This window comes from Abrus precatorius, unplaced genomic scaffold (assembly GCF_003935025.1).
Source record: "Abrus precatorius isolate BTA unplaced genomic scaffold, Abrus_2018 Scaffold12, whole genome shotgun sequence".
NCBI lineage: Eukaryota > Viridiplantae > Streptophyta > Magnoliopsida > Fabales > Fabaceae > Abrus > Abrus precatorius.
In genome coordinates, this window is record NW_020874314.1 from 318,975 (window position 1) to 391,063 (window position 72,089).

Sequence of the window (72,089 nt, forward strand, 5' to 3'; positions counted from 1 at the left end):
TATGAATCAATTAGAATTCTTAAGAGTCCAGAACATTATTCTATTGCAATAGAAAATCTAGTGAATTGATTCCTAACTATTTTCCATTTAGCATTTTAATACAAAATTCATATTATGTTTTGTTGTACTTTTCAGATTTCTACACTTTATTGTTTTTGTTTGTTAATGATTCAAAAGACTCCAAATTCATTTAGCTCAAGTAGTTATTGATTTGTGAAGTGGTAATTGATAGAACTAATCCTTGAGGACGATACTTGGGACTCATATTGATTTCCAAATTTTATTACATGCTACAACTACCTAGTAGACTTGCTAGTTAGTTCTCTAATTTTTATGACAAGTTTTTGGCGCCGTTACCGAGGATTATTTACTTTCAATATCATTAATAGCAGAGAGATAGCTAGATGAAGCATTTCTTTTTGTTGTTTTGCTTTCTAATTTTTCTACAAATTGTCTAATTTTTCTGCATAATTTTTTTCCTGCATATTGTGAAGTTTTCTGCATAATTTTTTTTGTTGATTTCTGCATGAGTCGTTGCATTTTTTTTTGCATGGCTATTTAATTTTTCTACATAATTCATTTTTATTTCTGCATTTTGTTTTCTGGATAGATTCTGCATTATATTTTTTGTTGTTTACTGCATAACTTTTCTGCATTCTTTTACAATTTTCTACATAATTTCATTTTTCATTTTTCTGCATAATTGTAATTTTCATTTTGCATAATTTTCTATGTTTTCTGCATGTTTTGTTTTGTAATTTTTTACGTAGTTTTAGATTTCATTTTGCTTAGTTACTGATTTCATTTGAATTTTGTTTACTTTCTTTTTGTATGCAAGGAAAAACCAGAAAAATAAGTTGCTCTATTGTTTGATGGCAACCAGCATGTATTAGAATTTTCATCAAAGCCAAGTTGCAAGAACGAAAGCTTATGAAGCAGATGCTTTTTGATGAATCCACAATTTATAGATATTTTATCTAGCTTTTTATAGAATTTTAATATGAAAAATAGACTTAGAGATTGTAAATAACATAAAAACCTCATTTAGGTCAAATATTATAGCTTTCTTAATATTTGTCTTATTTCCACTAATTTTTGTCAATATATTTCGCAATTTTGATCATTTGAATAATTATGCAGGAAATTCTAGACAAATTTCATGAATTTTTGGCTCTGGAGAAAATATGAACTAAGAGTAATCACTCTCAAGTACTATAGTGATCACTCCAGGGAGCTGATTCCAAGTGGTAGGCCAGAGTAAACACTCTCAAAAGTGAGAGTGATCACTCCAGAGAGCTTCAGGATGAAGGGCCCTGCGCGTAAACACTCTCAGAAGTGAGAGTGATCACTCCAGAGAGCTTCAGGATGAATAGCTTTGTGCGTAATCACTCTCAGAAGTGAGAGTAATCACTCCAGAAAGGGAAAAATATGAAGTTACTGCGCGTAATCACTCTTGTTTACAGAGTGATCACTTTGGGGCCATGTCAGACTTAGTATATATAGATATTTAGAAATTAGGGTATGGACCTTTTTTCATAATTTTAGATTCTTTTGCCACTTTGGGAGCATTTTTGCAGAGCTTAGGATCCTTGGGTGACAGCCAAGGCCAATCTTAGGGTTTGATTTACAATTTTTCTTCACTTTCCTTTAATTCTTGCATTGATGTTATTGATTTCCCTTTGTTTTCATATTGAATTTGTAAGACCCATCCTTATGGAGGGCTAAACTTTCTTGTAATCCTTAGTGAGTTCATGGATTCTTGAATTCCTGGGTATGAATGTCAATATAATTCCCTTTCCTTTATGAATTTATATCTCCCAACTCTTTGAATTGAATTAATGTTTGAATGAGGGGGACATTGGTTAATTAACCCTAATTTGTTTTAATGAAATTCTTAACTTGGTTTGCTTAATCCTAAGTTAGTTTCTAAGGTTGCGTAATCTTAGGGAAAAGGGTTGGAGCCCATGTAAATTGCTTAATTCATATGGGACTTTGAAGTTAATTCTTGCTTTTTGAGTTACCCTAATTCGGAGGAAGAGGAAAAGTATTGAATCTTGAGAGGGATAGGGATAGAATTACATGAACAAACTAAGGATTACACATTTCATTGATTGGATTCATTAATTTCATCACTTGCCTTTACATTAAAATTGGAAACACAAAACTCCCTTGTTTTAATTACTTTCATAGTAAATGTTTACAACATGTTCAATGTATGTTACAAACCAAAGTCATCAGAGACAACCTAGGCTTGAATCCTAGATACTACAAATTTTTCTGCATATTTTGATGAAGGTTGATGACAAAACTTTATGCAAAACGTGAAAATTATCTGTTCATCACTTTTGAAGCTTTAACTAATAATTTTCAAGCTGGAGTTGCCCAAACTAACCCTTTAGTGTGTGATTTTTACAGTGAAAATGATTTGAATGGAACCTATGATGTGTCTGCACCAGTATTTCAAGACCAAATCAATTATGGAGGAAATTTTTAGAGACCTGAATCTACCTTTTCTCATGTATATCAGTATCAAGCTAACATGAGTCAGCTACATTATGATTGGAATTAACAAATTTCTGTTGCAACAACACCATTCTTCAGTCCTCAATTTTCATAACCTTATTTTCAAGCATCTTATTCTCAACTTCACGGAGGACAACAGTCTTCAAAGACTCTTCTAAACAGAAATAATGAACTTGAAGAAACTTTGCTCCAAATTATAGAGTTTACTTAATCAAGTTTCAAGAATTAAGAGGCATGCATGGAGAAGATGGAGATGCAAATAGAACAAATTTTAGAACAATTGTTAAATAAGAATGATGAGAAATTGCTTAGCAACACAATGGTAAACCCAATAGAGCAATGGCAAGCTGCTTTCACAAGGAGTGAGGTGGAAATTTCAAGTACTAAAGCTGCTGAGAAAAAGGAAGTATTAGATAAATTTGAAGAGAATAGTGATCAAGATAATCAACAAGACGATTGCAAGGAAAAACAACTAACTCTTTTAAGAGAGTGTAAGGGAAAATAACCAAAGGATTACAACAAGACACAACCTGAAAAAAGAACCAAAAAGTGGTTGTTTGAAGATGCATCTAAGCCAATAGATGAAGCTAAATGCAAAAAGCTTCCATTTCCTCAAGGACTGCAGAATTCTAAGCAGGAAAAACAAAATGATGATTCTATTTTAAGGGAGATCCTTGCTGGAATTAGATATGAAGATAATAAAAAGCATGAAAGGAAGCTCCCTGAGTATATCAAACTACTTGAAGTCTCTCCACTTTTATTTCATCCAGGTTCTAAATTAAATGAAGAGCTACAAATTGGTGAGAAAAAGGGAAACATTTAAAGATAGAGCATGACCTATTATCATCAAAATCATGTCTTAGAATCAAAGATCAATAGGTGTCAAGCTAGTGACGTTAAAAGAGCGCTTTGTGAGAGACAATTCACAATTCTTTCCCTTTAGATTTGTTAATTTCTAGTTTTTTTTTATTTCATTTTTTACATGATCTGAATTTCTGGTTGTAGGTAATAATTTTTTTTTTTTGGAGTAAAAGTGTCAATCTATAGAGGAGTTTTTTGAGTTGGAGTGCTAGAACATCTATTTTCCTCAACATAACCACAGATGCTTTAGGATTATTTCTCTGTTCCTTTCTAAATTTCTGACCTTTAAATTTTGATAGAATTTAGATTAATTTTAAACTTTGGTTAATTTTGAATTTTAGAATTCTGGAGTGCTAGAACATCCATTTTAGAATTTTGGTTAATTCACACTTCTTTTTGAATTTTAGTATGATGGAGTAGCTAATTTTGAGTTTTCATAGAATTAAATGTGTATAATCTGAGTTTTGATTTTGTAGGTGTTAATTCAAGCAAGAATGAATGAGACAAAGTGATGAAACTGTGTTTAAAAGGATGTTTATCAATTGAGTAGTCAATTTGAGGAAGAAGAGTTAAGGCACATAGCCTGTTTTCTAAAGTTTGATCACTTAAGTGGACACTTTGATCACTTAAAGTTGCCACGTGTAACATCTTGCACTTTGATTTAAATAAAATGAGATTTATTAAAGTATAATTGGAATAGATTTGAATGAAATTCATATTTTAAAAAAATATGACATCATGCTGACGTCACGTACGCGTACAGTTTGTGTACAGTACGCGTGCACAGTGTTTCCAGCATGAATAGTGACCGCTGGCGTGAACAGTACGACAGTGAATAGTAATTCCAACGGTGAACAGTAAATTTAAAAAATTTTCTATAAAAAAGGAGATTTCACACGAAATTTTCATTTCTTCACTCCTATCCAAGGTTCTCAAAGGTTCCAAGGTTATATCTCACCATTTTCTCTCATACTAAACCCTCCGAAACTTAGATTTCTCTTTTGATATGTGATTGCAGTATTTTCTAATGAGAAAACACTTGACCTAGTGCTTATCATGCCTAATGAATTGGACCTTAAATGTAGCATGTTATAACTAAATGGAAATTGGATCAAGTTCATACACAACATATGTGTTCCTAAATGCCTAGAATAAAAAACTATAACAAAAGATCTATGTCTATATTACCACAATTCAAAAGAATATAAGAAAATCCGAATCCTACCAAGTCTTATATGTAAAAAGAATGAGATACACGAAATTTTAAGGGGACAAAAGACACTTAATGTCCAATCGACTTGTGTTATCCCCCAATTAAGTGGTAGTTCCTTAGGAAACACAACCTTAAAATTCCCTAGAAGAGAAGGAGTAGTGGCAAGATTCAAAGGACTTATATGGCATTCTTGGCAAGGAATCCCTCCTTGAGACTTAAGGCAAGCTTATATTTGCCCTCATATCTTGAAACTTTCTTTTTCTTGGGCTTTTTGTCCTTGGACAAGCCCTCAGCCTCTTTTTCTTTATCTCTCTTGATTTTCATTTTTAATTGATCCTCCATTATTTGCCTTGGTGTTAAGGGATGTAGAAGATACTTCTTACTATTATGAGTAAAAGAGAGAATGTTGGTAAAGCCATCATGATGGACCTTCCTATCAAATTACCATGACCTACCTAAAAGAATATGACCCGTCTCTATGGGAACTACATCACACAAAACCTCATCTTTATATTTCCCAATGGAGAAAGTTACCCTAACTTGCTTATCAATTAGGAGTTCACCCTCTTGGTTTAGCCATTGAAGCTTATATGGTTTAGGGTGAGGAATAGTGGTAAGGCTAAGCTTACTAACCTTTGGGAGGCATAATTGGTGCAAGAAACCCCATCAACTATTAGGGAACACAAATTTCCTAAGACATAACATCTAGTATGGAAAATATTTTCTCTTTGTGAGTCATCTAACTCACGGCTATGGCTTCCTAATAGTCTCCTAGCTACTAGTAAGTCACCGTCACTACCCCTAAGGTCTTCACAAAAACTAGAGTGTTCACTTTCACTTGAGGAGGAGGAAGAGGATGAAAGATCCTCACTAGTACTAGTATAGCAATCCCTTCCCTTGAGTATCATGGTTTTCTTTGTAGGGCATTGGGATGCAATATGACCTTGTCCCAAACACTTAAAGCATTTGATTGAACTACTCTTTTCCTTTTCTTGTTTTGGAGTGTTCCTAGTGGTTTGAGAATTGTTTTTGTCAAAATTTTTTGTTCTTTTTCTTTATCTTGAGGGTTTTGTGTAGGGTCTTTTCTAGCCTTGTAGGACTTACCCTCTCTCTTGTTTTTGTCCTTTCAGCTTTGGGTGGAGGATTCCCCCTTAGTGGAATATTTCCTACTTCCTCTTTCTTGGAGTTGTGCCTCAACCCTAATGGCTAAATGCACTAACTCATCTTAATCTACATGGGGAAGTAACTCAACCTTTCTTTTTATGTCTCTATTTAGGCCATTTATGAATCTCGTCATTGTTGTTTCATTATCCTCTTGTACATTAGCCCTATTTAGAGAAATTTCTAAGTCTTTATGGTAGTCTTCTACACTTTTCAACCCTTGATTTAGTCTTTGGAGTTTAGCAAGTAACTCACTCCTATAATATGTAGGGACTGATAAATGCATTCTATACTTGATCCTACATTGTAATTCATGAATGATAATTGAGAGTTTTAAGCTATTCATTGAGAAAATTTACTATTATTAATTTCATTTTATTCATATTTCAAGAAAAAGGATCAAGAAGTGAAAGCTTTAAAAGATATTGGGATTTGAAGCACATAAAGAACCAGATATATACACGAGAAAGTACACGCTCGTGTATATGAGTGTATATCTCACTGGTTGCATGAATCAAGAACACAATGAAGCCAGTGATATACACAGGCAAGTACATGCCTGTGTATATGAGCGTGTATCTCACTGGTCGCGTCAATTGAAGTGTATCATCAAAACCAGAGATGTACACGGTCAAAGTACATGGGCATGTACTTTTAATGAAAGCTATGAAATACAATTTTAGAGACCAGAGATGTACACGGCCAAAGTACATGGCCGTGTACATGGGCGTGTACTTTTCAAGAAAGCTGTGAAGTACAATTTTTAGAGACCAGAGATGTACACGAACAAAGTACATGGCCGTGTACTTTTAACGTGCGTTAGAATTTAAATTTTTGCGAGAAGATGAGCTCTTGGGCTATTCATATAAAAGGAAACTTGGCACAGAAACCTAGGGGACACTGTTTTGAGGAGAAGAAAGACTCAGAGACGGCTGGAGGATGGGATCAAGCACTTTTATTCATCTCTTTTGTAATTTTAGTTTCAAGACGTTTAGGTTCTAATTTTCCTTTGAGTATCTAGACGTAATGAATCCTAACTGACAAAATTTTTTGGAATTCTTCTAATGCTATTTCATGTTCTTTTCTCTTGGGTTTAATTGAGTAGTATCAATTGTCTTCCATCTTGTTTTCTTGTTTGAATTTGAGTAAAATTCCTGCATGAAATTAACATTGCTCAATTAAAAGGACTTGAATGTATTTCTAGAGATAGAAAGACGTAAGTTTTCTGTATTAGGATTAACCCTAATTATGGAATTCATAATGAACTTAATGCAACCTAGGGGTATTAATTAAGGAAGAGATTCTGATTGATCAACCGAGGGTTAGGAATCATTATCCTTGAGAAAGGTATTGATTTAATTCAAAATTTTCTACAGCGATAAGGGTTTGGAACTAAGTAGTTGAAGAAGAATTTTAGTTATTTGGACACATAGGAGGATTTACAGTCTAAATACTCACCTTTTCCCCTTGAATACCTTTAGTCATACTTTTCTATAATTTATTATCATAAGAAATTTGTTCCTTTTAATTTATTATTCTTCTATTTTTAGTAATTTTATCAACAAAAATTTATTTCTCATATTCATTAACAATTGCATAATTAAGGAAGTAATTCTTAATAACAGTCCCTGTGGATACGACACTTGATATTCTATTTTTCATAATATTACTCTGACAACGGGTACACTTGCCCAGTAATCGGTTTTTACACACCAAGTTTTTGGCGCCGTTGCCGGGGACTAGTTATTTAGGATTTCTCTGATTACGTCTTTACTAATTTTCTTTATTTCTTTAATCTTAAATTAATTTTTTTTTTTTACTTTTATTATTTTTTAGGAGCTGATTTTTCTAGTGCATGACCAGAACCCGTTCTGCTACATTATTCAAACTTGACTCTGAGATAGAGAGAACTTTGCAAAAAATTTGGAAAGAGAGATGACTGCTAGTACAGAAGGAAAACACAAAAAACCACATGGAAGGAATAGCGAACAATGAAGATCAACCAAGGACCATGTCCGATTATGCTCGTCCATCATTAATAGGAACAGAGTCTAGCATTGTCCGTCCGGATATGCAAGGGAATTTTGAAATAAAGCCCAATGTTATTGAGATGGTTCAACAGTTTGTCCAATTTGATGGGTTGCAAGACGAAGACCCCAATGCTCACATTACAAATTTTCTGGAAATTTGTGATACATTCAAGATCAATGGAGGTACTGATGATGCAATCTGCTTGAAGCTGTTTCCATTTTCTCTCAGGAGCAGAGCAAAATAGTGGTTGAACTCTCTCCCACGAGGATCTATCACTTCATGGGAGGCTATGGTAGAAAAATTCTTGGCAAAATATTTTCCTCCCACGAAAATTGCCAAGATGAGGAATGATATTTCTTCCTTCTACCAGTTGGAGTTAGAGACTTTATACGATATGTGGGAGAGGTTTAAGGAATTGCTGCGGAAGTGCCCACATTATGGGATTCCTGACTGGCTTCAAGTGCAAACCTTCTACAATGGTTTGAACCCAGCCACAAGACAAATGATAAATGCTGTAGCTGGAGGCACTTTGAATAGCAAGACACCAAGGGCTACATGATAAATCCACATTTTACTATATTTTTAGCCTAGTTTTTGTTAGTAAATAAGGAGTTAAATAGTAAATAAACTTGAAAATATCATAAAAATTGCATTAATATTAATAATTGTATAAATAGTTTAAAATTTTAGATTTTATTCCAATTCTGGATAATTTTGCTTAAAAAGACTTAATTTTGTGCAGAAGCTTGAGCTGAAGATGTCTGAGTTGAAGATTGAACCGAAGAAAGTAGAGGAATTGAACTTAAAAGATGAAGAATCAAGTGTTATGTGTTGGGCATAGCCACTTTGAGTGCATAGAGTTAACACTTTGAAGAAGAAAACTCATGAAGATCAAGAGAGTAGGTACTTCAAGTGATCAGAGTAACTACGTAATTGAGCGCGTAGCCACTTCAAGTGCCTAGAGTAGCTACGCAGTTAGCGTGTAGCCACTTTAAGTGCTCAGAGTGTCTACGCAAAAGTAACAGAATTTTAAATATCACTTCTATGTGTCAACTTTAGACGATTTGAGTTCCTAATTCAGTTATAGAAGCTTCTAGAAGACCTTTCATGCTATAATCCTCAGAGATTAAAGTGTGGAAGTGGAAAAGGCGGGAAAACATTATAAATAAAAGTTAAGAGTTCAGAATTGGAAGTCTTTTGCCATTTTTTGTTTTCTTTTCATTTCCACACCTTAGGAGAGTTAGAGAGGGAGATTAGGGGCGACTTCCAAGCTCTGGACCTTGAGGAATCAGGCTGGGGATTAAATTTATGAAGAAATTCTGCAGCTCCTCTTCTTCTAATCTTTCTCTCTCTTTTTCTTTTAGGAACATGTTCTGATTTCTTTTTGTTAGGGATCTATAGATCCAAATTTGATATTGTGATGTAATTTTGGATCTGGACCTTGAGGTTTTGATTGTATTGAGTATGTGATTCTGTTCTAAATGCAATTGTGAACTAATCCTTCATTCAATTGAACCTAGAGGAATCTTCATCAATGGAAATTGAGTTTATTTCTCAGATTTGAATCATATGCCTAGGTTATTGAGATCTTAGGAATAAGTATCATAATCTAGTAATCCTATAATTTCCAAAACTTAATGCAATATTTGATTGAATTTCACCTAAGGAATTAGTGAGGTTTAATTAGGTATTAGGATCAATGAGGCAAGGAATTGTCCTTTGGTTATAGAAGTGAAATTGATTATCAATCAATTAGAATTCTTAAGAGTCCAGAATATGATTACATTGCAATTGAAAGTCTGGTGAAATGATTCCTTACTATTTTCCACATAGCATTTTAATACAAAATTCGTATTCTGTTTTGCTATATTTTTCAGATTTCTGCACTTTATTGTTTTTGTTTGTTAAATGATTCAAAACACTCCAAATTTGTTTGGCTCAACTAGTTATTGATTTGTGAAGTGGTAATTGATAGACCTAATCCCTGAGGATGATACTTGGGGCTCATATTGAATTCTAAATTTTATTACTTGCTACAACTACCTAGTACACTTGGTAGTTAGTTCTCCAATTGTGTGACAAGTTTTTGGCGCCGTTGCTGGGGATTATTTACTTTCAATATCATTAGTAGTAAAGAGATGGCTAGATTGAGCATTTCTTTTTGTTATTTTACTTTCTAATTTTTCTGCTAACTTTCTAATTTTTTTCGCATAATTTTTTTTCTTACATTTTGTGTAGTTTTCTGCATAATTTCGTTTTGCATTTTTCTGCATAGTTGTAAATCTCATTCTGCATAAATTTCTATATTTTTGCATGTTTTGTTTTGTAATTTTTTGCATCGTTTTAGATTTCATTTTGCTTAGTTATTGATTGCATTTGAATTTTGTTTACTTTCTTTTTGTATGCAAGGAAAAACCAGAAAAATAAGTTGCTCTATTGTTTGACAGTAACCAACATGTATCAGAATTTTCATCAAAGCCAAGTTGCAAGAACAAGAGCTTATGAAGCAGATGCTTTTGAAGCTTTAATTAATAATTTTCAAGCTAGAGTTGCCCAAACTAACCCCTTGGTGTGTGATTTTTACAGCGAAAGTGATTTTAATGGAACCTATGATGTGGCTGCACCAGAATTTGAAGAAGAAATCAATTATGGAGGAAATTTTCAAAGACCTGAATCTACCTTTCCTTATGTATATCAATATCAAGCTAACATGAGTCAGCCATATTATGATTAGAATCAACAAATGATTGCTGCAACAACACCATTCTCCAGTCCTCAATTTTCATAGCCTTGTTTTCAAGTATCATATTCTCAATCTCAAGGAGGACAGCAGCCTTCAAAGACACTTCCAAACAGAAATAATGAACTTGAGGAAATTTTGCTCCAATTCATGGAATTTACTCAATCAAGTTTAAAGAATCAAGAGGTATTCATGGAGAAGACGGAGATGCAAATAGGACAAATTTCAGAACAATTGTTAAATAGGAATGATGAAAAATTGTCTAGCAACACCATTGTAAATCCAATAGAGCAATGCCAAGCTACTTTCACAAGAAATAAGGTGGAAATTTCATGTCCTAAAGCTGCTGAGAAAGAGAGAGCATTAGATAAATCTAAAGAAAACAAGATTCAAGATAAGCAACAAGAGGATTGCAAGGGAGTCTAGTTAAATATTTTAAAGAAAGAAGAACCACAGGACAGCAGCAAGACACAACCGAAAAGAACCAAAAAGTGGTTGTTTGAAAATGCATCTAAGCCAATAGATGAAGCTAAACACAAAAAGCTTCAATTTTTTAAAGGAGTGCAGAATTTCAAGCAGGAAAAACAGAGGGATGATTCTGTTATAAAAGAAGTCCTTGTTGTAGTGTGATAGCATGCATTATTTGTGCACATTTTCAATCCTTTAGAGTGTGTAAATTACCTTTCATGTTCCCTTATTTCACAAATTATGGCATTTCCTAGTTAATTGGATGATAGGAACTAAATTTCAATTAATGTCTAAATTCTGTTTTCAGACCTGCACTCACTGTTTTGATCGTAACTTTTTCCATAGATGTCCGTTCAGTCTGATTCTAGTTGCATTGGATTCCTCATTTTCTGGGATACAAAATTCATATGCATATCGTCCAAATTGGATCTGTTTTCTATTTTCAATGAATTTTTAAAGTTAGGAAAATTGTGCAGGAAATTTTGTATTCGAATTTTGTTCTTGTAATTTCATTTCATTTGTATTAACATTTCATTAGCTTGTAATTTGGGCTGTTTAATCACACTTGTGGGCCCTTTCTTTTTAGTGTTGGATCTGATTATAAGTGGTGCCTATTAATATGTTAGAGGCTCCACTTTACAAACGGTTTTTTTGGTTTTTGTTTTGACACACTTTTAAAATTCAGTTTTGGTTCCTAAAATTCTCTCTCGAATTCTCTCTCTTCTCTTGGTGTGACTTTTTGTTTTCTTCTCTCTTCTTCTCTCTTCTTGACTTGGCTGAGCATTGGATTCAATGGAAGGCTAGGCTTCTTGGATTGATACACAAGGAATAGGGAATTGCAAGGAAGATTCAAGTGGCTCCAAGTTTGAATTCTCTTTTCTCCTCTTCTCTTTCGTTTTTCAAGATATGGATAACGTTTGGGGATAGGAATTGAATTGAATTGCGATTGTAGTTTGATTCATGAAATTGAATTAGATTGATAGATCTATTAGTCAAATTTGTAATCTAGTTTGTTAGCAAATTCGATTGAATTAGTTAATGGATTAGATGTTCAAATTAGGGAAACAATGAAGGATGTTGTTTGCATGAACCTATGACTTGTGGATCAATTAATTCTCATTAGATTTCTCTTTTATTCCAGAATTTTATGCGTTTGATCAGATTATTCTTAAACTCTCAAAATTCCACAATCTTTTGTTTCATTTTAACAATTCGGCAAAGAAGAATTAGATACAAACGTGTCCTCGAGAATTCGACCTTGGTTGACATTATTCTACAAATAATTGCGAAAACCTTGTGCATTTGATAAGTGTTCGACAAAGCTGTATCACAGTGACATATGAAGACAATGAAAAGGAGGGAAAGAAACTTAATGAGCATACCAAACTGGTGGAAGTCCCTCCACTTTTATTTCTCTCAAGTTCTGAATCAAATGAAGAGTTGCAAGTTGGTGGAAAAAAATGGGAAATATTTAAAGATAGAGCAAGAGCTGTTATCGTCAAAATCATCTCTTAGAATCAAAGATCAATAGGCGTCAAGCTAGTGACGTTAAAAGAGCGCTTTGTGAGAGGCAACTCACACTTCTTTCCCTTTAGATTTTGTTAATTTCTGGTTTTTTATTTCATTTTTTTACATAATCTCAATTTCTGGTTGTCGGTAATAATTTTTTTTGGGAGTAAAAGTGTCAACCTATAGAGAAGTGTTCTGAGTTGGAGTGCTGGAACATCCATTTTCCTCAGCATAACCACATAGATACTTTAGGATTATTTCTCTATTCCTTTATAAATTTTTGACCTATAAATTTTGATAGAATTTAGATTAATTTCAAATTTTGGTTAATTTTGAAATTTAGAATTCTGCATGCTTCTGAATTTTTAGTATGATGGAGAAGTTAATTCTAAGTTTTCATAGAATTAAATGTGTATAATTTGAGTTTTGATTTTGCAGGTGTTAATTCAAACAGAGAAGAATGAGACAAAGTGATATAATTGTGTTTAAAAGGATGTTTATTAATTGAGTAATCACTTTGAGGAAGAAGAGTTGAGGTGCAGGGGTTGTTTTCTAAAGTTTGATCATTAAAGTGAACACTTTAAGTGCATAAAGTGTGCACGTGCAACTGCGCGCTACTACTCTCGCCATTTGAAGTGAACACGCGCAACTTTGAATGGACACTCAAACTACTTGAAGTGAACACGTGCAAGGGTACCTGAGAAAAATTGAAGAAGAGGCTCCTGCGTGGCTACTTCAGGCGTTTGAAGTAGCTATGTGCATGTTTGAGTAGCTACTCTACCCGTTTGAAGTAGCTACGCGCATCTGAACGAAGCAAGGGCACAGCTACTCTACCCATTTGAAGTAGCTACGTATATTATATTTCATTTACATGACTCCAACGTGTTCACTTTCCCCCATTTAAAATTTCTACCTAGTCTGCGTAGCTACTTAAAGTGCTAAGAGTGATAACGCAGAACCGCAAAACCCTAAGCTCTCAAAACCCTAGCCCTAAAATTTGATTTTCCTACCTATCATTGGGTACCTTTGTGTTGATTATCTGTAGTACCATTACTTACGAGTAGGATTACGTCATTATTGCACTCCAATTCTAGGTAATTCTTCCTCTAATTTTGAATTTTCTGATTAAGGTTCTTGAAGGGGATGAATTGGGAAAAATTTGGGAATTTTGATTGACGGTAAATTCTATGAAATTGTTGATTCGAATAGGTAATTAAAGGGTGAGAGAGTTGATTCCGTGCTGAAATTATCATTTTTAATTGAGATTCAACACTGAATTAGGGTTTTTCCACATGAACATGATGTTGTGTTTGGTATTTGAACATAGGGCTTATTCTCTACGAATTTAATTGTGATTGGACTGCATTGTGATGTTAGAAATTGTGTACATACACTTTGCATAATTCTGAAATAATTTTTTTTTATAATTGTCTGTGCAGAAAAGGTTTTCATAGTGAATTTTGTGGGTGTTAATGTAAATTTTGGTTGCTGTAATGGATTGATTATGATGTTCTGAATTACTGGTTACTGTATTGCATTTCACTACTCTGAAATTCACATTTTTATCATTGATCACATTGCATTACGTTACCACACTGCACATGATTGATTAAAATTTGAGTTGAGCTTGAATGCTATTCTGCACTCTGTATTGCTGAAATTTGATGATTTGTACTTGATTCATGATGCATACAGTCTTAGGACAACATTTTCTCCGTAATTTGAGTTAGAAAAAGTGCTTAGTTTGCTGAAATATTTGCTGCAATTTTGACAAATCTTGAAACTCATTCTTTCCATACTTAATTTGTGATTTCAGCTGAAATATGGCTAGCACACATAGAGGAAATCTTAGATCAAGGAGACGCAAATTTGCAGGTACCTCAATCAAAGGCTATACTAGATCATGATCCAAGATTCAAAAGCAAAGCTCATGAGAACTACATAAAGGCAAATATTTCGAGAGGAAGATAGTTTGATAAATCCATATTTTACCATGTTTTAGCATAGTTTTTGGTTAATAATTAGGAAAATAGTTCTAAAATAAACTTGAAAAGATCACAAAAATAATATAATTAGTATAAATTGTTTGTTTTGTTGAAATATTAAAAATTGTTTAAATTTTTGTAGGAGTTCATGCAAAAAGATGAAAAGTTGTCGAAAGTTGATAAATCCATATTTTACCATGTTTTTAGCATAGTTTTTGGTTAATAATTAGGAAAATTGTTCTAAAATAAACTTGAAAAGATCACAAAAATTAAATAATTAGTATAAATTGTTGTTTTGTTGAAATATTAAAAATTGTTTAGATTTTTGTAGGAGTTCATGCAAAAGATAGAAAGTTGTTGAAAATGCTTAAAGGAAGGATTAAAAGCTGAAATTAAAGAAGAAAAGTGAAAGAATCAAGCTTGAAGAAATCCTAAGAGCTGGGCGTTACAACTCCAAGTGATTGGCGTTTGAACGTGGAAAGAAGAAAATACAGCACTGTGTCTGCGTGGCTACTTTGAGTGATGTGTGTTAACACTCCAGCAATTGTAACTGGATAACTGCCATTGTGTTGAAACGTATATCACTTGGAGCTTTGGCGCGCAATAGAGAGTGGAAACTCATAACAGATGGCGTAGCAACGCAGAGCTGAGCATATGGAAGAAGCATTCATTGAAGTGATGTGCGTTGAAACGCACATCACTTGAAGCCTTGGCGCGCAACTGAGAGTTGCAACTCACATCACTTGCAGCCAAGGCGCACCACTGCGCGCCTTCACTCCAGTCACTGCGCGTTTTAGCGCAAAACTCTGCAATTTTTATAACTTTTTCGTCTCGCCAATTCTGGATGTTTGGAGCTCTTGTATCACTTTTAGAAGATTCCAGAATACTTAGGGATAACTAACTTTCAAAATTCCAAGGGTGAAGTCGAAGTATTAGAGGAACTCTATAAATAGGAATTAGAAACTTAGAAAAAGAGCTTTTTGTCATTTTTTAGTTTTTGGTATTCAGTTGTAACTGTTTTAACTTCCAAGGGAAGTCAGAGGGAGAAGAGAGGAGCGACTTTTGTTCTTCTTTGCTAGAGGAATCTGGGAGAAGACAAAGTTATGGAGATGGCTCTCTGCTTTTCATCTTCTTTTCTTCTTGCTTCTCTTTATTTCATTGTAATGTGTTTCTAACTCTTTTTGTTAGGGATTTATGAATCTAGAATTGATATATTGATTTCGTTTTGACTCTGAATGTTGTTCGCATTCTAACACTAGCAAGTGCACTAGGATTGCAGCAAGTAATGAGTAAATTTAAGATCCAAATATCGTCTCCACAAGGAATTTAGGTTTCAAGTACCACTTCACAGAATTATAACCAATTGAGCCATACAAATTTGAAAGGAGAGTTGTAACATACAAAAGTAATAAACCAAAACAATTAATAGTAGAGAAAAACATGCAGAAAATAGATCAATGAATGCAATGTGAGATTAGAAATGAATTGAAAGGTAGTAAGGAATTTACTTCACAAGAATGTCAATATTAATTCAATTATGCTTCTGAAAATTCAAGAACTTGATTAATTGACAATCAGTTTTGCATATCAATAGCCAAAGGTTAATCCCTTAACTCATTGACCCTAATAGGCAACTAAACCACCCTAATCCCTTAGGTGAAGTTCAATTTCAAGTTGCATTAAGACTTAGAACCTTAAGATTGCAGAATTAGGTCCCCTTATCCCTAAGAAATCCCTAAATTCTGATTGCAAACTCAGATCAGAGATTCAAATCCAACTTCCATTTGTAAATGTTCCTCTTTGATGAACCATACGAATTTTCATTCATAGATTGCAAGAAAAGCATAATTCACAATTCAATTAATCCAAGAACTCAAAATTCAGAAGCAAGAATCAAATCAATACATCAATTCGAGTTTCGTAAACCCCTAACTACAAGAAAACTACTCAGACATGGGAGAAGAGGAAGAGAAAGAAGAAGAAGAAGAAGAAAAACTCCAAGAAGCCATGGCCAGAAGCTCCAATCCGATTCCTCTTTGTGGAAGCTTCAAGACTTGACCCCAATCTTCTCTCTCAAGCTCTCTCAACGAGATCTAACAGAAAAACAAAAAAATAAAACTAAACTCCAAAAAATCTGCACGTTTCTGTTATTTATAGAATTTTCCAGATTTGCGCGTTATCACTTTTATGAGAAATAGTAGCCACGCAGAAGGTTTATGGTTGCGCGTTAACACTTTTATGAGAAAAAGTGACCACGCGCAACTTTCCTGATATTGAAGGCTCTCTGGAACTATCACTCTTGCTGATAAAAGTGACTACGCAAAGCTCAAGTGGTTGCGCGTGATCACTCTTATGAATAAAAGTTATTACGCGCAACTCGCCAGGTTGAAGGCTCTCTGGAACGTTCAGTTTCGCTGATAATAGTGATCACACAGAGCTTTTCCTGATATTTGCCTCTCTGGAACACTCACTTTTACTAATAAAAGTGATAACGCCCAACATGTTGAGTCTGAGACTTCACAGGATCTCTCACTTTCCCTAGCAGAAGTGATAATGCCCAAGCTTTCTTCTTCTCTGAACTCCGGAGTGATCACTTTTACTGACAATAGTGATCACTCCCAGTCTTCACTTTCTTCGTCTTGTGTTTTTGGAGTCCAGACTTGCTTCCTTCCTCTTCCTTGTCATCAAGCCTCCATTTTCATGAACCTTGCTCGAATTATTCCTTCAAAAACAAGATTAAAAACTTAATTCCTAAGCAAAAATTCCACAATTGCTAAGATAACTACAATTTTAAAGAACACTTCAATTCATTCTCTTTTTCTGAGTTTTTCTGCTTTCTTCATATATTTTTCTTATCAACTGTGTTAGAATTATGCTAAAATATCAGTAAAAATATGGATTCATCACTGAACTTTGAGTATTTGATTTGATTGAGGAATTAATTCTGTGTTTACTTGATCTTTGAATGGAAATTCAATTGATTAATCAAAAAGTAACCTTCACTAATGGAAATTGAGTTTGTTGCTTGGATCTGAATTAATTCCCAAAACTATTTATTTTCTTAGGAATAAGTGATCTTAGTTTTGCAATCTTTTGGTTCTAATTCGTAATGCAATATTGAACTAAATTTGGCCTAAGGAATTAGGGAGATTTGGTTGAATATTAGGACCAATGAATTGAGGAATCAATCTTTAGTTATTGTAAAGAGAAACCGATTGTCAATCAATCAATTGCTTGAATGTTCAGAGGCAGAATTGAATTGATATTAATATTCTAGTGAAATAAATTCCTAACTTTTCTTCCATTCATAATTCATTCAAATATTACAAATTAACATTCTGTTTTTAACAATATCTCATTTCTTTAATTCTGAAATTTATTTTCTTGCATATTGAAATCTATTCAATGAATTGTTTGGTGCAAATGGTTATTATCTTGTGAATTGGTGATTAAAAATAAGATCCTAGAGGACGATACTTGGGACTCAATCTGATTTTCACATTTTATAACTTGCTACAACTACCTAGTACACTTGCTACTAGTGAATTACACGATTTAAGTACTACGATAGAAAATGTGTATCAAGTTTTTGGCACCGTTGCCAGGGATCTTAGTTTTTAACATCATTAGTAACTAGAGGATAGCTAGATTGTAATATTTATTTTCTATTTTTAATTCAGTTCTATTTGATAGTTCAATTTCGTATTAAGTTTTGGTAGTGATTTTACATATATTAGTTGTTGTAATTTTAATTTTTGAATACTGCATTGTTGTTCTCTTTTTAAATAATTAGAGGTTATCTTTTAACTCTTGAAGAATATTTGGATTGTAGATTCTCTGTACTTTATTGCTCTGTGTTCTAATCAAAGTTCAAGTATTAATGTTTGTGTTTAGTTTTCCTTGTGTTATATGCGTGGGAAGAATAAAGACAAATATGTTGTTGTATTTGATCCGGACATAGACAGAACTTTGAGAAGGATAAGGAATGACTTGAGAGCAGAGAACTCGGCTAAAAAGAACCAGAATTCGCAGTTTACACCTTCTTCACCAAACTCAATAGAAAAACAAGTCAATTCTCCAACTTCATTTGTAAATTCAGAAACAAAGATGGTTGAACCACATAGACAAAGGACTTTAGGAGACTATGGAGTACCTAATATGCATGGATACAGTTCTTCTATTGTCAGACCAACCATTCAAGCTGATGAATCCATATTTTGACTAATATTTTAGTATAATTCTAACACATTTGATAAGAAAAATATATAAAGAAAGCAGAAAAACTTAGAAAAAGAGAAGGAATTGAAGTTTGTTTAAATTTGTAGTTATTTTAGCATTTGTGAAATTTTTGCTTAGGAATTAAGTTTTTAATCTTGTTTTTGAAGGAATAAATTGAGCAAGGATCATATCCATGGAGGTTTGATGACAAGGAAGAGGAAAGAAGCAAGTCTGGACTCCAAAAACTCAAGAATAAGAAATTGTAGACTGGGCGTGATCACTATTATCAGTGAAAGTGATCACTTCAGAGCTCAAAGAAGAAGGAAAGCTCTGCGTAACCACTTTTATCATTAAAAGTGATAGTTCCAGAGAAGGAAAATATTAGGAAAGCTCTGCGTAACCACTATTGTCATCAAAAGTGATCGTTCCAGAGAGTCTTCAACTTGGCGAGTTGCGCGTAGTCACTTTTATCAACAATAGTGATAACGCGCAACTACCTTGGCTCTGCGTTGTCACTTTTATCATCAAGAGTGATAGTTCCAGAGAGCTCTCAATATCAGGAAAATGCGCGTAGCCACTATTTTTGGGAAAAGTGTTAACGCGCAACCAAAAACTCTCTGCGTAACTACTATTTCTCATAAAAGTGATAACGTGAAAATATGGGAAATTTTATAAATACAAGAAACGATCCGGAAAGAAGAGATTCTGTTCATTTTCAGTTTTTTTTAGTTAGTTTTTGGTTAGAGGAAGTGAGAGAGAGGAGTGGGGATTCAGATCTTGGAGCTTCACGAAGAGGAATTGGAGTGGAGCAAGGTTCCATGGCCTTTCTGAGTTTCTTCTTCTCTTCTTTTCTTTCTTTTTCTTCTTCTGCTGCCATGGCTGTGTAATTCGTTCATAGTTAGGGATTGTAGATCTGAAATGAACATGTTGAATTGATTTGGATCTGAATTTCAAGCTTTGGAATAGATTGAGTGATTGATTCTGAACTTCACGTGGAAATTGAATGGAAATTTGATTAACTAAATTCAGAAGAACTCTTGTCAATGGAAATTGAATTTGTTCTTCAGATCTGAACCAATCACTGAGATTATAGTTTTCTTAGGGATAAGGAACTTTGATCTTGCAATCCTTTGGTTTCTTACACTTAAAGCAATATTGAATTGAATCAGATCTAAGGAATTAGAATGGTTTAATTGAATGTTAGGTTCACTGAGTTAAGGAATTAACCTCTGAATAATATAATGTGAAACTGATTGTCATTCTTTCCAATTGCTTGTTAATTCAGAACTTTATTGGTTGAACATTGGAGTTTTGGTGAAGCAATTCCCTAGCTATGGTTTCTCCCTGTGTTATCACATAACTGTGTGTTCATTGTTCTATTTTCTGCAAGTTCATTTTACTTTTAATTGTTCCAGTTTGCTGTTATTAGATGTTACCACTCTCCTTACAATTTCGAAAAAGCTTAAATGGTTATAATTCTATGAAGTGATACTTGAATCTAAATTCCCTATGGAGATGATATTTGGATCTTAAATTTACTCATCACTTGCTGCAATCCTAGTGCACTTGCTAGTGTAGATTGCTAACAACAAGTTTTTGGCGCCGTTGCTGGGGAATTTTGCATTTCAATATCATTAGTAGTAGAAAAGTAACTAGATTGAGCATTTATTTTGTTGCTTTGCTTTCAAATTGCTTTCTGTATAATTTTGCTGCACCTTGTGTAATATTCTGCATAATATTTCTGTCTACTGCATAGAATTTTTACATCTTTGTTATCTGCATAATTTCAGTTTTCATTGTTCTTCATAGTTGTAATTGCCATTCTGCATATTTGTACATGATTTTACAATTCTGCAACTGCTAGATTTAAGTTTCTATATGCTTTTACTGATAGATTTTGCATGAATTCTGTTGTACATTTCTGAATATCAATTGTAGTCTAATTTTGCTTCAAACTGATTTGTATATGCGTGGTAAAAACAAGAATAAATCAATTCTGGTCTTTGATCCTGACATAGACATAACTTTGAGAAGATTGAGAAAAGAGTCTAGAGCAGAAAAAGCCATAGGGAGTGATAGTGAGTTAGAAGCTGTCCATTCTCCAGAATCTCAGAGTAATCCTAGAGTGAAAAGAACATTTACACCCTTGAGACAACCAAATCCAGCAATAGAAATGACAGAGCAGAACAGATTTAGAACATTAGGGGACTATGCTATATAATTAGGCCAACTATTCAAGCCAACCATTTTGAGATTAAACCTGCCCTACTACATTTAGTCCAACAGGATCAGTTTGCTGGAGGAAATTCTGATGATCCTAACCTGCATATTTCAAAAATTTTGCAGCTTTGTGACACCATAAGAATGAATGGAGTTAGTGAAGAAGCTATCAGATTGAGGCTATTTCCTTTTTCCTTGAGAGATAGAGCAAAATGTTGGTTACAAGCTCAACCACAAGGAAGCATCACAACCTGGACAGAACTTGTGAATAAGTTTTTAACTAAGTACTTCCCTCCATCCAAAGCTGCTAAGTTGAGAGGAGAAATTACATCCTTTGTGCAGCAAGAAGGAGAATCATTGTATGAAGCATGGGAAACATACAAAGAACTGCTTAGAAGGTGTCCACATCATTGTATTCTAGATTGGATGCAATTAGAGACTTTTTATAATGGGATGAATGCAGTAACAAGAACAATGGTTGATGCTGCTGCTGGAGGTTCATTAAATACAATGTCCTTGGAAGAAGCTCAAAGGATTATTGAGATGATGGCATCTTCAATGTATCAGAATTCAAACTCAAGGAATCAAGGAAGAAACTCTGGTCATGAAGCTAAAGTTCTGGAAACTTTTCTTGCACAAAATTAGCTACAAAATCAATTGTTTTCAGAATAATTAGCTGCCTTAACACAACAAATCAACAATCTGCAAACAGGGAGTATGCCTACCAGTCAGCTAAGTTGTGATTTTTGTGGAGGAAACCATGCAAATGGTGCATGTGAGGCATCCACAAATGAACCACAAGAGCAAGTGAATTATATGAATAATTTTCAGAGACAACAACCATTATATCCCCCTGGATTTCAATTTTCGAATAATAGAACTCAGCAGTATTCTAATTGGAATAATCAATATTCTGCTGCAAAGAATTCTAATTCAAATTTGCCTTTTTCTAATGCAGGTCCAGCAACACAACAACCTTATTTTCAGAGGAATTCATCCACTCATCCTCAAGGAAATCAAAAATTTTCCAGACTTATGAATGAGAGGTTGACTGAGATGGAAGAGACTATGCTGCAATTCATGAAGGTGACTCAAACAAGCTTCAAAAACCAAGAAGCCTCCATGAAGAAACTAGAGACACAGATCGGACAATTAGCTGAACAACTATCCAGCAGGGATGAAGGAAGATTTCCAAGCAATACAGTAATCAATCCTAAAGAACAATGTCAAGCCATAACTACAAGGAGTGGAGCTGTAGTTGCAAGCTCTAAACCAGCAGAAAAGAAAGTGAATGATGCAGCAGAGAGAAAAATTGAACAAGATCTGCAACAAGGAAATTTTAAGCTATTGAAGAAAGACCATTCAAAAGAAAAAGTAGATGTTCCTATGAATTCTGAAAGGAAAACCAAAAAGCAACTCTTTGAGGAAGCTTGTAAGCCAATAGATCCAGAAAAATACAAGAGGCTGCCCTATCCTCAAAGAGTCCAAAATCCTAAACAAGAGGAACAATTTGAAAGGTTTATGAATGTCTTTAAGAAATTACAAATTAATATTCCTTTTGCAGAAGCTTTGGAGCAAATGCCCTCATATGCAAAGTTTATGAAAGAACTACTTTCCAGAAAAAGAAAGCTAGAGCATGATAAAACAGTACCTTTGACAGAGGAGTGCAGTGCCATTCTCAAGAGAAAGCTTCCTCAAAAGCTGAAAGATCCTGGATCATTTAGCATTCCTTGTGAAATAGGAAACTGCACTGTGGGAAGAGCATTGTGTGACTTGGGAGCAAGCATAAATCTGATGCCATTGGCTGTTCTGCAGAAACTTGGCATAGAGGAAGTGAAGCCCACCAACATTACACTACAGCTAGCTGATAGATCATACACTTATCCATATGGAGTTGTTGAAGATTTATTAGTTAAAGTTGACAAGTTCATTTTTCCTGCAGATTTTGTAATTCTGGACATGGAGGTGGATTCTAACATTCCTTTGATCCTAGGGAGACCATTTCTTGCAACCGGGAGAGCCTTAATAAATGTGCAGAAAGGTGAACTTATGCTTCGAGTTCAAGATGAGAAGGTAGTGTTTAATGTGTTTGAGGCTTTAAAATATCCAATTGAAGATAGTACATGTATGAAGGTAGATATACTGGATGCTTTCATTACACAACGCCATATTAATGAAATTGATGAACTTGCTGTGTTAGAAGAAATAATATCTGCAAGAAATAACAAATCTGAACTTCTGCATGAAGAATACATTATGGAAGTGCAGCAGCAACTAGAAGCTCTGCCAATTCAAAAATCTGCAGAAAATTCAGTGAAGGAGAAGCTAGAAAAGGATGATAAAGAAGAGGAAAGGCAAAGGCTAGAACTGAAACAACTCCCTTCACACCTGCGATATGCATTTCTGGATGAGAAACATGAAAATCCAATCATCATCAATAATGAACTTAAGGAAGAACAAGAGGAAAAATTGCTCAGAATTTTGAGAGAACACAAATCTGCAATTGGATGGAGTATTGCAGATCTGAAAGGTATAAATCCTTCATTTTGTAAGCACAAAATTTTATTTGAAGAGAATTTTAAACCTGTTGTGCAGCCACAAAGGAGGTTAAACCCAGCCATGAAAGAGGTAGTTAAAAAAGAAGTTATTAAGCTGTTAGATGCAGGAATAATATACCCTATTTCTGACAGCAATTGGGTAAGTCCAGTCCAAGTTGTTCCAAAGAAAGGTGGTATGACAGTTGTACCTAATGAAAAGAATGAACTTGTCCCTACTAGGACTGTGACTGGATGGAGAATGTGCATAGACTATAGGAAATTAAATGATGCAACCAGAAAAGATCATTTCCCACTACCATTTGCAGATCAAATGCTAGAAAGACTTGCTGGACATTCATTTTATTGTTTTCTTGATGGGTATTCAGAATATAATCAAATAGCTGTAGATCCTTTAGATCAAGACAAAACTGCATTTACATGTCCATTTGGAGTCTTTGCATATAGGAGAATGCCATTTGGTTTGTGTAATGCCCCTGCCACTTTCCAAAGATGCATGCTTTCTATTTTTTCTGATTTGGTAGAAAACATCATAGAAGTGTTCATGGATGATTTCTCTGTTTTTGGTGATTCTTTTGATGATTGTTTAGCTAATCTATCCACTGTTTTGCAGAGATGTCAAGACACTAATCTTGTGTTAAATTGGGAAAAGTGTCATTTCATGGTACAAGAAGGCATTGTCCTTGGTCACAAAATTTCAGAGAAAGGAATGGAGGTGGACCAAGCTAAAATAGAAGTCATTAGTAAATTGCCTCCACCTATCAATGTTAAGGGAGTTAGAAGTTTTTTAGGACATGCTGGTTTTTATAGAATATTCATAAAAGATTTTTCCAAGATTGCTAAACCCTTGAGTAATTTACTTATAAAGGATGCAGATTTCATATTTGATGATAATTGTTTGCATGCATTTTCTGTTTTAAAAGAGAAACTGATTTCTGCACCTATCTTGCAAAACCAAATTGGAAACTACCTTTTGAACTCATGTGTGATGCAAGTGATAGTGCAGTGGGGTGCTGTTTTAGGACAGAGGAAAGATAGGAAATTACATGCTATCTATTATTCAAGCGAAGTGTTAAATCCTGCACAAGTGAATTACACAACAACAGAAAATGAACTTTTAGCTGTTGTATATGCTTTTGATAAGTTCAGATCATATTTAATGGGTTCAAAAGTGATTGTATACACTGATCATGCTGCTCTTAAATATCTCTTGACAAAACAGGATGCAAAGCCCAGATTATTAAGATGGATTCTACTCCTCCAAGAATTTGAGCTAGAGATCAAAGACAAGAAAGGGAAAGAAAACAGTGTTGCTGACCACCTATCCAGATTACCTTTGGAGAGTTCACCCACTGAATCATTGGAAATAAATGAAGAATTTCCAGATGAAAAGCTGTTCGCAGTGGATAACATGCCTTGGTTTGCTGACATTGCAAATTTTAAAGCCACTCAAGTCATTCCAAAGAGGTTTACTTGGCAGCAAAAGAAGAAGTTCTTACATGGCAGCAAATTCTATGTGTGGGAAGACCCATACCTGTTCAAAATTGGAGTAGATGGGTTACTTAGAAGATGCATTCCACAAAGTGAGCAAGCTGAGATATTATGGCATTGTCACAATTCAGAATATGGAGGTCACCATGCAAGTTCAAGGACTGCTGCAAAAGTCTTGCAAGCAGGTTTCTTTTGGCCCACACTCTTCAAAGATGCCAAGAGGTATGTAGAAAACTGTGACAAATGTCAAAGAACTGGAAATATCTCAAGAAGACATGAGCTGCCATTAACCAACATCTTAGAAGTGGAACTATTTGATGTATGGGGGATTGATTTCATGGGACCATTTCCCCTATCATTTTCACACAAATACATTCTAGTGGCAGTGGATTATGTGTCTAAATGGGTAGAAGCAATTCCCACCAGATCAAATGATGCGAAGGTAGTGATTTCTTTTATAAGAAAGAACATTTTTTCAAGATTTGGTGTGCCTAGAGTGCTGATAAGTGATGGAGGTACTCATTTCTGCAACAAATATCTTGAAGCTGTATTAAGGAAATATGGTGTGAAGCATAAGGTTGCTACTCCATACCATCCACAAACAAGTGGACAAGTGGAGGTTTCAAATAGAGAAATCAAGCAAATTCTGGAGAAAGTAGTGAACAACTGAAGGAAGGATTGGTCAAAGAGGCTGGATGATTCATTGTGGGCATACAGAACTGCTTTTAAAACTCCAATTGGTATGTCTCCATATCAGTTAGTATTTGGAAAAGCCTGTCACCTACCCCTAGAGCTGGAACATAGAGCATATTGGACTACAAAATGGCTTAATTTCGATCTGTCAAGTGCTGGAAGGAATAGAGTTCTGCAGCTGCATGAATTGGAGGAATTCAGACAGCAAGCATATGAGAATGCAAAATTGTACAAAGAAAGAACCAAGAGAATCCATGACAAGTTCATTCTGCAAAAATATTTCAGACCTGGCCAGCAAGTGTTGTTATTCAATTCAAGGTTAAAATTGTTCCCACGGAAATTGAAATCTAGATGGTCTGGACCATTTTTAATAAAAGAGACCTCTCCCTTTGGAGCAATTCTTATAGAAGATCAGAAAACAGGAAGGGAATTCAAGGTCAATGGCCAAAGATTGAAGGTCTATCATGGAGAAGAGTTTGCAAGAAACATATCATGCTTGAAATTGGTTCCTCTTGAGTGAGGAACAACTAATGTCAAGCTAGTGACATTAAAGAAGCGCTTTGTGAGAGGCAACTCACATTTCTAACCAAGTTTAAGCTTTCTATAGTGTTTTTAGAATTTTGCATACTGTTGTTCTGTAAATTTCTGACATTCTGCAAAAATTCCACACAAATATTGCTGAATCGGAGTTTCTGAGGTGCATTTGGTTGCTTAATGTGAGAATTGATGAGGTGAATGTGTAGTTAAGAGTTTAAGATTCTGCATAATCTGATTTTACCAATTTCTGGAAGTTTCTGCATAATGTATGTGAATATTCTACTAAATCTGATTTTCTGAGGCATAATTGAGATACTTGAACTGAGATTCAATGTGGAGAGTGTGTATTTGATGGATTCAAGAGTGAAAATTGAATTAATTGAGGTTTTAGAGGTATTTGATTAATGAGAAGAGTCACTTTATTGCAGAAAAGAAGCTACGCAGAGAATGCAATTTGAGGTTTTCTGCTGGAACAATCACTTTTACTGATAAAAGTGATCACGCAGAGACAGATGAGAAAATGAGTTCTCTGGAACGCTTCCTTTTTCTGTCAAGAGTGACTACACACAGAAAATTCCAAAATGGTTAGGACTTCATTCAACACACTTGTAGGTCCTTCTAAGAAGAAGCAAGCTGCATCTTCTACCACTCCTAAGAAGAAACGAGCTGCATATTCCACAACCCCAACAAGAAGATCCAGCCGAAATCTCCAAGCTGCTGCATCAAAGAGGGCCAGAATTGATGGTGTCTCAAGCTCTTCACCTATTCAGATCTCTGAACCCTCACCTTCTCCCTCACCTCAGACAAGATCATCTGCACCTACATCTGAACCCTCACCTTCTCCACCACCTTCAACAAGATCTCCTGCACCTACACCATTACCCCCACCAAGAACAGTTGTACCCTCAAGATCCTCACCACCAGCCACACATGATCCGAGATTCAGAAGTTTGGCTCATGAAAACTTTTTCAGAGCCAATATTCTAAGAAGAAAATTTTTTCCTGACAGAACATTCCAAATAGCTGGGAACAACTACCCTGAATTCAAAGAGGAAATCCAGAAAAGAGGCTGGGAATTCTTCTGTGCAACAGTTGGCCTAGGTTGGATGGAAATAGCTCAGGAATTCTATGCCAATGCCATGAGGTTTAAAGGGAAAGGAACCCCTAAGTTCAGCTTCATGGTCAAGGGCATGAGAATTGACTTCTCACCAGCAAATATCAACAGGGTGCTGGAAATTAATTCTGCACAACATGCTGCACAACTGGACTTCAAAACATTTAAGGAAAGTCCAGATATTGATTTTGTGCAAATTCTGGAAAGGATTGGGAAACCAGGCACCACATAGGAGCTCAACCAATCTAAGAAGCCAAAACATATTGTCACCAAGAATCTTCTGCCCTTTGCCAAAGTATGGAGCATGTTTATTTTAAATTCTTTCATGCCTGTTAAACATAGCTCCACACTAGCTGTGAAGAGGGCTGCTCTGCTTTTTGCCATAGTCTCCGACATCTACATAGATGTGGGAGAGGTAATAAGTGAATGTATCTTGGGAATACTGAAGACAAAAAAGGATTCATTAGCCTTTCCTTCAGTAATTACACTACTTTGTGAAGACGCAGGAGTAGAGTTTAGTGATTATCAAGAGAAAATCAGAGCTGCACCATCCATTTCTGCAGCTCTGATCAAAGAGATTTATGCAAATATCTCCTGCACCTCTGCAGCCCCAATTCCTTCACAATTCAAGAAAGAGAAACCAATGATGATGAAGGACACTCTGAAGCAGCTAGCTGAAGGGCAGAATCAACTTGCTGAAAGGCAGACTGAGCTGCATAATAGCCTCAAAGCTGGAGTCATGTTAATGGAATGTATTATGCTGAATATTGGTCAGAAATTGGGAATGACCAAAGAAGATATGTATCATACTCCAGACTTGGCAGAGAATGCCTAATGCCTTCATTCTTCTGTTTTCAAGAATATGCCAATATACAGAACCCACTTTCCTCAGCCACCATTTGAAGAGGTAGTGGAAGAAGAAGAAGAAGAAGAAGGTTCTGAAGAGGAAAGCTCAGAGGAAGAAGATGCAACAGAAGATTAGTCTAGGAATTTAATTTCTGTTATTAGATTTTTGTAAATTTCTGGTAGCTTAAACTTTTTGGGTTGTAATCACTAATTGGTACAATTTGGTTTAATTTTCACTTACCTATTTTGCAATTATATTAGCTTCTTAACTAATTACCTTTATCTTGCTGCGAGTTAATGGAATTCTGGTGTTTTTGTGCAGAGAATATCACACACAACACTCACACACATTGGATGGTGACTCTTGCACAAGCTGCCATGAAAGGGGGGGTTTCATTCTCTACCTCTTATTCATGTATAGCCTCACATTACACTGAATTGTTGTTGAAAAACACCAAAATACTAGAATAGATAATAAACTGCTGGCTGTGAATTCTGTGTGAATTTCTTTTTAAGTTGTTTTTCCCATTCTCAAAATGAGATCACACTTGTATTTTTAAAAAATGAGGCAGTTGTCACTAGGTGCATATATTTCTGAAAAGTGCATTGTGTTTTCATTAATCCACATGATCACTTATAAATGCCTAGTGAGACTTGAGCTACCTACTTCTTTCCTTGTGTAATTAATCAGATTTTACTGCATTCTCTAGAACTTGCCCTTGTTCTTAATTGAATATGCATGTTACAGTTCTCACACACATGATAGAGGCCATGTTTGATATACTTAGTTAGCCTAAAATGCCTTCCCTTATGATTAATTGCCCTAGTTTACCCCTTTTTGAGCTTCATATTCCCTTTTCTTGAGTTAACTTTATTACACGCCTTGCTGAAAAACCAATTTTACCATTCAAATTGATCAAAGGCATTGTGAGTTTAATCAAGAATGAGTTTTAACACTAAGTTTGGGGTAGCATCCAATTAAGTTTCTTGAGGACAAGCAAAATTTTAAGTTTGGGGTAGGGGAGTAGCAAGCTATCTAAGTTTGAGTTCAAAAAGTCAAAAAGAAAGAACAAAAGTGCTGCAGAAAAATGAAAAATTATGCAGCAAAACTGTGGAAAGAGTAAAACATGAGTTCAAAAACAGAATCTGAGTTGAAAAGAGCAAAATGGAGATTAAAAAGAAGAAATTAGCAGTAAACCGTTGCAGAGAAAAAGAAATTCAATGAAAAGAAAAGAGTAAATGGAAGTAAGAGAAGAAAAAGGAAAATAAAAATTCTGCTACACAAAAACAATTTGTTTGCTGCATAATTGAGGGATTTAATGTGAATTGATGCTAAACCAGACTAGTTTTAAAGTCATTCACTCAAAATGCCTTTGATCTTTTGAAATTGCAACTTGTTCTTATTCTGTTCAGTATCTACCTTAACCTAAGCCCTGTTATAAACTGTAAAAAGTCCTCTTGATGTGTGATTGGCTGTACTAAGCAGAGGAGATAGAGAAATTGGGCAAGCATATGGTAGAGTGTAGCTGAATTGATGATTAAAGAGAGAAAACAATACTTAAACACTACTGAGACTTGAGGGAAACACTGTCCAGTGAGAAGTGATCATGATTTTAATGTTTCTCATAAGAACTTGGCTGATATATATTCACTTAGATAGCAATTCTTGCTTCAAATTTGATGAATGCATTGTGATTGCAATGATGAGTAATTGGATGAATATCTTGATTGAAAATTTTGCAGAAAACACAGAATTGCAAATTGGAAAATTCTGATATAGCAGTTGTGAATTGGTTTCTGAAAAGTGGAAGAATTACCCTTGGTTTAGTTTGATTTGCTTGAGGACAAGCAAAAATCCAAGTTTGGGGTAGTGATGAATCCATATTTTGACTAATATTTTAGCATAATTCTAACACATTTGATAAGAAAAATATATAAAGAAAGCAGAAAAACTTAGAAAAAGAGAAGGAATTGAAGTTTGTTTAAATTTGTAGTTATTTTAGCATTTGTGAAATTTTTGCTTAGGAATTAAGTTTTTAATCTTGTTTTTGAAGGAATAAATTGAGCAAGGATCATATCCATGGAGGTTTGATGACAAGGAAGAGGAAAGAAGCAAGTCTGGACTCCAAAAACTCAAGAATAAGAAATTGCAGACTGGGCATGATCACTATTATCAGTGAAAGTGATCACTTCAGAGCTCAAAGAAGAAGGAAAGCTCTGCGTAACCACTTTTATCATTAAAAGTGATAGTTCCAGAGAAGCAAAATCTGCGTAACCACTATTGTCATCAAAAGTGATCGTTCCAGAGAGTCTTCAACTTGGCGAGTTGCGCGTAGTCACTTTTATCAACAATAGTGATAACGCGCAACTACCTTGGCTCTACGTTGTCACTTTTATCATCAAGAGTGATAGTTCCAGAGAGCTCTCAATATCAGGAAAATGCGCGTACCCACTATTTCTGGGAAAAGTGTTAACGCGCAACCAAAAACTCTCTGCGTAACTACTATTTCTCATAAAAGTGATAACGTGAAAATCTGGGAAATTTTATAAATACCAGAAACGATCTGGAAAGAAGGGATTATGTTCATTTTCAGTTTTTTTTAGTTAGTTTTTGGTTAGAGGAAGTGAGAGAGAGGAGTGGGGATTCAGATCTTGGAGCTTCACGAAGAGGAATTGGAGTGGAGCAAGCTTCCATGGCGTTTCTGAGTTTCTTCTTCTCTTCTTTTCTTTCTTTTTCTTCTTCTGCTGCCATGGCTGTGTAATTCGTTCATAGTTAGGGATTGTAGATCTGAAATGAACATGTTGAATTGATTTGGATCTGAATTTCAAGCTTTGGAATAGATTGAGTGATTGATTCTGAACTTCACGTGGAAATTGAATGGAAATTTGATTAACTAAATTCAGAAAAACTCTTGTCAATGGAAATTGAATTTGTTCTTCAGATCTGAACCAATCACCGAGATTATAGTTTTCTTAGGGATAAGGAACTTTGATCTTGCAATCCTTTGGTTTCTTACACTTAAAGCAATATTGAATTGAATCAGATCTAAGGAATTAGAATGGTTTAATTGAATGTTAGGTTCACTGAGTTAAGGAATTAACCTCTGAATAATATAATGTGAAACTGATTGTCATTCTTTCCAATTGCTTGTTAATTCAGAACTTTATTGGTTGAACATTGGAGTTTTGGTGAAGCAATTCCCTAGCTATGGTTTCTCCCTCTGTTATCACATAACTGTGTGTTCATTGTTTTGTTTTCTGCAAGTTCATTTTACTTTTAATTGTTCCAGTTTGCTGTTATTAGATGTTACCACTCTCCTTACAATTTCGAAAAAGCTTAAATGGTTATAATTCTATGAAGTGATACTTGAATCTAAATTCCCTGTGGAGACGATATTTGGATCTTAAATTTACTCATCACTTGCTGCAATCCTAGTGCACTTGCTAGTGTAGATTGCTAACAACACAAGCCAACCATTTTGAGATTAAACCTGCCTTACTTCACTTAGTTCAACAAGATCAATTTTCTAGTTTAATTTCAGATGATCCTAACTTGCATATTTCTAATTTTCTGTAGTTATGTGATACTATAAGGATCAATGGAGTCAGCGAAGATGCAATCAAATTAAGATTGTTTCCATTTTCCTTAAGGGACAAGGAAAAATGTTGGCTCCAAGCCCAACCACAAGGAAGCATAGCTACTTGGACAGATCTAGTCAATAAATTTTTCTCTAATTATTTTCCACCTTTTAAGGCTGCAAAGTTAAGAGGAGAGATCACATCCTTCATGCAGCAAGAAGGAGAAACCTTATATGAGGCATGGGAGCGATACAAGGAACTCTTGAGAAGATGCCCACATAATTGCATACCGGAATGGATGCAACTTGAAACCTTTTATAATGGGATGAATCCAGCAACTAGAACCATGATAGATGCAGCAGCAGAAGGTTCTTTGAACACTAAATCACTAGAAGAAGCTCAAGGAATTATAGATATGATGGCTTCTTCCATGCATCAAAGTTGTAGTTTGAGACAATCAACAAGGAGTAATGGCTATGAGGCAAAACTTCTTGAGACCTTTTTGACTCAAAATCAGCTACAAAATCAATTGTTTTCTGAGCAAATAGCTGTACTCACCCAACAAATTAGCAACTTACAAGATGCACCAATACAGAACACTCCACTTGTGTGTGATTTTTGTGGAGGGAATCATGTAAACGGAGCTTGTGATGGAAATAATTCTGAATCTCAAGAACAAGTCAATTATATGGGGAATTTTTAGAGACAACAATCTTCATTTCCCCCTAGTTTTCAATTCTCTAACAATAGAAACCAGCAGCAACATAGCTAGAATAACCAGAACTCTAATTGGAAAAATTCTAACTCTGTTGTTCCATTTTCAAATGCAGGACCGGCAGCACAACAACCTTATTTCCAAGGGAATCCAGCCAACCAACTTCAAAAAAATCAAAGGTTTTCTAAACCACTAAATGAAAGGCTGAACGAAATGGAAGAAACCATGCTGCAATTTATGAAAGTAACACAAACAAGCTTCAAGAATCAAGAATCTTCCATGAAAAAATTAGAAACACAGATTGGACAGTTAGCTGAGCAACTGTCCAATAGAGAAGATGGGAGATTTCCTAGCAACACAGTTATAAATCCAAAAGAACAATGCCAAGCTGTGATGACTAGGAATGGAGCTGTTGTGGGTAGTCCAAAACCATCCGAAAAAAGAGAGAAAACCAAGGAAGAGGAGAAGATTAAATCTGATCTAGAGGAAGGGAACTTCACCTTATTGAAAAGAGAAAATTCAGAAATGGATACCTTCCCTAAAACTGTGAGAAGAACAAAGAGGCAAATTTTAGAAGATTCAAAGAAGCCTCTAGATGAAGAGAAATACAAGCGACTACCTTATCCACAAAGAATCACCAATCCTAAGCAAGAAAGGCAGTATGAGAGGTTTCTAGACGTCTTTAAGAAGCTCCAAATTAATATACCATTTGCTGAAGCATTAGAACAAATGCCTTCATATGCAAAATTCATGAAGGAGTTGCTGTCCAAGAAGAGAAAGTTAGAAAATGATAAGACAGTTCCTTTGACTGAAGAATGTAGTGTTATTTTGCAGAGAAAGCTGCCTCAAAAATTAAAAGATCCAGGCTCATTCAGCATTCCATGCTCTATTGGAAATTGCACAATAGGAAAAGCTTTGTGTGATCTTGGGGCTGGCATCAACATTATGCCTCTTGCCATCATGAAAAGACTTGGAATAGAGGAAGTCAAGCCAACAAGCATCACTCTACAACTTGCGGACAGATCATATACTTATCCATATGGTATTGTAGAGGATTTATTGGTAAAAATTGACAAGTTTATATTCCCTGCAAATTTTGTCATTTTAGATATGGAGGTGGATGCCAATATTCCTTTAATATTAGGCAGACCTTTCTTAGCTACAGGGAGAGCTTTGATTGATGTGCAAAAAGGGGAATTAATGCTTAGAGTGCAGGATGAAAAGGTTACCTTTAATGTTTTTGAAGCACTCAAACATCCTAGTGATGATAGCACTTGCATGAGAGTTGATATTTTAGAATCTATTTCATTTTCTCAATTAATTGATAATGCTGATGAATTTTCTATGTTAAGGGAAATTATAGTTGCCGAAAATTCACAAGCTGCTGTAAAAAGAAAAGAAAAATTCATGGAATATGTTCAGCAACTTGAAACACTGCCTATTATCCCTTTATCCGAAAATTCAGCAAGAGACGAACTGAAAAAAGAAGAGGAAGAAGAGGAAGAAGAGAAAGGGAGAAACTTGAGCTGAAGCAATTGCCATCTCACTTGAGGTACTCTTTTCTAGATCAAAGACGCCAATATCCAGTGATTATAAGCGATAATCTCAAGGGAGATGAAGAAGAAAAGCTGCTGAGAATTTTAAGGAATCACAAATCTGCAATTGGATGGCACATCTCAGATTTGAAAGGTATTAACCCATCCTTTTGTAGACATAGAATTCTGTTTGAGGACAACTACAAGCCAGTAGTACAGCCACAAAGAAGGTTGAATCCAGCCATGATGGAAGTGGTTAGAAAAGAGGTAATGAAGCTATTAGATGCAGGGATAATTTACCCAATTTCGGATAGTCAATGGGTTAGCCTAGTTCAAGTTGTTCCTAAGAAAGGAGGAATAACTGTAGTGGCAAATGAAAAGAATGAATTAATACCCACTAGAACTGTCACGGGTTGGCGCATGTGCATTGATTATAGAAAGCTTAATGATGCAACAAGGAAGGATCATTTTCCTTTACCATTTGCTGATCAAATGTTAGAAAGATTGGCTGGACATGCATTTTATTGCTTCCTTGATGGATATTCAAGCTATAATCAAATAGCTGTGGACCCTATGGATCAAGTGAAGACTGCCTTCACATGTCCATTTGGAGTATTTGCATATAGAAGGATGCCATTTGGATTGTGCAATGCTCAAGCCACATTCCAAAGGTGCATGTTGTCTATTTTTTCAGATTTAGTAGAAAAGACCATTGAGGTCTTCATGGATGATTTTTCTGTGTTTGGCAATTCTTTTGATGATTGTCTATCTAATTTGTCTATTGTTTTGCAGAGATGTCAAGATACAAACCTTGTGCTGAATTGGGAATAGTGTCATTTTATGGTCCAAGAGGGAATAGTCCTTGGCCATAGGATTTCTGAAAAAGGAATTGAGGTGGACTAAGCCAAAATTGAAGTCATTAGTAAACTACCTCCACCAATTAATGTTAAAGGAATTAGGAGTTTCTTAGGCCATGCAAGTTTTTATAGGAGGTTTATAAAAGACTTTTCCAAAATAGCAAAACCTTTAGTGATTTACTTGTCAAGGAAACTGAATTTGTGTTTGATGAATCATGTTTGTATGCATTTTCTGTTTTAAAAGAGAAACTCATTTTTGCACCTATTCTAGCCAAACCTGATTGGAATTTACCATTTAAATTAATGTGTGATGCTAGTGATAGTGCAGTAGGAGCTGTTCTAGGGCAGAGAAAAGACAAGAAATTCCATGTGATCTATTATTCCAGCAAAGTCTTAAATTCTGCACAAGTGAATTATACAACTACTAAAAAGGAACTCCTTGCCATTGTGTTTGCCTTTGATAAATTTATATCATACTTGATAGGATCAAAAGTAAAAGTGTATACTGACCATTAATATTTGTTAATCAAAGCAGGATGCCAAGCCAAGATTGTTGAGATGGATTCTGCTGCTGCAAGAGTTTGAGCTGGAAACTAGAGATAAAAAGGGCAAGGAAAATGGAGTAGCTGATCATCTGTCTAGACTGCCGTTGGACAGTTTGAACTCTAATTCTTTGGACATCAATGAAGAATTTCCAGATGAGAAATTATTTGTGGTGGAAGAGTCACCTTGGTTTGCTAATTTAGCAAATTTTAAGGCCACTCAGCTGATTCCAGCAAAGTTTAATTGCCAACAAAGAAAGAAATTTCTGCATGACAGCAAATTTTATGTATGGGAAGACCCTTATTTGTTCAAAATAGGGGTAGATGGTCTGCTGAGAAGGTGTATACCTGATGAATCCATATTTTTACTGATATTTTAGCATAATTCTAGCTCATTTAATAAGGAAAATATATGAAGAAAGCAGAAAAACTCAGAAAAAGAGAATGATTGAAAGTTTTAATTCAATTTGTAGTTATTTTCGGATTTGTAGAATTTATGCTTAGTTCTTAAGGAATTTATCTTGTTTTGAAGGAATAAGCTGAGCAAAAGTCATGGAAATGGAGAATCAATGGGAAGGAAGAGGAAGAATGGCAATGTTGGACTCCAAAATACAAGAATTATGGGTTGCAGCCTGGGCGTGATCACTATTGTTAGTGAAAGTGATCATTCCAGAGCCTAAAGGAGAAGAAGAGCCTGTGCGTAATCACTTTTATTTACAAGAGTGAGCGTTGCCAGTGTGCGTTATCACTTTCGTCAACGAAAGTGAGCGTTCCAGAGAAGACTCCATTCCTGAGGAGCTGCGCGTTGTCACTTTCGCCAACGAAAGTGAGCGTTCCAGAGGCACTTGTATCAGGACAGCTTGCGCGTGGTTACTATTACTCACGAAAGTGATCACGCGCAGCCCTTGACCTCCTGCGTTGCCACTATTCTGAATAAAAGTGAATGTTCCAGAGAAGCCTTCAACTCTGTAAGTTGCGCGTGGTTACTCTTGCTCTTGAAAAAGAACACGCGCACTACATAAAGCTTCTGCATGGTTACTCTTGTGAAGAAAAGTGACAACGCGCAGAACTGGGTTTTCTATATATACATGATTGAAGCGCGAAAAAGGGGATTCGGTTCATTTTTTCAGTTTTGTTAGTTAGTTTCTGGTTAGAGGAAGTGAGAGAGAGGAGTGGGGATTCAGATCTTGGAGCTTCACGAAGAGGAATTGGAGTGGAGCAAGCTTCCATGGCGTTTCTGAGTTTCTTCTTTTCTTCTTCTCTTTCTTTTTCTTCTTCTGCTGCCATGGCTGTGTAATTCGTTCATAGTTAGGGATTGTAGATCTGAAATGAACATGTTGAATTGATTTGGATATGGATTTCAAGCTTTGGAATAGATTGAGTGATTGATTCTGAACTTCACGTGTGAATTGAATGGAAATTTGATTAACTAAATCCAGAGGAACCTTTGTCAATGGAAAATTGAATTTGTTCTTCAGATCTGAACCAATCACCGAGATTTTAGTTTTCTTAGGAATAAGGAACTTTGATCTTGCAATCTTTTGGTTTCTTACACTTAAAGCAACATTGAATTGAATTAGATCTAAGGAATTAGAATGGTTTAATTGAATGTTAGGTTCACTGAGTTAAGGAATTAACCTCTGAATAGTATAAAGTGAAACTGATTGTCATTCTTTCCAATTGCTTGTTAATTCAGAACTTTATTGATTAAACATTGGAGTTTTGGTGAAGCAATTCCCTAGCTATGGTTTCTCCCTCTGTTATCACATAACTGTGTGTTCATTGTCTTGTTTTCTGCAAGTTCATTTTACTTTTAATTGTTCTAGTTTACTGCTGTTATATGTTACAAATCTCATTCCAAAATTCGTATGGCTCAAATGGTTATAATTTTGTGAAGTGGTACTTGAAACCTAAATTCCCTGTGGAGACAATATTTGGATCTTAAATTTACTCATCACTTGCTGCAATCCTAGTGCACTTGCTAGTATAGATTGCTAACAACAATACCACAAGGAGAACAAGCTGAAATTCTTTGGCATTGTCATAACTCATAATATGGAGGCCATCATGGTAGCTCAAGGATTGCTGCAAAAGTCTTGCAAGTAGGATTTTTCTGGCCAACTTTGTTTAAAGATGCCAAGAATTATGTTGAAAGCTGTGACAAGTGTCAAAGGACAGGCAATATCTCTAGAAAGCATGAACTGCCCTTGAACAATATTTTAGAAGTGGAGATGTTTGACGTTTGGGGAATTGATTTCATGGGACCATTTCCCACGTCCTTTTCTCATGAATATATACTTATGGCAGTAGACTATGAGTCTAAATGGGTGGAAGCCATCCCAACAAGGTCCAATGATGCTAAAGTGGTGATATCCTTTATCAAAAGAAACATATTCACTAGGTTTGGAGTACCTAGATTCCTACTAAGCGATGGAGGTATTCATTTTTGTAACAAATATCTTGATTCAGTTTTAGCAAAATATGGAGTGATACACAAGATTGCTACACCCTATCATCCACAAACAAGTTGACAAGTGGAAGTTTTAAATCGAGAAATTAAACAAATCTTAAAGAATGTGGTGAATCAATCAAGAAAGGATTGGTCCAAAAAGCTAGATGACTGTCTATGGGCATATAGAACAGCCTTTAAAACTCCAATTGGTATGTCACCTTATCAATTAGTCTATGGAAAGGCATGTCACTTACCTGTGGCATTGGAACATAAGGCTTATTGGGCTACAAAGTGGCTGAATTTTGATTTGGCAAAGGCTGGAGAAAAGAGGATTCTGCAGTTACATGAATTGGAAGAATTCAGACAGCAAGCCTATGAAAATGCCAAGATATACAAGGAGAAAACCAAAAGGATTCATGATAAATTCATCTTAAAAAGGGAACTCAGATCTGGACAACAAGTGTTGCTGTTCAATTCAAGACTGAAATTATTTCCAGGGAAACTCAGATCAAGGTGGTCTGGACCCTTCCTCATTAAAGAAGTATCACCTTATGGTGCAATCTTGGTGGCAGATCCTAATACAAGAAGAGAGTTCAAAGTCAATGGTCAAAGGTTGAAAATTTATCATGGAGAGGCATTCTCAAAGGAAATTTCATGCATTAAAGTGGTTTCTCTTGAATGAGAAACATCAAACGTCAAGCTAGTGACGTTAAAAGAGCACTTGTTAAAGGCAACTCACGTTTCTAAAACCTGAACTCTTGTTAATTGAAGTTTAGATGTTGAATTTCTAGTTAATTTTGAGTCATAGTAGTATATTTTGTTGAATTAGGTAGAAATTAATATTTTGAAATTTGATTTTTGATAAGGAAGTGTAGTGAAAATTGATTGGTTGTTTGTTGTGATTCAGGAAAAAAATTAGATGGTGAACTTAAGTTTCAAGATAAGTCATGATCAAGGAATTTAAATTGCAGAAAAAAATTATAGTTCTTAAGCTGATATGGAGGGAACAATCATGGGAGTTGAGACTTCAAGTGAGTAGAGTAACAACGCAGGGACCTTATGATCTACGCGTTGAAACATTAAACACTTGAAGCCAACACGCGCAGACCAATAAAGAAGAATCTGAAGCAGAGAGTTGTGCGTTTCCACTCTAAACAACTGAAGCTTCAACGCACAATTGCGCGCTGACATGCTAAATGGATAGAGCCAAAACGCAAAAGCTCTGAGTGAAGCACTGAGTAGGAGCAGTTACGCGGTTTCACTCTACTTACATGACGCCTTGGCGCGTAACTGCACGTCTTCACTCTAAGTGAATAAAGCCAAGACGCGTTTTGAACGCCTTACACAGAACAGTTGCGCGCCTTAACGCCAACTAAATGAAGTTGCCACGCGCAATTGCGCGCCTTCACCCTAGCTATTTGAAGCCAACACGCGCAAAGGTCAGATCTTTAAACCTTAATTTCTTTCATTTTAAAGTGAGCACGTGAGTTCTGACGCCTAAAAATAACAGGATTTTTTTTTTCAAGTACGAACCTAATCTCTCTCTTCATAGAGAGTTTTAATCATACAAATAATATTCCGTATTCCATAGACAATCATCATTTCACTTTCCAATTTCAACCACACAGTGGGATAAAGACAAACATAACTCGTGACATAAAGGTACCTCAAGGTATTTAAACATCAGTTTGGCAGAAATAGTAAAGTATTCAGATAGCGTCGAGAGCAACAAACATTAACCCAATCCATCAAACAGAATCACAACATAAGTAAACCAAACGCCCTACGAGCAGTCCCACTAGGACAGAAACAAACAACAAACGTCACTCATAAGGTGAATAATCCTCAATGTGATCAGACTCCTCAGAAGATGTCAGGGAAGCAGAGCTAGAGGAAGCAGCGTCCTTAGTGTCCTCTTCAATCCATCCAGCAGTGTGAGGTGGCGAATGGATGATAGTGAAGGGCGAATAGGTGTTTGGGTAAGTAGGGAGCATGTGGGGCAGTACATAATCATTCCTCATTAAGGGTTCTTCCATGTGGACATCTCTCTAAGTGGCCACAGGGGGTGGAGTATGATCCTCAGTAGGGAATGGTACAGGTGCAGGTACTAGTCTAGAACTGGGAGTACGGGGATCAACAGACATGGGAGAAGGAGTAGCTGCAAGTGCAGGATAAGGTAGGTGAGAATCTCCAGGTGGGGTGGAGAAAACAAGCTCGATGGGGGTGTCAACCATAAAGTGGGTGGTCCATGAGTGTCCGACATCCTGTCCATGAATCACTTGTGCCATTCCATGGAAGATGCTTTGCTGTGCTGCCGCGTCGAACACCCAAACGTCCTCCTCAGATGGCAGGATCCATACCTTCACTCGGAAGCTGGTCATCTGTATAAGGCATATGCAAAAGTACAACAACACACACAAACAGGGGTGAGTTCTCCAAACATAAACAAACATTCAATAGCCGTACCTCAAATAAGATGGCTTTCACACCATCACCCAAACCACATCATTATCCAATCTCAAAACAAACATCAGTACAATATAAGTCGGTTCATACTTCTCATAGATAATTCCTGGGTTCATCAAACTAATAATGCACATGATGCATGAATGCAAGTTTCTTTCCTCGCTATCCATCCCTCGAATTTTCATTTTAATGCATATAGTATGCATGGGGATCCCTTACTTTACTGCCATCGACTTGCCCAGCATTTAGTGTAGAGTTAACAATTTCATATCCAAGTCTTGTGGCGATCGGAGGACTCCATTCCCTGCATCACAATTGCACAGAAAAGAATTTATATCATTATTCAAAAACACCCAAATGATGAATCCATATTTTACTAGTATTTTAAAATAGTTTTTAGTGCAATTAATAAAGAAAACATGCTAGAAATAGTAGAAAACCCTTAAAAAAATAATAAAATGTTGCATGTCACTTTTAAACATAGTTATTTTAAAATTCATTGATTTTCTATGTAAAAAGTGACATTTCAAGTATGCTTTTGTAGGGAATTCTGAGCTAAGTTCATGAGGATTGGATGATCAAAGGAAAAATAGAAGAAAAGTAGCAAAAATTGGAGGAAAGAAGTTGATAATTGAAGAACAGCCTCTGAGTGATCACTTTCGCTGGTGAAAGTGATCACTCCAGAACCATAAAATGGAGAAGAGCTTCTGCATAATCACTTTTGCTGGCAAAAGTGATCGTTCTAGAGAGGTTGCAATGAGAAGAGCTTATGCGTAATCACTTTTTCTGGAAAAAGTGAGCGTTCTAGAGAGTCCTCCAAGAAGAGTAGCTGCGCGTGTTCACTATTATCAGCAAAAGTGAACACGTGCAAGAAAGTAGCTTCTACGTGTTCACTATTTCCAGCATAAGTGAACACGCGCATGACATTAGCAAAGGAAGCTTCTGCGTGGCTACTATTTTCAACAAAAGTGAACACTTTGAAGTGCGCGTGGCTACTATCACCAGCAAAAGTGAACACGCGCAAGTGGAAATGAAGAATTAGCCTCTGCGTGATTACTATTGCTGGAAAAAGTGATCACGCCAGGAGAGCGGGAATTCTATAAAAGGCAGTTACCTCAAGAATTTTGTAGTTTTTGTTCATTATTCATTTTCCATTTGTTTTTGTTGTTGAGAGAGTCAGAGAGGGAGATTGAGGACGAACACCAAGCTTCATTTCTTGAGGGATCAGATTGGAGATTGGCTTGAAGATGTTTCTTCTTTGTTCATTCTCTTCTTCTCTTCTCTTCACTTCTCTTTTTGTAATGTTTGCTTAAAATCTTTGTGGTTAGGAATTGTGAATCTGAAATAGAAATGTTGAATTGATTTTGGATCTGAACTTTGAGTTTTGGATTGGATTGAGTGATTGATTCTGCTGTTAAAGTAGTGATTGAATGGAAATTTGATCAACTAATCATAGAGGAACTCTTATCAATGGGAATTGAATTTGTTTCTCAGATCTGAATTAATTGTCAAGGTTATTGGTTTCTTAGGAATAAGATATCTTAATCTTGCAATCTTTTGGTTTCTCAAACTTAATGCAGCATTTGATTGGATTAGATCTAAGGGATTAGAGTGATTTGATCAAATGTTAGATTCATTGAGGCAAGGGATTGTCCTTTGATTAATATAACGTGAAACTGATTGTCATTCCATCTAAATGCTTGAAAGTTCAGAACTTTATTGATTCAATGTTGAAGTTTTGGTGAAACAATTTCCTAACTACTCTTTCTACATCTGTTTACTATATACTTTTGTACTAACTATTCTGTTTTACTTTCTAATTTCGTTTTTGATACATTCATACCAAATCCATCTGAAATTTGTAAAGCTCAACTAATTGTGATCTTGTGAAGTGGTAATTGAGAACTTTATTCCCTGAGGACGATACTTGGAACTCAATTTGATTCTAAGATTTTTTATAACTTGCTACAAGAACACTAGTATACTTGCTAGTCAGTTTACTTTCAGTGCAACAGCAGTTGTAAAAGTAACACCAAACTGGTGCTGGCCCCAAACTGGGTCTCTTCGGGAATGGACCTCAACAACCCTAGGATGTGGAGTTCTTGTCGGGCTTGGCTAAGGCTTGCAAGTAGGGTCACGACCCGGCCATAGAGAGCTCTGCTGCGCCATCTAGGTCGACTGTTCCCCCTTTTGCCACCCCCGTAGGTCTACTCGGGACTGAACCTCCAATACCTACAGCTGTGCCTCTGTTATGCCATCAAGTTGTTCCAAAGAAATGTTATGATGCATGGAGTATGATTTTCTTTTCTCTCCCTAATGTTTTCTTAATCTTGGATCACATGGAATTCAAAGCACAGAATCAAAGCCCTCACAAGGCCTGCTCAATCTTTATTCACTTTCTCATCCAGCATAAATTTGTTAAACAACAAGGTTTAGGAATTACATACAAGCTTCCAATCCCATCAATACACATCCACTATTTCTCAACACATAAATTTCAGTGATTTTGACATAATCCACTTAGATTTTCCTCATCCAATTCTATTATAATAATTTACTATATCACCATCGCTCATTTTATCATTTCCATTGTTATTAACTATACTACTTCCTATTTAGATATGACTTGTTTCCACTTTCCTCCTTCTCTCTGGTTTTTCCATTTATTTATTTTCTAATTACTTGTATTGATTCCCGACTACCTATTTAATTCAAGGTTACTTAGTTTAGTTCTAGCTCTCTTTAGGTTTATTAATATTAAGTCCTCACGCGATAGGTTCTATTAAGTAGCTAATAGTGAGATCTTTCCAAGAATGACTTTTATCAATTAACTACTATGTCCAGACCCTTAATTACCATCTCTATACCTTTAATTACTATCTTTTTAGTTTGGGTAAACTTTTCATCAAAAAGGGCTGCACTTGATTTTCCCCTTTTATTCCTTATATAATGCAATGAACATGATGTATGATTCATCTTAATACTCATGGATCCAGGTGCAAACAGCAAACGCACTCTATCATTATACAATCCTTATCACCCATATTTCATCAAAATTAACACAATTTCAAGTACAACTTTTAGGATTCCTTATCATCAAAACCGAGAGTGAATAGTTCTCACTTTCTTGTCCACCACAAATTCCCAAAGCACCACATGCATGAAACTTTTTAAACCAACTGGAAACGTACATCACAATCAATTCAATCATCCATCATCCAAACTAAAGTGTAGTTCAATTTTTTTCATATGGTTTGAGTGTCCAAAAATTAAGATTTTCCACCACAATTACCTTTTTTTTTTTTATGTGACTTCCCTTTATAATTTTACTAACATTCCTTAAACAAATTTTCTTTTTAAACTTTAAGTACAACATTCTAGTCTTTTATATGAAAAATCAAATATGTCCAGCCTTTCCACTAAATTTCCGTCAAGTTAAAAATAGGTAACACAAAGGAAGTTAACATGCAATGACATAGTTTCATCGTCCAAGTGCAGGGGCAACATTTCCAAGTGACATTCAAACTTCCAAGGGAAAACCGAAACACTTAGGGGCTGAAATCAATATTCAATGGCTTCCATTTCACATGCAATCCATGGTTTATTGAATACAAGGGTCAATCAACATTTTAAACAAAGAATCCAGCCAAACAAAAGCGAAACTAAGGCATGCACAAAGGGATCCAAAGCATTTCATGGTTAAAATTCAACATGCAAGTGAAAGGATATGTTAATTAAGTTCACGGTTCATGGTTTCAAGGAAGAATTATCATTAATTCAAGGATTGCACCAAAGGAACATAAAACTTGAGACATGCACAAGGGAAAATCCACATCCACACATCAAAGTTTCAAGCTTTTAAGGAACAAAGTTGATTAAAAGTGGAATCAAACTCTTTAAAATGTAACCGAGGCATGCAAATAAGGAAATCCACACACTTTTCGGATAAAATTTAACATGCAAGTTCAGATTTGAAGTTCTTCAAACATGCAGTCTAATATACACTATTTTTCAAAGGGAAAGTAAGCAAAAACAGCCAAGATAGGGACATGCAAACACATCTATGGTGAGAACTCCCCCTTGCCTTGAATGTGTCAAAAATTTGAGAGCAAAAGGAGTTAATCTTGGCTGGTTCTTCAAAAGAAAGGCCCTGGACCGAGAGGATGAGTTTCAAACTTCAATCTTTCTCCTCTTGGTTAGGTTATCTTCCTCGGTTCTTTGAAGAGAAAAGGGGAAAAGCTTCAAAATGGTTAAGATCAAAGTGAAAAAAGAAGTTTTAGGAGCTTTTGGTGTTAGGCTTCCATGGTTCTTCAAATCAAAGAAGGAAAAGGATGAGAAAGCTTACCTCCTTGAAGGAATGGTCACGGTTTTGAAGAATCAAACAAGAAAATGAAGGGTGAAAGCTTGGAGCTCCTTGGCTTGTCTTGAAAGGTTGAGAAAATGAGAAATTTTGAAGGGATTTAAGGAGAGAGGGTCTCGGTTTCTTTGAAGAAAATGGAGAGAATGGGAACTTGAAAGAATTTTGAGAGAAAGAGTGGGAGGCTCACGGTTTTTAGAGTGAAAAAGAGAGGAAATAAGGTAGCTTGACCTATTTATATGAAGTGTTCAATTTTCCTTTGCCAAATGTAACTTAATGCTCACGGTTTGGGCTTGTGGGACAAGATTCAAATGCCAAAACTGCACAAAATTGATTTGAAGCAATTTGGAAGTGAAATTTGGTGAAAAACTTGAATAATAAGGGTGCCACGATTTTTGTGCATGAATAGTGAATTCTTTTTGCAAACTTGCAAGTTAAGTAAATATATTTTGGCAAGAAAAATGCAAGAAGGAATGCGGAGGCTACATGCACATGATTTGGAGTAAAATATTCCAAGAATTGCACAAAATTCCAAAGGCTAGATTCTAGGCAGCAAATGCATGCAATGTGATTGGCCGACGAGGAATTTGATGTGACGAGATTGACTTTTGAAGGGACATTTGACATGGTGCAAATTTCAAGAAAAGCATTTAATGAAAGTAATCATGATGCCGGCCTTTTAGAAGACAAGACAAGAAAGTTCCGGAATAATTATGTCTACAAATCGGGAGGCAAGAATCTTTTTGCATGAAATTCTAGTGGCCGATACTAGATTTGGAAATCTTTACAGTAATGATTACTAGATTTCGTGAGATTCCGTGCAGAATTTTGAAAGCTAAGGAATGATTACAAAATCTTAGCAATGATTACAAAATATCACGTTTTTCAAGGCAGATAATTTTGATTTGAAAATTTTTAAATAAGACAAAAATTTAACTTTTCCGGATAAAATTATTAGGGGCATTGCAGGCAGTACAACTGAACATACTTAAAGAAATCCTTGGACGATATTGAAACCATATATTGCATGCAGTTACCCTAAAATACCGAAATTAGAAATAAATCAATATTCTATCAAAATAAAATAATTTAACTTCTATCTAATTATTTCGATACTAATGAACCAGAATAAGCAAGTAAGTACGATTCAAGGGTCGCTAGCTAAATCAGGAGAATCGGGGCATTACATGAGCTGCATGAGTGTCTTAAGTTGAAAGGCAGAACGAGTGAAGTAGCCACGCCTGAGGTATTTTTGAACAGAATTGTCTGCGTGATTACTGACCCTATTTAAAGCCTTCACGCGTTCAGAGTTCTCACTTAAAACCCTCAAAGCCAAAGTGCACTGTGAAAAACCCTAGCTGCAAAAAAAAAAAAATCAGCAATTTTCTGTTTGTTTTGAACTGAATCTGAGACTTCATTCCACTATATTATCACTGTCGAGTAAGTCTATATCAGTTCTGCACTCCAATTCCAGGTAATTTTCCTCAATTTACGAATTTAAATTTTAGGGTTCTTCTGAATCTGATTTGGGGATAATTTTGGGATTGTGATTTGGGTGTGAATTATGTTTAATTGATGATTGGAACATGCAATTAAGGTGTGATTGAGTTGAATACATGCCAGACTTGTAACTTTTAATGAGAATTTGAATCTGCATTATGAATTTTTGTTTTGTTCCTTTGCTGAGAATGTGCAGAAATATTGTCATGAATAATTTGGAAATTTTGTTGACAAATTCGTGTAATGTAGCATTGAGAATGATGCAAAACATGTTCTGTGAAAACACTAATGTGCTTTTTAGTACTGTACATTGTTTAATCAAAACACTCTGGATTATTATTCTGATGAATTGCAGTGATTTGTTTTGCATTTTATTTTTTTATCATAGAACTTTGATCTTGCAGTTGTTGTCATACTGCTTTCCATTTAGCATATTGAACATGGAAATTAAGAGTTGAGTTGAACCTAAAAATTTTGGACATAGCTAGATACTGAAATTATAACTTGCTGATGGTTCACATAAGCTTTAAGATAGCATATTCTCTGTATTTGGAGTTAGGAAAAGTGCTACACATGTTGAATTAATTTCTGCACACTTGGTTAAATTCTGAACTCATTATTTCTTGATATAAAATTGTGATAGGTATTGAAAAATGGCAAGCACAACAAGGGGAACTGCAAGGACAAAACGAGGCAGATTTTCAGAAGGTCCTTCTTCAAGAGCAATCCCTGACCATGATCCTAGATTCAGAGGCATTCCATAGGAAAACTACTTCAAGGCTAATATTCTAAAAAGAAAAATAGTTCATGATAGAAATTTTGAACTAAAGGAAGATAAACACCCAGAATTCTTTGACCAAATTAAGAAGAGAGGATGGGAATTATTTGTCTCAGTTGCTGGAAAGGGATTCAGAGAGTTGACACAAGAATTCTATCCTAATGCTTTGAGGACTAAGGGAGAACATTTACCTCCCAATCACACTTTTGTTAGAGGCAAAGTGATCAATTTCTCAGCTGAGAACATCAATAGAGTGTTGCAAATCACAACTGAAAGGGAAGAAGAACAACAAGATTTTTATGAATTCCTGAATAAGCAGGACAAGGATTACACAGAAATTCTGCATAGAATAGGTAGACGAGGGACAACTTGGGAAATGAAAGCAAGAGATGAGGCTAAAAACATCTCCACACCCAAGAATATTCCAATCAGAAATTTGCTGCCCTTATCAAAAGTGTGGAGTATTTTTATTTTGAGTTCTTTTATGCCTGTAATTCACAGCTCCACTATTGCCATTAAGAGAGCAAAATTGATCTTTGCAATAGTGGATGACTTCTTTGTGGATGTTGGGAAGGTGATTAACAACAGCATTAAGGCAATTTTAAAATCCAAGGCTGATTCTTTAGCCTTTCCAGGACTATTACCTTTGCTGTGCAAGGATGTTGGAGTGAATTTTGCAGATTTCAAAGAACAACTTAAGGCCACTCCTCCTATAACAAATGCTATGATCAAAGAAATATACACCAACACTCCTGTCACTACTGCCTCACCTCTTCCAACAAAATTAAAAAAGGAATCTCCTCTGAAAATGAAGTCTCAACGGCAGAGAATTCTAGACAGGCAAGAATCTTTGGCTACAAGGCAAGATGCTCTCCTTGAAAGTCATAAATTTGGATTTCTTTTGATGGACACTATGATGATGAACATAGGAAAAAAGCTAGGAATGACAAAGGAGCAGCTATATGAGTCTAAAGTTCAAAATGTGCCATGTCTAAGGGCCACTACATTCAACAATCTGCCATTGTTCACTCCTGGTATGCACACTCCTCCAAGAGAAAATGACGAAGAAGAAGAAAAAGAAGAAGAGGAAATCAGTTCAGAGGAAGAAGAGGATGAAGAAGCATAGATTAGGAGTTATTTTGCCTCAGTTCAGTGAGCACTTTTGAATGTTGAGAACATTTTAAATCCTTTTCAATTGTAATGCAATTTGTTGTTAATTACTTTAAATTTCTGCAGTACTCATTTCATGCAATTCCTTTAAACTGCTGATGATTTGAATTTCGTTTGTGCAGAACACTTCACAATTGGACACAACACTCACACTTGGACTGTACACTTGCACAAGTTTCATAGAAGGGGGGTGAAATTCTATACCTTTACTTCATGATTTTAAGCTGAAAACACTTCCTGAAAAACACAAAAATAATTGAAAAAGAATCATTGAACTGCATTTTTTTAAAAAAAATAATTGAAAATAGTGAGATTCTATGAATTCTGAATTTCAAATTCTTTTAAGTTGTTTTTCCCATTCTCACATGATTGTCACACTTATCATTTTCAAAATGAGGTAGTCTTGCCATTTTGTACATTCAATTCAATTCTGAAAAAGTAGATTGTGAGCTTAATTGTTTAATATTTTCACTTTAATTCCTTGGTGAGACTTGAGCCTCATGCATAACAATTTTTTTTTATGTGTGAAATGGATCTCATATTTTGCTGCACCTCTAGAACTTGCATTGTTCTTGATTGAATTTATAATATGTTACAATCACATATATGATGGAGGCCTTCCTTGTATATGCTTAGAGCCTAAATAAACCTCCCTTGTGCTAAAAATCCTAGTTCACCCTTTTGAGCCTTTAACCTGTCTTTTGGTAAACTTCAATCCAAGTCTTACTGAAAAACCATGACATCTTTCCAAATAAGAAAGAGGCAATTTAAGTTTAACCAAAGATGATTTTCAGAATTAAGTTTGGGGGGACATGTTGTAATATTATGTGACATTGCTTGAGGACAAGCAAAGTTTTAAGTTTGGGGTCGGTAACAACAAAGTATGAGTCATTTGAAAAGAATGATTGAATGAAAAAGTAAAGTATTGAACAGAAGAAATAAGAAAAGTGAAAATTAGAAAAGAAATTCATACAGAAAATTCAGAAAATAAAAAGCACTAGAAATATTTCAAAAACTCAGAAAATGTTGTGCAGAAATAGAATGGAAGAAAAGAGAATGCAATCTCATGCTAAAATTCTGAATATCATCTACTTCGATTGCATCTTTTCTGTTTGGCATAACCTGCATTATTTCCAAATTCTTTGAACACCTACCTATCCTTTAGCCTCAATTTTACCTGAAAAGTCCTCCTGATATGTGATTTGCTACAATTTTTTTAGAGGAGATTGAAAATTTATGCAAGCCTATGGTAGAGTGTAGTAAAAATGATGATTTTGAGAGCAAATACTGAGCCTAAACACTAATTGAGTGATAAGGGAAACACTACTTGTGAGTTGTGAACATATTTTTTTAATTTTGCTTATATGAAACTTCGCTGGATTACATGAATTCAAATGGCATGTTTTTGTTGATTAAGTGGTTAAAACAGTGTAATGATCATGCTGATCATTGGATGAATAATTTGACTTGGATGAGAAATCAGAAAGATACAGAATTGGGTATTAGAAATGTTGAAAAATTAGTTTGATGATTGAATTCTTGTAATTGGATTTTTCTCTTTCCCTTTTGTTTGATTTGATTTGCTTGAGGACAAGCAAAATTCTAAGTTTGAGGTGGTGATAAATCCATATTTTACCATGTTTTTAGCATAGTTTTTGGTTAATAATTAGGCAAATAGTTCTAAAATAAACTTGAAAAGATCACAAAAATTAAATAATTAATATAAATTGTTGTTTTGTTGAAATATTAAAAATTGTTTAGAGTTTTTGTAGGAGTTCATGCAAAAGATAGAAAGTTGTTGAAAGTGCTTAAAGGAAGGATTAAAAGCTGAAATTAAAAAAGAAAATTAAAGAATCAAGCTTGAAGAAATCCTAAGAGCTGAGCGTTACAACTCCAAGTGATTGGCGTTTGAACGTGGAAAGAAGAAAATACAGCACTGTGTCTGCGTGGCTACTCTGAGTTATGTGCGTTAACACTCCAGCAATTGTAACTGGATAACTACCATTGTGTTGAAACGTATATCACTTGGAGCTTTGGCGCGCAATAGAGAGTGGCAACTCATAACAGATGGCGTAGCAACACAGAGCTGAGCATATGGAAGAAGCATTCATTGAAGTGATATGCGTTGAAACGCACATCACTTGAAGCCTTGGCGTGCAACTGAGAGTTGCAACTCACATCACTTGCAGCCAAGGCACACAACTGCGCGCCTTCACTTCAGTCACTGCGCGTTTTGGCGCAAAACTCTGCAATTTTTATAACTTTTTCTTCTCGCCAATTCTGGACGTTTGGAGCTTTTGTATCACTTTTAGAAGATTCCAGAACACTTGGGGATAACTAACTTTCAGAATTCCAAGGGTTAAGTCGAAGAATTAGAGGAACTCTATAAATAGGAATTAGAAACTTAGAAAAAGAGCTTTTTGTCATTTTTTAGTTTTTGGTATTCAGTTGTAATTGTTTTAACTTCCAAGGGAAGTGATAACCACGTCGCAATGGTATCAAACAAACTAGATTTTCCTAAAGATTTCCTCTTGTATTTCTGTGGATTCCACTTGGAAAATTGTTGTCTTCTATTGTTATTAAGGTGGAAACTAGGTGGATATGGTTGCTGTGGCCTTTGATAGTTGCCCATATAATTGACTTGATCAGGTTGTTCTATAACTATGGGATCACAAGCTCCATTCACATGGTTGCCACCACAGAAATCACAACTCAATTGTGAATTTTGGACCACACCAGTCTGCAAGTTACTTATTTGTTGAGTCAGGGCAGCAAGCTATTCAGAAAATTGTTGTTTCTGAAGTTGATTTTGAGTAAACATGGCTTCTATGGATTTTACATCATATCCTCCTCTCCTTGCAGCTTGTCTTTCATTCATATTTTGATACATCGAAGATGCCATCATTTCTATGATTTGTTGAGCTTCTTCTAAAGTTTTTGAACTCAATGAACCACCAGCTGCTGCATCTATCATGGTTTTAGTTGCAACAGTCATTCCATTATAGAATGTTTCAAGTTGCATCCACTCAGGTATGCAGTGATGAGGACATTTCCTTAATAACTCCTTGTATCTTTCCTATGCCTCATACAATGGCTCTCCCTCTTGCTAAACAAAAGTTGTAATCTCCCCGCTGATTTTTGCAGCTTTTGAAGGAGGAAAATACTTGATTAGGAACTTGTTTACCAGGTCAGCCCAGGTTGATATACTCCCTTGTGGCTGGGCTTGAAGCCAGCACTTGGCTTTATCCCTCAATGAGAATGGGAATAATCTAAGTCTGATTGCATCCTCACTTACCCCATTGATTTTGATTGTGTCACAAAGTTGTAAGAAATTAGAGATGTGCAGATTTGGATCATCTGAATGGTGTCCAGCAAATTGGTCTTGCTGTACCAGATTTAGAAGTGCAGGTTTTATCTAAAAGTGGTTGGCCTGAATTATAGGTCTCAGAATAAAAGGGCTGAATCCTTGGAGATTAGGAATTGCATAATCCCCTAATTTTCTCAATCTTGGTTGTTCTCCTATCTTTATTTGACTTGGAATCTGAATAGGTTAAAGTGTTGATGTAGAACTTTCGTTTTCCTCTCTTTGAATCTGTTTAATTCTTGCTTCACTTCTCAACCTTCTTAGAGTTTGGTCAATGTCTGGATCAAATACCAAAGTGGCTTTATTTTTGTTTTTCCTTGCATATACAACCAAAAAGTTAACAAAGTTAAACTAAAATTCAATAGTCAGATATACACTAACAAAGCTGATGCAAAAAAATAACAGCAAAATCATATGAAAATTTGCAATTGCAGAATTATGCAGAAGTGCAAAATCATATAGAAATTACCTACTATTTTGCTATACTTATCTAAGTACAGGTAAAATAGAGTACTTCTATGCAATACAAAATTGAAAAGAAAAATTCAGAAATCAATAACTCAATCTAGCAATTTTTCTGTTACTAATGATATTGAAATACAAAAAATCCTCGGCAACGGCGCCAAAAACTTGTTGTTCGCAATCTAACACTAGCAAGTGAACTAGAATTGTAGCAAGTAATGAGTAAAATTAAGATCCAAATATCGTCTCCACAGGGAATTTAGGTTTCAAGTACCACTTCACAGAATTATAACCACTTGAGCCATACGAATTTGGAAGGAGAGTTGTAACATGTAATAGCAGCAAACCAGAGCAATTAAAAGTAAAGAACTTGCAGAAAAATAGAGTATAAGATGTGTAATGAAATGAGATAGGAATGAAGAATAGTTAGGAATTTACTTCACAAGAATGTCAATATTAATTCAATTATGCCTCTGAACATTCAAGAACTTGGTTAATTGACAATCATTTTCGCATATTAATAGCCAAAGGTTAATCCCTTAACTCATTGTCCCTAACAAGCAACTAAACCACCCTAATCCCGTAGGTGAAGTTCAATTTCATGTTGAATTAAGAATTAGAACATTAGGATTGTAGAATTAAGTGTACTTATCCCTAAGAAACCCCAAATTCTGGTTGTTAATTCAGATCAGAGAATTAAGTCCAATTCCCATTGGCAAATGTTCCTCTAAGGTTAATCAAATGAATTCCCATTCAAAGACTATGTAAAGTGTAGAATTAACAACTCAATTAATCCGAATACTCAAATTTCAGAAGCAAGAATCAAATCAATACATCAATTCGAGTTCCATAAACTCCTAACTACAAGAAATTACATAGACATTGTGGCAAAGAAAGAGAAAGAAGGAGAAGAAGAAGAAGAACTCAGAAAAGCCATAGCCACGAGCTTCAATCCAATCCCTCTTCTTGAAGCTTTGAGGTTCGACCCCACTCCTCTCTCTCACTCTCTCCCAACGAGAATTTAACAGAAAAAATGGAAAATGAATGAAAGACCCCGAGATTTGAGCTCAAAACATGTATTTATAGAAATCCCGATTCTTGGCATTATCACTCTTGCTGATAAGAGTAGCCACACAGAAGGTCGCGACGTTGTGTGTAATCACTTTTATGAGTAAAAGTGGTCACGCGCAACTTGCCAGGTTGAGGACTCTCTAGAACATCCACTTCCAGTGATAAAAGTGGTTACGCAAAAAACTCTGAAACTTCGCCTTCTCTGGAACGCTCACTTTTGCCAACAGGAGTGATCATGCAGAATATACTAAAATTTTGCCTTCTCTGGAAAGCTCACTTTTGCTGATAAAAGTGGTTATGCCAGGTATGCTAAGTATGAAGCTTCTCTGGAATATTCACTTTTAGTGATAAGAGTGATAACATAGAGCATCTTGATATTTTCACTCTTTGGAACGTTCACTTTTGCTGGTAAGAGTGGTAACGCCCAGGCTTCACTTCTTCTTTGAGCTCTGGAGTGATCACTTTCACTAACAATAGTGATCACGCTAGTCTGCATTTCCTTGTTCTTGTGTTTTGGAGTCTAGACTTGCTACTTTCCTCTACCTTTCCGTCAAGCCTCCATCCATATGACCCTTGCTCGAATTGTTCCTTCAAAAACAAGATCAAAAACTTAATTTCTAAGCTAAAATTTCACAATTTCTAAAATAACTATAAATTGAAAGAAAACTTCAAATCATTCTCTTTTTCTGAGTTTTTCTGCTTTCTTCATATATTTTCCTTATCAAATGAGTTAGAATTATGCTAAAATATCAGTAAAAATATGGATTCATCAGAGCTGTGATAATATTTCTCAACTCTGTTTTGCATGCAACTTTGATGATTTGCTTGACTGAAATGTATGAGATTTTGTAGCAAAAAGATGATTCAAGTTTGACTATCATAATGAAGAATTAGTGAATGACTTAGTGAGAAAATAATTAGAATGGATTGAAGTGGAATGAATTTTAAAAATCTGAATTGCTCTGATGTGTAAAAAAGTTTTCATTATGAATTTCAATTGAAGAATGAATTCATGCCTTTGATATGTTTTGATTTACTTGAGGACAAGCAAAAATTCAAGTTTGGGGTGCTGATAAATCCATATTTTACCTTAGTTTTAATACCTCTAATAAAGAAAACATGTTGGAAAAAGCAGAAAAACTTATAAAAATTAATATAATGATTAAAGTTTTCTCTAAACACATAGTTGTTTTAGAATTAATGAATTTTCTGTGTAGAAATTAATGATTCAATCATATTTTTGTAGGAAATTCTGAGTTAAGTTCATGAGGTTGGAAGATCAAAGGAGAGATAGAAGGAAAGTAGCAAAAATGGAATCAAGGAACAAGGTTTAATGAAGCAAAAGCTGGGCGTGATCACTATTGCTAGTGAAAGTGATCATTCCATACTTGAAAGTGAAGGGAAATCTGCACGTGATCACTTTTGCTGATGAAAGTAAGCATTCCAAAGAAGCTTCAGTCATAGCAAAGCGCGCATGATCACTTTTCTTGGAAAAAGTGATCGTTCCAGAGAAGAGCACCAGCATAGCAAAGCGCACATGATCACTTTTATCAGAAAAAGTGATTGTTCTAGAGAAGCCTCTAGGAATGCAAGGTGCACGTGATCACTTTTCCTGGCAAAAGTGATCGTTCTAGAGAAGCTTCAATCATAGCAAAGTGCGCGTGATCACTTTTACTGGAAAAAGTGATCGTTCCAAAGAAGCCTCTGATAACCACGTCGCAATGGTATCAAACAAACTAGATTTTCTTAAAAATTTTGCAATACAAGGAGTAAACTTAGGTCATCTCACAAGGACATAAGATACATTCTATTTCTGGTTCCATCATATGATTTCAGATTAGCTTAGAGAAGGATTGTTTTGAATTAAATTGTAAACAACAGAAAAGAAAAGAACAAGGAATAATTATAACGAAATGAAATATGAAATTCAACCAAATCAAGATATCAATCACTACAATGCAATTCTCATTGTTACACGAATATAATTCCAACGAATTTCCAATCAACACTAATTCAATACGACATTAATAACCCACAATCTAAATCTAGATTATGAATTTCATCAAAACAAGAACTATAATCGCAAATCCAATGCTCTAACAAAATTCAGAACAATTGATTTATTGAATTAGATGAATTCATTTATTTCAAATCTGAAATTCTCATTCTCTGTTTAGAATGCAAACGAAAAATCAATATCATGAAAAACATAATTATCCTAATAAGAAAAGAGGAGGAAAAGCGCGAATTCGATAGAACCTAACCCGAAACTCAAACGCAATGTTGTTCTTGAAACCTTGAACCGATTGATGGATTAGCCTTGCTTCATGATCATGTTTGCTTCGGCCAAAACCAGAAAATATGAAAAGATGGAAGGTTGAGAGACGAAAATAAAGGAAAGAATTTAAAATAAAGACTTTTGTAATTCTGAAAAATTACGGGAAAAGAAAAACAAGGATTCGTACATAGAGTCATAACCTCTATTTAAAGATAAAATAATTAGGCTTAATTAAGGTCTAACTCCCTAATGAGTTTCCTAAACACCTAACTAAGTAAAAGACATAATAATTGGGCATAATTAAGACCCAACTCCCTATCTAAGTAAAATCAACAATACAATCAAATTCTGAAAATTTTAGTGCAGGGCAACATTGTGACGCAATTTTGGACTTGAAGATGCTCGAACTGGGCTTTTCTCCCAACAGAGAAGTTGTAGATCTCTGTCTTATCTTACCAGGGACACCAATTTTGTCCAATTCCGAGTAGTGTAGCTCCAGATATGGTCTTTGCAAGAAACTGTGTCAAAATAAGAAATTATGGCGGGAATTAAGAAAGATTTATATTTAAATCCTAAATTACTTACTAACACAAATCTAAACTAACACATCAAAATAATGCACTAATGAAGCACAATTAAACCAAAAACATGGAGAGAAAGATGTACTAAAATATGACTATCAAATACCCCCACACTTAATCCTTTGCACTCTGGGGCAAAACTTTCTAATGAATTTCCAATGCAAAGAATAAAGAAGGAGAACAAACATTTCTAGAATCAAGGCAACAAACAATCAATGAGACACAAATGACATTAAAAGTAAGCAAGAAGGCAAGTTAAAATAAAGAAAGATTCAAAAATGATAGAACCTCATAGATAGTGTATAGCTCTCAACTCTCAAATATTTTTGGCTATTATTTACGCTCAACACAACATGAAAACTAGCACAATCAAGCTTTGACAAGCTTCTAATTTTCACAACTTGAAACACATGTTGTTAAAGATCAAAAGGACTTTTATTTAGCTTGTAATGTGGCCAAGGTAAAGGTTAAATGGAAAAGACATTTAGGCTTAAACAACCAAAGAGAAAAGAGGAGCAATGGGGAATAAGTTTAAATAAGCAAAAAGATAAGGGAAACACTACTTGTGAGCTGTGAACATATCTTTTTAATTTTGCTCATATGAAACTTTGCTAAATTACATGAATTCAAATGGCATGTTTTTGTTGATTAAGTGGTTAAAACAGTGTAATGATCATGCTGATCATTGGATGAATAATTTGACTTGGATGAGAAATCAGAAAGATACAGAATTGGGTATTAGAAATGTTGAAAAATCAATTTGATGATTGAATTCTTGTCAATTGGAGTTTTCTCTTTCCCTTTTGTTTGATTTGATTTGCTTGAGGACAAGCAAAATTCTAAGTTTGAGGTGGTGATAAATCCATATTTTACCATGTTTTTAGCATAGTTTTTGGTTAATAATTAGGAAAATAGTTCTAAAATAAACTTGAAAAGATCACAAAAATTAAATAATTAGTATAAATTGTTGTTTTGTTGAAATATTAAAAATTATTTAGAGTTTTTGTAGGAGTTCATGCAAAAGATAGAAAGTTGTTGAAAGTGCTTAAAGGAAGGATTAAAAGCTTAAATTAAAAAAGAAAAGTAAAAGAATCAAGCTTGAAGAAATCCTAAGAGCTGAGCGTTACAACTCCAAGTGATTCGTGTTTGAACGTGGAAAGAAGAAAATACAGCACTGTGTCTGCGTGGCTACTATGAGTGATGTGCGTTAACACTCCAGCAATTGTAACTGGATAACTACCATTGTGTTGAAACGTATATCACTTGGAGCTTTGGCGCGCAATAGAGAGTGGCAACTCATAACAGATGGCGTAGCAACACAGAGCTGAGCATATGGAAGAAGCATTCATTGAAGTGATATGCGTTGAAACGCACATCACTTGAAGCCTTGGCACGCAACTGAGAGTTGCAACTCACATCACTTGCAGCCAAGGCACACAACTGCGCGCCTTCACTCCAGTCACTGCGCGTTTTGGCGCAAAACTCTGCAATTTTTATAACTTTTTCTTCTCGCCAATTCTGGACGTTTGGAGCTTTTGTATCACTTTTAGAAGATTCCAGAACACTTGGGGATAACTAACTTTCAGAATTCCAAGGGTTAAGTCAAAGAATTAGAGGAACTCTATAAATAGGAATTAGAAACTTAGAAAAAGAGCTTTTTGTCATTTTTTAGTTTTTGGTATTCAGTTGTAACTGTTTTAACTTCCAAGGGAAGTCAGAGGGAGAAGAGAGGAGCGACTTTTGTTCTTCTTTGCTAGAGGAACCTGGGAAAAGACAAAGTTATGGAAATGGCTCTCTGCTTTCATCTTCTTTTCTTCTTGCTTCTCTTCATTTCATTGTAATGTGTTTCTAACTCTTTTTGGTAGGGATTTATAGATCTAGAATTTATATATTGATTTCGTTTTGACTCTGAAATTTGAGTATTTGATTTGATTGAGGAATTAATTCTGTGTTTCCTTGATCTTTGAATGGAAATTCAATTGATTAATCAAAAAGTAACCTTCACTAATGGAAATTGGGTTTGTTGCTTAGATATGAATTAATTCCCAAAACTATTGATTTTCTTAGGAATAAGTGATCTTAGTTTTGCAATCTTTTGGTTCTAATTCGTAATGCAATATTGAACTAAATTTGGCCTAAGGAATTAGGGAGATTTGGTTGAATATTAGGACCAATGAATTGAGGAATCAATCTTTAGTTATTGTAAAGAGAAACCGATTATCAATCAATCAATTGCTTGAATGTTCAGAGGCAGAATTGAATTGATATTGATATTCTAGTGAAATAAATTCCTAACTTTTCTCAATTCGTGATTCATTCTAATAGTACAAGTTAACATTCTGTTTTTAACAATTTCTCATTTCCTTAATTTTGAATTTTACTTTCTTTCATATTGAAATCTTTTCAATGAATTGTTTGGTGCAAATGGTTATTATCTTGTGAATTGGTGATTAAAAATAAGATCCTAGAGGATGATACTTGGGACTCAATCTGATTTCCACATTTTATAACTTGCTAGTAGTGAAATTACATCATTTAAGTGTTGCGATAAAAAGTGTGTAACATATATCATGATAAGAACCTTGAGCTAGCTGAAAAGTGATCATCCTGAATTTGTGGAGAAAATTCAGAAGAGAGTAAGCACTAAGGGAGAGCAATTACCTTACCACCACATCATGGTTAGAGGTGTAGAGGTGGAATTCTCTGCTGTGAACATCAATAGAGTTATACAAATTTCTGTTCAGAAGGAAATTGGGCAGCAAGACTTCTTTGATTTTGGAAAGAAAATGGGCATGACCAAGGAGCAACTATATGAATCTAAGGTGGAGAATGCCCAATGTTTGAGAGCTAGTACCTTCAACAACCTCCCTCTCTTCAACACTTGTTTCAACATTCCTCCAAAAAAAATTTTAGAAATGGATGAAGAAGATGAAAATGAGGAGGATGGTTCAAAAGAGGAAGATGCAGAAGATTAGCTTAGGATTTTATTTTCATTTCTGTTTTCTTTAAATTCAGTATTGTATAATTCTAGTAATTAGGATTTTTATTTTCTGCAATTTTCAGTTAGTTACTTTTGAGTTGTTAAAGACAATTTGGTTCATTTTTAGTTGTAATGAATTACAGTTTTATTTGCTTTAAAATTATGCAGTTTTATTTGGCTTATTTTTCTGATTAATTGATGGAAATTGTGATGTTTTGTGCAGACCATACTCTTATAACTCATAACTGAAGCACATTGGATTTTGACACTTGCACAGCTGCCATGAAAGGGGGGTGAATTCTGTTCCTCTAATTTAATGAGTTTAACTTCACTATCACTCAAAATACTCCCAGAAAAACACAAAAATATTAGATTAGATCATGAACTGACTTCTATGAATACACTGTATTTGATTGCATTTCTATGAATTCTGTTTTCTTAATTTCATAAGTTGTTTTTCCCATTCTCACATGATTGTCATACTTGTAATTTTCAAAAGGATGTACTTGCCATTCTGTGCACATAATTCTGAAAAAAAGTGGATTGTGAGCTTAATTGATTGACATTATCACTTAAAATTCCTTGGTGAGATTTGAGCCTCATGCATAAGCATTTTTTATGTGTGAAATTTAATCTCATTTGTTGCCGCACCTCTAAAACATGCTTTATTTCTTAATTGAATACGTAATTTGTAGATCTCACATATATGATGGAGGCCTTCTTTGATCATGCTTAGCTAGCTTAAATGAACCTCCCTTTATGTCGAAAATCCTAGTTCACGCCTCTTGTGCCTTTAACCTTTTTCTTTGAAAAACCTCAATTTAAGCCTTGCTGAAAAACCATGAGTCCTATCCAAATTAGAAAGAGGCAATTTGAGTTTAATCAAAGATGAATTTTTTAAACTAAGTTTGGGGTGGCTTCTTGTTTTACATTGCTTGAGGACAAGCAAAGTTCTAAGTTTGGGGTGGGCAGCAGCAAAGCTTTGAGTTATTTAAAAAGAAAAATGAAAAGAAAAGTGTTAAAAAGTGTGAAAAATAGAAAAGAATTGAAAAAAGAAATTCTCTGTATAATTGATGCAATGATAGTTCTTTAAATGCTGCAAAAATTCTATAAATTCTGTGCAGATTTCGATGAATGAGAAAGATGAGGTAACCTCAATTTAAGTTTTGAACATTCATCTACTTGAATTGGATCTTTTCTATTTGGAAGTAACCACATTGTTTCCCTAGTTGATTGAACACCTACCTGTCCTTTAACCTCAATTTCACCTGAAAAAGTCCTCTTGATATGTGACTTGCTATATATTTACAGAGGAGATTGAGAATATTTGCAAGCCTATGGTAAAGTGTGGTAAAAATGATGATTTATAGAGCAAACATTAAGCTTTTACTCACATGAAACTTTGCTGAATTACTTGAACTCAGATGACAAGTTTTTGTTGGTTATGTGATTAATTCAGTGTGATTGTCATGATGATTGAGTGGATTAATAACTTGATTGAGAATGAGAAATCAGAAAACATAGAACTGCAAAATAGAAAATTTTTGAAAAAAGTCAGTTTTGTTGCTTGATTTTAATTAGTGGATGAATTTTCCCCTTATGTGATTTGATTTGCTTGAGGACAAGCAAAATTCTAAGTTTGGGGTGGTGATAAATCCACATTTTACTATATTTTTAGCCTAGTTTTTGTTAGTAAATAAGGAGTTAAATAGTAAATAAACTTGAAAATATTATAAAAATTGCATTAATATTCATAATTGTATAAATAGTTTAGAATTTTAGATTTTATTCCAATTCTGGATAATTTTGCTTAAAAAGACTTAATTTTGTGTAGAAGCTTGAGTTGAAGATGTTTGAGTTGAAGATTGAAGTGAAGAAAGTAGAGGAATTGAGCTTAAAAGATGAAGAATCAAGTGTTATGTGTTGGGCGTAGCCACTTTGAATATATAGAGTTAACACTTTGAAGAAAAAAATTCATGAATATCAAGAGAGTAGCTACTTCAAGTGTTAAGCGTAGCTACGCAATTGAGTGTGTAGCCACTTTAAGTGCCTAGAGTAGCTACGCAATACGTGTAGCCACTTCAAGCATTCAGAGTACCTACGCCCAAGACTAATTCAGAACTGTACAATGCACGTAGCTACTTCAAGTGCCAGAGTGGCTACGCAGTCAGCGTGTAGAACAAAGTTTCTCCTAAGAACACCATGAACTTCTATGAGAAAGAGAAGGAGAAGAGAAACAAACGGTAAATCTAGCTTCAAACTTAAAGAAACTTACTTCAAATCCTTCAGAATAGACATAGAATCTCAGATCTGACAAGAAATCTAAGTTTTGGAAGGTTTAATATGAGAGAAATAGTGGTATTTGGCCTTGGAACCTTTGAGAACCTTGGATAGGGGTGAAGAAATGAAAATTTTGTGTGAAGCCCCCTTTTTTATAGAAAATTTTTGAAATTTACTGTTCACCGCCTTACTGTTCACGCCGGAAACACTGTTCAAGGCACTATTCACGCCGAAAAATACTGTGCACGCGTACTGTAGCGTATGTGACGTCAGCCATGACGTCACTGATGATGTCAGCAGTCACTGTACATACGCGGTTTTCACTGTTTATACACAGTTTGTATGCGGTTTGCACTATTCATAGGCAGTTTTACTATTCATCTGACACTGTTCATACGGTACTGTTCACTTTTTTTTTTTAATAAATAATTTCAAACTCCATCTAAATCTATTCTAGTACCGAATAATCCTTCAATTAACATTGAACAAGTATAAAATATTATAGATTACTCAATAATAAATCACTAGCCTGACAATTCTCCCCCTGAAAATAAATTTTCGTCCTAAAAAATTTTATCCTTCAGAGAAAAGATGAGGGTACAACTCTCTCATTCTTTCCTCTAATTCCCATGTGGCATCACCAGTTACTGGATCCCAAATAACCTTTACTAACCGAATAGACTTGCCTCTAAGTTCCTTAACTCTAGTATCCTCAATACAAGCAGCTGGAACCTCTGTAGACAAATCATCTCTTAACTCCACAACATCAGGGTCGATTACATGAGACGTATCAGGAACATACTTTCTTAACTGCGACACATGGAAAACATTATGTAGTCCTGACAACTAAGGTGGTAGCGCTAATTCATAGGCTACTGGTCCTCTACGATGTAATATCTGATATGGTCCTATGAATTTAGGTGTTAACTTCTTAGCTCTTAAAGCTCGCCCCACACATGTAGTGCGTGATACTCTCAGGAATACGTGATCACCAACCTCAAATTCTAGAGGTCTTCTGCGTCGGTCAGCATAAGATTTCTGTCGACTCTGGGTAGCTCTAAGCTTTTCTCTAATAAGCTCAACTTTCTCCTTAGTTTCTTGTAGCATTTCAGGCCCAACCATCAAATGTACTCCATCTTGGAACCAACAGATAGGGGTTCTACACCTTCTGCCATACAGAGCTTCAAATGGTGCCATATCTATACTTGAATGGTAGCTATTATTATAAGTGAATTCTACCAAAGGAAGCATATCCTCCCAATTACTCTTCTGTTCTACAATACAAGTCTGCAATAAGTCCTTTAAGGTCTGAATAGTACGCTCAGATTGACCATCTGTCTGCGGATGATATGCAAAACTCAACCTCAACTGTGTGCCCATAGCTTCTTGGAAACTCTGCCAAAACTGGGAAGTGAATCGAGGATCCCTATCAGAGATAATACTAGAAGGTACTCCATGTAACCTGACAATCTCTCTAATGTACAATTCTGCTAATTTCTCCAAGCTAAAAAGGTCATGTTAATTGGCAAGAAATGCGCACTCTTGGTTAGCCTATCAACTATGACCCACACAGCATCATGATTTTTAACTGTTCTAGGTAGATGGGACACAAAGTCCATAGTCACATGGTCCCACTTCCACTCTGGAATTTCCATTGTCTGCAACTCTCCTAGAGGGCTCTGGTGCTCCGCCTTTGCCTTCTGGTAAGTCAAACAAGCTTTAACAAATTCAGCTATCTCTCGCTTCATACCTGGCCACCAAAACATCTGCTTTAAAACTTGATACATCTTCGTAACACCAGGATGAATGTTGAGACTACCCTTATGTCCTTCTAGAATTGCTCTCTTTAATTCAGTATCTCTAGGGACACAAACTCGACCTTGGCATTTGAGAATACCATCAGCACCTTTACTAAAATCTTTTGCTTTATCTGTCCCTAAGAGAAATACAATCCGACATAACATCGGATCCCACAGTTGTTTGTCTTTAATTTCCTGTAAGAAATTATTAGTCACCACAATTCGGCTGCAACTAATCTTTTCAGGTGATAAGTCTACATGTATGTTCAGGTCTTGGAATTGTTCTACCAAAAGAGTTTCACTAACTCTTAAGGAGAATGCCTGAACCACATTCCTACTTAATGCATCGGCCACCACGTTAGCTTTTCCTGGATGGTATTGAGTTGAAAATCATAATCCTTAAGGAATTCCACCCAACGTCTCTGCCTCATATTTAACTCTCGTTGATCAAATAAATACTTCAGACTCTTGTGATCACTATATACATCAAACTGAGCTCCATAAAGATAGTGCCGCCACACCTTCAGAGCAAAGACCACAGCAGCTAACTCAAGATCATGAATTGGGTAATTTCGCTCATGAGTTCGCAATTGGCGAGATGCATAAGCTACCACTCTCTTATCTTGCATCAACACACATCCCAATCCCTTATGGGAAGCATCACAGTACACCTCGAACGGTTGACTAGTATCCGGGAGAATCAACACCGGTGAGGAAGTTAGTCTCTGCTTCAACTCATTAAAGCTTTGCTCACATTCCTCAGTCCATACAAAGGGTTGATCACGGCGAGTTAACCGTGTTAATGGTGCAGCTATCTTCGCAAATCCCTCTATAAATCTCCGATAGTAACCTGCTAGACCTACAAAACTACGAATCTCTGTGGCTGTCTTCGGCCTTTCCCACTGCAACACCGCTTCAACTTTGGAAGGATCAACTGTAATTCCTTTAGCTGAAATAACATGACCGAGGAACTTCACTTCCTCTAGCCAAAACTCACTTAGATAATTTAGCATACAACTATTTTTCCCTTAAAATACTAAGTACAGTCCTTAAATGCTCTGCATGTTCCTCTGACGAACTAGAATAAATCAAAATATCATCAATAAAGACTACCACAAATTGATCCAGGAAAGGTCTAAAGATCCGATTCATGTAGTCCATAAACACAGCTGGAGCATTTGTGACTCCAAAAGGCATCACTATATATTCATAGTGGCCATATCTAGTGCAAAAAGCAGTCTTAGGAATATCTTCATCCTTCACTCAGATCTGATGGTACCCAGACTTCAAATCAATCTTAGAGAATACCTTAGCACCCCTCAGCTGGTCCATCAAATCATCGATTCACGGCAACGGGTACTTATTCTTAATTGTCAACTTATTTAACTTGCGATAATCAACACATAATCTAGAACTGCCGTCCTTCTTTTTCACTAAGAGAACTGGTGCTCCCCAAGGTGATACACTCGGCCTAATCATTTGTTTCCGCATTAGATCCTCGATCTGCTCCTTAAGCTCCATCAACTCTTTTGGCGCCAATCTCTAAGGTGCTACAGACACTGACTCAGTTCCAGGAATCAAATCTATAGAAAACTCCACCTCTCTACGTGGAGGTATTCCAGGAATATCCTCTGGAAAAATCTTAGGGAACTCTGGTACTATTGGTATTGACTGAAGGCTTTGCTCCACTTTTGCATTCATAACTCCCAACAAAACAAAACAAAATACTCCCTCACCTAAGGATGTTTCTACCTGGCGAGTAGAAATTAATTTCACACAGCCTTGCTGCTCAGGAAAGATTAAACACCTCCGGCCACAATCAATTAGCACACGATTGGCAGTTAGCCAATCCATACCCAGGATTACATCTAACCCTGACATCGGGATACAAATAAGGTTTACTTTGTACTTTCGTCCCTCAATTATTATGGGGCACCTAACACAAACCGTTGAAGTCTTAATCGAACTTAAAGTAGGTGTTGATACTACCAATTCACATCCTAGATCGCTCACTGGTAACCCTAAGGTTCTCACACAAATGTCCGCAATAAAAGTGTGCGTGGCTCCAGAATCAAACAATACAGAAAGAGAAGTACCTGCCACTACCGCTGTCCCCTGGACGAGATCCGTTGCCTGAGCTGCCTCTGATGCAGAAGTAGTGAATACACGTCCCTCTGCTCTCGATCTGGTTGTCGTTGGAGCCCTAGTCGCTTTACGCCTAACAGCGTGCAAGGCGCTAGCAGAAGCCGAAACTGCCCCACTAGGCGTAGGACAGTCCCTAGCAAGATGCCCTGGCTGCTGGCACGAGAAGCAAACCCTGACATCAGCCTGTAGGCACTGGCTTAGGTAGTGTGGCCCACCACACCTGAAACATCTGACAATCTGCGGCACTGAGGCTCTAGGAGCAGAAGAAGTTGCTCCCCTAGGCTGAAATGCAGAAGTAGCAGTCCTTATTGGCACCGGGGCTGATGCTGCCGATCCTCTCGACTGAGATGGTCGGATTACTGTTGGCGTAGCGACCGACTGTAGGGGCCCTTCTTAGCACCCTTACTTCCATTACCATACCTACTAGCAGCTCTACTAGATGGAGCCTTCCCAACTCCACCAACATCCTCTGCATTAAGACTCTCTATAATGGTGGCTTGATCCACCAAGTCAGCAAATTCTGTGATCCTAAGTGGGATTAAAATCCTCTTTATGTCAGTTCTCAACCCGTCTGAAAACCTCTGACATCTCCACTCCTCCGAGGTTGGGTGAGAATAAAATCTGTAAAGTCGCTCAAACTGTATTGCATACTCATAGACTGATGAGTTTCCTTGCACCAAGTTTAGAAACTCCCGCTCTTTGGCAGCACGAACATGGGAAGGGAAAAACTTTCCCAGAAAACTACTTCTAAATACAGCCCAAGTGATGACTTCACCTCGGGCTTCCAGCATAGCACGAGCTCTGTGCCACCACATCTCTGCATCCCCTATCAGCATATAAGTAGCATATAACACCTTCCTCTCCTCGGCGCAACCCATAGTTAGGAAGATCTTCTCAATCTCCCTGATCCAGAGTTCAACAGCATCTGGTCCATCCACCCCCGTGAATTGAGGAGGATCATTCTTCCTGAACTCTGACAACCCATGGTATTTAGGAGGAGGTGCAGCTGAGGCAGTAGCTGCTGCTGCCTGTGCTGCAGCAGCGGCTTGGTTTGCAGCTTGCTGCTGCTGAATCATATCTAGACTCTGCCTAACAGTGGCTGCCATAGCCTCGATGGCGTGAGCCATTTGGTTCACGTCAGCAGGAGGAGGAGGGTTTGTAGCAGATCTTCTTGGTCTAGCCATGCTAATATATAGACTAGCTTAGTTTACTAACGTTTAAAACATTTAGCAATACAATCACATAACTATATTCATAGATTCAGCTTACAGTGATATATTCATATTTAGTATATCATAACAATTTAATCAGTTTAGCACTGAGGATAACATCATATCAGCATTCACACAGCATAACAAATACACTTGTCTTAGCAATCATTTACAACTTAGCTTAACAACCTTTTATTCATGCAGCATGAATCGCTTATAGCTCACCCCAGTATCACATACCAAAATTTCCTACATCAGTCATGTTTGAGAACTGAGGTGATCAAGCTCGTTCCCTCACAACTTGATGAATAGAAATCATAATATATGATTCACAGCTAAAATTCACATGTCTAATATGCACAACTGACGCCTAACAACCTCACCCCGTAGGTTCACCTAGACCATGCTCTGATATCACTAAAATTGTCACGACCCCTTTTTGTAAGGAATCGAGAACATTGTTTGTACATCACATACTTATTTAAGATAAATAAATAATAGAGAATATAAGTATGAAATTCTCTTCTCAATTAAAATAAAACAAAGTTTCTTACAACAAATATCCAACAGAACAACATAATATTACATTTAGTTCATAATATTCAAAATACCCAAAATTATACTACATAGCTCCCTCTACATGAGGTCTCAAAATATAAGGAAAAAGGACTTTGATGCAATATTACTCGACCCCAGCTTCAATCATTTCTTCATTGGCCCCTCAGCCTGTGAAGTAGATGCAACACCTGCTACATCTGCTCACGTACCACCGTACGTTCATCGCAGTACACACGCACACAACGACATAGAAAGAAATGCAAGGGTGAGCTTACAAAAATAAAATAAAATCATATATATATAAAGCAAAATATTTCTCACAGCAATAGCCCCATGCATTTCCAGCCCATCTAATGCACAACATGAAAACGGTTTCCAACTGGTTTCACAGGCTAAGTAATCCAGAAGGAACCGAGCTAGTCTGGGAGCGACCCATTCGGGTATCTGGATCCAGACAGCACAGCACAACAGCTCAACATGAACTTACCGTTACACGTCTACCTACCTAAACATGTAACTCGGCTCTATAATGATGCAAAACATTTATCTCAGCATGATGCACACCACCAAAATTATTTTAACAGTTCAGCTAAGGCAAGTTTATAATAGATCAGCCAAAATCTCAGCATTTTAAATCAACTAACAGCAGTTACTGCTTAGAAAATAGCTTTTATTCAATAGATCTAACAAAATCATATTAAAACATCTTGAAATAGCATATTAAACCGTTCAAAACGTAGTTCATAGGTTAAAGTAAACTCCCTTTACCTCAGAAAGATGATTCACACTAGATCTACCGAATATTACTTGTTTTAATGCAAGATTTACCGAAGATTCGGCTTTAGAACAAACTTTCTCCTAAGAACACCATGAACTTCTATGAGAAAGAGAAGGAGAAGAGAAACGAACGGTAAATCTAGCTTCAAACTTAAAGAAACTTACTTCAAATCCTTCAGAATAGACATAGATTCTCAGATCTAACAAGAAATCTAAGTTTAGGAAGGTTTAATATGAGAGAAATGGTGGTATTTGGCCTTGGAACCTTTGAGAACCTTGGATAGGGGTGAAGAAATGAAAATTTTGTGTGAAGCCCCCTTTTTATAGAAAATTTTTGAAATTTGCTGTTCACCGCCAGAAACACTGTTTAGGGCACTATTCACGCCAGAAAATACTGTGCACGCGTACTGTACGCGTATGTGACGTCAGCAGTCACTGTACATACGCGGTTTTCACTGTTCATACACAGTTTATACGCGGTTTGCACTGTTCATAGGCATTTTACTATTCATCTGACACTGTTCATACGGTACTGTTCACTTTTTTTTTTTTTAATAAATAATTTCAAACTCCATCTAAATCTATTCCAGTACGAAATAATCCTTCAATTAACATTGAACAAGTATAAAATATTATAGATTACTCAATAATAAATCACTAGCCTGACACAAATTACCAAAAAGGGGAGCAAATAAAAAAAAAGAAAAAAAAAGTGAGAAAAAGGAACTAAAAAGTAAGCAATAAATAGAGGAAAGTGAAGGCCAATGATATCCATTTGAGGATTGGTTCATTGTATTGCATTGCATTATGTTTTCACTTAGGGGACTTGATCGCGAGTGTCGCTCTCGGACAAATTAATAAAAACCGAATTGCATAAAAATTATGTAGTAAGAGGTGCAATCTGAGTCATCTCCCAACGATGATAACGTTATATGATTATAAAATTTTTAGAGGGGGTTTGATTTATAAAATAACTAATTAGAATCAAAAGTTAAAAATAATTAAAAACTCTAATCCAAGAATTTAGAAGAACTACGACCACTCTATCACCGGATTCCAAGAAGATGCATCAACCAACAAATTAGTGATTAAGATTAAATTCGAATGAAACCTCAATTCAAATTAAGCATTCACACGAGAACCCTCATGCATTCGATTAACACACAATTCGCTCAAAGTTCAGAAACCTCTAGAACCTAATCGATTTGTGTTAATTTAATTCACCAATGCCATTAATCTTAGATCTCAAACCTGAAAATCTAATTCACACTCCTTTAAGAATTAATTACATACATCAACCGAATAATATGTAATCAAACAGCTGCACAATTATCAATCCAAATGAAGAACTTCAATTCGAAATCATAATTAGCAAAAGAAGAAAGAAGGAAGAGATGAAACCGAATTTGTTGTTGAATAAATTGCGAAACCGATCCTCAAGAGTGTCTCAGCCCTCTTTCAATTCTTGGACTAGATGAAAATCTAAGCCTCCATTAATGGAGGAAAATGAAAAGTAAAAACGGAGAAAAAAAATGAAAAAGAGAAGAGAGAAGAAGAAGAGAGGAGAGGAACCAAAAACAACTTAAAATTCAAAATTCAAAATTCAAAATTCCTGTTCGTCACTTTGTTCCATTTTTTTGATATGAAAACGGCCTCCTTTTGGTTCGTGGCCTGAAGGAAAATTGTAGCCTTGCATGTTAGCTTCAAAATTCCACTGGAATGGGCTTAATCAGATATCTGTGGACTGAGATATGGCCCAAATACTACACCTTGCTCAGAATCCGCGAATGCAGCGTTTTGACTTTTTCCAGGCCCAGTTTCAGCTTCTTATCATCAGAATTGGTTTCTGATCTCTCATAAGAATTGTGCGCCTTTCTCTAAGCTTTCCTAAAAATCAAGAATCACAATTAAAGGAGTTCTACAATTCAAGATATGGTCCAAAAACCAAAATAGTATCAGAATTTGCCAAATACTGAAAAAATTAAATAAAGCCTAAATAAAATCCAAACATCATAAAATGATCCAATTCAACCAATTAGGCACAAAAGAGGATTAATGAGCTAGGAATTAGAGGAAATAATGTTATAAAAATCTAATTGATCAAATTCCCCCACACTTAGCTCTTGCATGTCCTCATGTAAGACACAATCAAGCAAATAAAAACATGTAACCTAAAAAATCATAGAATAATCAAAACAAATAAACAAATTCTCCAATGAATTCTTAGAAGTGCTAAACTTAGGGACACAAGATCAAATAAAGCATCAAGAGTTCTACAACAATCAAACATTCAACTTCCAACCTCTTAAGAATGCAAGTCAAGCAATATCATTCAAAGTGTATAGATCAAGCATGAAAGATCTCACAAGATGGTGTATACAACTCAACTCTCAAGTGTATGGTTCAAAGTGTTTCACTCAAGTCACCTCAAAAGATAATGCATTACCATAAGCTTGTTAATCTTTTACTTCTCCACTACTTACATTCATATGCAAACACAAATCAAGAGGACTTTATTCAATGGTTGTAATGGGGCTAAGGTAAGGGTAGGGAAATATGAGGATATGACAAGATACAACCAAAGAGAATAGGAATAACATTGGTCCTTAGACAAATTAAGCCATAACATACATTATTCTCCTTGGACTTCCTTTTCCCTTCATCAAAATTTCCCATTTTCTGTGTAATAATTTTTTTTATTTATTATTTTTCTTCTTCTTTTTATTTCTTTTTCTTCATTTTTTTTTCTTCTTCTTGCATTCTTTCCGAACCCCCACACTTGAAATGCAATAATATTAATGAAACCAATTCCCTCCCTATTCGCTAAGGTTAGGTATAACATAGTTTTCCACTTAAAGCTTATAATGTGCTAGAAGCCAAAGAATGGTCCATAAGGCTCAAAGGGGCTAAACAAAGGGCAAAATGCAAGGTAAGATATATGGCCAAGTGGATAAAAAATTTGAAAGAAATGCCTCTATCATGTTCATAATTGCATATGAAAATTGTAGACTCAAAGAAGAATAAAAACAAGTTCTAGAATGATAAAATTTAAGAGGGAAAACACACAAGAAAGAAAAGAATGGCATGAATTTCAACCATCCAAAAAAATAAGGCTCAAAAGCTCATAAAGGTAAAGTCTAACATACTCAATCATACAAATCAAAATCAATCACCCAATTCACATATATCAAGAGGATGAAGTAAAGATGAAATCATATAGGAACTCTATCCTCCTTAATGACTAATGCCTTAACTCAACAACTTCCAATTCAACAAAGAAAAACAAAACAAAACAAAAACAATGCTAAATAATAAAAAATATTTATTTATTTATTTATTATCAATAACCTATCATTCTCCCTCCCAGACTTCAATTTTACATTGTCCTCAATGTAATGTATAATGAAAATGTAAGTAAAATATAGTAAGGAAAGGAAGAGGGGAACTCCCTAATCAAGCATAAATGGCCGCTAGTAAGCGGACCTCCTTAGTGGACTCCAAGGGTATGTCCTCATGAAATGGCTTTAAGCGGTGGCCATTCACTGTGAGTACTTTATCCATTCCAGGCTTGAAAATCTGCACAGCACCATAGGGAAAAATCTTAGTCACGATATAAGGACCAAGCCACCTAGAACGAAGCTTACCAGAAAAGAACTTGAGGCGAGAAACTAAATGCAAGACCATTATTGAATGTAGAAAATAAATTGAAAACTTCTAAAAGAAAAAAATAATTATGAGTTGTATCCCTAGATATTCCTCCTTTTTCTCATAAATTTGCAGCACTTCATTTAATTGGGAACATGGAAGAAATAGTCGTGGAGGGATTTTCAGCTGCTTCATGAACTTAATAAGCTTCTCTTCATGCTCTTCATTTCCTTGATGCGCAGAACATCGTGTCTTGCTGCTGTACCTAGGCTGCTCCCTTGAATATACAATGATGTAATATTTATATTTCAACTGCTCAGGAAATGGCTTTAACTCAAATGCAGGGGACAACTTTAGAGAAGGAGGCAGTGTAAAAATTGGAGCTGAATCTGCCGTGGATGCATCATGATTTACCTTTTCAGAATCTGCAATAGCTACATCAAAATCACCATAAACATATGTATTAATCTCAACACAGATGCTACATTTTGCAGAATCATTACATGCATCGCAAGTAAAAGAATTAGGATAATTGGCTAGGTTAGGATAATTAATATAATCTAAAAATTCAGAAAACTCAGCCAAATTATTATCAACTAAATCATTCAACAAATTATCATATAAAACCGAATGAAATGGAAGAGGAACAAATTGCTCAAAATTTTCTTCTGCCTCAGTAGAAGTGGCATGAGTAGTAGGAGAAAATTCTACACTTGTTGGGCTGCAATCAATTGTTGGAGCAGTAGCATTAAGATCTTCATCTATTGGTTGCTGCTCTTGCGAGTCTTGAATGGTCTTTCTTAAACTCAAATTAACATTCTC

General features: G+C 35.5%; 1 protein-coding gene and 4 non-coding genes across 5 annotated transcripts; 1 reads left to right on the forward strand and 4 right to left on the reverse strand.

The window, feature by feature from the left end:
• Window positions 1–8,126: 8,126 nt before the first annotated feature.
• On the reverse strand, window positions 8,127–8,233 carry LOC113856895. The gene has a single exon (XR_003503067.1). It is a non-coding gene; the product is annotated as a small nucleolar RNA R71 (small nucleolar RNA).
• A 13,005-nt stretch (window positions 8,234–21,238) lies between these two features.
• Window positions 21,239–21,345, reverse strand: LOC113856892. Its single transcript, XR_003503064.1, has one exon. It is a non-coding gene; the product is annotated as a small nucleolar RNA R71 (small nucleolar RNA).
• A 10,580-nt stretch (window positions 21,346–31,925) lies between these two features.
• LOC113856896 lies at window positions 31,926–32,032 on the reverse strand. The gene has a single exon (XR_003503068.1). It is a non-coding gene; the product is annotated as a small nucleolar RNA R71 (small nucleolar RNA).
• A 19,116-nt stretch (window positions 32,033–51,148) lies between these two features.
• On the forward strand, window positions 51,149–51,255 carry LOC113856889. The gene has a single exon (XR_003503062.1). It is a non-coding gene; the product is annotated as a small nucleolar RNA R71 (small nucleolar RNA).
• A 12,725-nt stretch (window positions 51,256–63,980) lies between these two features.
• On the reverse strand, window positions 63,981–66,260 carry LOC113856877. Its single transcript, XM_027488665.1, has 3 exons — window positions 65,437–66,260; window positions 65,028–65,353; window positions 63,981–64,009 (listed from the first exon to the last, which is right to left on the reverse strand). The coding sequence occupies exons 1-3, from the start codon at window positions 66,258–66,260 to the stop codon at window positions 63,981–63,983; spliced, it is 1,179 nt and encodes a 392-aa protein (XP_027344466.1).
• Between the last annotated feature and the right edge of the window lie 5,829 nt (window positions 66,261–72,089).

Coding starts and splice junctions, on each gene's coding strand:
- LOC113856877 (XM_027488665.1), bottom strand. CDS start 66,260: ATGGCTAGACCAAGAAGATCTGCTACAAACCCTCCTCCTCCTGCTGAC. Junction 65,354..65,436: donor AGTCGGTCGCTACGCCAACA/GTAATCCGACCA, acceptor ATTTCAGCCTAG/GGGAGCAACTTCTTCTGCTC. Junction 64,010..65,027: donor GGGGACAGCGGTAGTGGCAG/GTACTTCTCTTT, acceptor GATTTATTCTAG/TTCGTCAGAGGAACATGCAG.